General features: G+C 54.5%; 5 protein-coding genes across 6 annotated transcripts; 2 read left to right on the top strand and 3 right to left on the bottom strand.

Moving 5' to 3' along the window:
• Positions 1–6,427: 6,427 nt before the first annotated feature.
• On the top strand, positions 6,428–6,991 carry LOC121148381 (40S ribosomal protein S27-like; the record flags this gene model as incomplete). Its single annotated transcript, XM_040968438.1, has 2 exons — positions 6,428–6,498; positions 6,814–6,991. Coding segments are annotated over 2 exons (249 nt in total), but the record flags the coding sequence as incomplete, so codon positions are not given.
• A 2,806-nt stretch (positions 6,992–9,797) lies between these two features.
• On the bottom strand, positions 9,798–19,028 carry KNSTRN (kinetochore localized astrin (SPAG5) binding protein). Of its 2 annotated transcripts, none has more exons than XM_040969480.1 (9): positions 18,820–19,028; positions 18,588–18,679; positions 16,041–16,170; positions 15,143–15,190; positions 13,866–13,971; positions 13,600–13,693; positions 12,235–12,290; positions 11,525–11,599; positions 9,798–10,509 (listed from the first exon to the last, which is right to left on the bottom strand). In XM_040969480.1, exons 1-9 carry the CDS (start codon positions 19,026–19,028, stop codon positions 10,378–10,380), a joined length of 942 nt encoding a protein of 313 aa, XP_040825414.1. In that variant the 3' UTR covers positions 9,798–10,377. The 2 variants fall into 2 exon arrangements, with proteins under 2 accessions (XP_040825414.1, XP_040825415.1); XM_040969481.1 differs by lacking the exon at positions 9,798–10,509 and adding an exon at positions 10,541–10,764.
• Positions 19,029–25,399: 6,371 nt separating this feature from the next.
• DISP2 (dispatched RND transporter family member 2) lies at positions 25,400–43,911 on the bottom strand. Its single transcript, XM_040968437.1, has 11 exons — positions 43,841–43,911; positions 38,831–39,094; positions 37,209–37,372; positions 36,958–37,165; positions 31,486–31,812; positions 31,216–31,245; positions 30,929–31,052; positions 30,572–30,687; positions 30,263–30,390; positions 29,873–29,970; positions 25,400–28,654 (listed from the first exon to the last, which is right to left on the bottom strand). Exons 1-11 carry the CDS (start codon positions 43,909–43,911, stop codon positions 25,400–25,402), a joined length of 4,785 nt encoding a protein of 1,594 aa, XP_040824371.1.
• Positions 43,912–53,709: 9,798 nt separating this feature from the next.
• On the top strand, positions 53,710–60,629 carry CCDC9B (coiled-coil domain containing 9B). The gene is made up of 11 exons (XM_040969711.1): positions 53,710–53,875; positions 54,570–54,683; positions 54,853–54,960; positions 55,460–55,615; positions 55,714–55,860; positions 56,478–56,659; positions 56,906–56,967; positions 57,389–57,442; positions 57,544–57,634; positions 58,183–58,225; positions 58,318–60,629. The coding sequence occupies exons 1-11, from the start codon at positions 53,864–53,866 to the stop codon at positions 58,855–58,857; spliced, it is 1,509 nt and encodes a 502-aa protein (XP_040825645.1). The 5' UTR covers positions 53,710–53,863; the 3' UTR covers positions 58,858–60,629.
• Positions 60,630–65,238: 4,609 nt separating this feature from the next.
• On the bottom strand, positions 65,239–68,014 carry INAFM2 (InaF motif containing 2). Its single transcript, XM_040969306.1, has one exon. The coding sequence runs from the start codon at positions 67,920–67,922 to the stop codon at positions 67,461–67,463; it is 462 nt and encodes a 153-aa protein (XP_040825240.1). The 5' UTR covers positions 67,923–68,014; the 3' UTR covers positions 65,239–67,460.
• Positions 68,015–68,219: the final 205 nt, after the last annotated feature.

Here is a 68,219-nt window from a genome sequence, read left to right as displayed (position 1 = left end):
GGCCAATGGGACACAAACTGGCACCCATATAGAATTCTGGCGCTTGCAAGATGAGGATTTAACCATTGAGCCAATACACTGATCTGTTCCTTTCAAAATTATCATCACCTATCAGGTCAGTTGAAACCTTCCACTTGTAGAGGACACCATTGGAAGTGTCCAGGTGCCCCTGGGGTAACAGGTGGGTAAACATCCTGGGAGCCAGACCAGATAACCAAGCAAAGTTCAGGACCCATATTTTTTTCTTAACTACTAGCTTCAGGAATAGCACAAAGAAAGCATTTTTTTTTTCATGCTTGCTTCACCTGAGGGCTTAACTTTTATAAATTCTTTTGTCTTTGGGGACAGGAAGTAGTTGATTGACAAAGTTTTACCAGATCTTTTAAAAGAAGCAATAAAATGGGCCCGGCGCCGTGGCGCAAGTGGTTAAAGGTCCTCGCCTTGCACGCCCGGGATCCCATATGGGCGCCGGTTCTAATCCCAGCAGCCCCGCTTCCCTTCCAGCTCCCTGCCTGTGGCCTGGGAAAGCAGTCGAGGACGGCCCAAAGCTTTGGGAACCTGCACCCGTGTGGGAGACCCAGAAGAGGCTCCTGGCTTTGGATCGGCATAGTATCGGCCCGTTGCAGCCACTTGGGGAGTGAATCATTGGATGGAAGATCTTCCTCTCTGTCTCTCCTTCTCCTCTCTGTATATCCACCTTTCCAATGAAAAAATAATAAAAATAAAAATCTTTAAAAAAAAAGAAGCAATAAAATAATTTTTAAATTTTTGCATGTCAATTGTAAACAATCTGTTGTAAGAGTTTGCTTTGTAAAAAACAAATCTGTAGAAGTGTGTGCAATCTTTTAATAATGAATTTATTTTATTTTTGATGATGTTTGTATAAGTTAAGAAGGATATATATCCATGTAGACCACTGATTAGGGTGGGGAGGGCCAACACATGGCAGAAAATAATTGTGCTTTCAATTTTTTTTTCTTTCTGTATCTGGGGTTAGGGGGTAGAGAAGGGGAGAGCGCCACTCCCAACAGCCAAACCACATTAATACCCAGGGATAGGGGATGGCTACCCGATGCTATCCCAAGGGCTTTGGTGTGGAACATGTTTCCAGAGTACTGCTTAAGTGGGTTCAATAGTTCTGACATGTTGATTTTATTGATCCAAGGTTGAAGAAATTCTTCAAAAGTCCATTAGCTCACATAGTCCACCCACCCACCCACATACTTGCTTCAAAACTTGACTGGGACAGTTGTCCAGTTTGTTCTGCCATCCAAGGTACCCTATGTCTTCCATAGGCCTCAATGATCTGTTATGTTCCGCTTGTGTATCCAGCCTTGCTGTCCATTGCCCAGGCCTCAGCAACAGAGGAAGCCCGGTTCTGATACATACACTCCACTGTCAGATCACAGATCCTGTGGTTTTCCCCATGGTTGGAATTTTGTGTCTAGTGCTCCAGTTGAAGGAATCTCCAAAGAAACCTCGCCAGAGGTGTTCCAAGACCTGATTCCTGTGTGTACCATCCAGCGTGGGGACTGACTGATCACCCACATCAGCCTACTCACATACTGGTAGTTGCAGTCATCTGATCAGTTCTGTCTCCAGTCCCATCTCTTATGCAAGCTGACAGATGCTGTGATCCAGTCTAACCCTGCCCACCACACACCCAGCCATCATGTACACCAGCAGGAACTGCAGCCTAGCTGGAGAGGCCCCCAATAACCTCCACCAGGTACATCCCTAGCTCCAGTTCCTGCACATGCTAGTATGTGCAGCAGGCTAGTCTGATCTGTCCCGCATCCCATTTGACTCTCTTACACACCCATGGGTGCTGCAGCCTAGCTCAGCCTGAACAACCCCACTATCCAGCCCTTACTTAATGCCGGTTGGTACTGCTAGCCAGGCCTACCCCTAGCCCTGGTTCTCATGCTCACTGGTGGGAACTGCAGCCCATTAGAGGGTTGCCCAGTTTCCCTACTAGGCCCACTCCCAGCCCTGGACTTTGCACTTTCCAGGTGTTACTGTGGTCTAACTTAATAGGGCTTACCTCCAGTCCCAATACGTGTCAGCTGATGTTGTGGCAAAGTCCGACTAGCCTGTACTTTGTCGCATGCATGGACCAGTGGATACAGTTGCTTAGCCCAGCCTGGCTCTCCCCCTATCCCAGCTCACCTGCAGGCCAACAGGTGTTTTAGCCCTGCCCAGCCTAGTCCATCACAAGTCCCGTCTATCATGCTTACCATCTGGAGCAGTGGTCCAGTAGTTTCCCTATTGAGCTCTTCATCTCCTCAACCCTGCCAAGTGTTACATGTTCTGGTGGGTGCTGTGGCCCAGTCTGGCATGGCTCACCTCGCCTTGGCATTTACTGGTGGGTGCTATAGCCTGGCTTGACCTGGCCTGCTCCCCAGTTCCAGTCTGGTCAGTCCCCAATCACAGCCCTAATGTGATCTGGCTGGTGTTGCAGTCTAACCCAGACTGTCCCACACTCTGAATGTTTCTCACATCTGCCAGTGGGTACTATGAACTGGCTCAGTCTGGCCCACCCCAGACCTGAGCCACACATATATTGGCAGTACTGTAACCTGGCTTTTTCCTGGGCTGCTCCTAGCCTCAGTTCTTGCGCTTACCTGCAGGGACTGCATCCTGACAGAGGAGTTCCCAATCTCCTGTATCAGGTCACCTTCCAGTTGCAAATCTCGTGCATACTGATGGGTTCTTGGCCCAACCTAACTTGGCCCACCTCCTGTCCTGGCATGTACATGTACATTGGCCTTGCCCATTCTGGCTCTTATTGTTGGGTATTACAGCCCAATCCCACCTGGCCCACCTGCACATCCAGCTTTCATGTGGCTCAGTGTGTGCCAGGACCTAACCCTGCCTGTCCTATACCTACTGTGGCTCTTGTATCAGCAGGTGCTGGAGCCTAACCCAGTCTGGTACACCTAGACTCAGTCCACACCTATGTCAAACGATGCTTTAGCCATGCACAGCCCAGTTTACCATCCCCCTTCCAGTTCTCACGCTCATCAGCGGGAATTGCAGCCCAGTCAAGGCGACCTATTAGCTCCCTGACTAGGCTCACTCTTAGCCACAGATCTTGTATGAACCAGTGGATGCTCTGACCCAGTGCAGCATAATCTATTACTTGCCTTGATCTTTGCCACTGGATGCTGTAGCTTGGCCTGGCCCAGCCAGCCCCTAGTCTCAACCCTCACTGGTGCTTGCTGGAGTCTAGCCCTGCCCAGCCTACTCTCATCCCTGGCTTTCATGCAACCCAGTAGGTGTGAGAGTCTAGTCTTACCCAGCATAGCCCATAGCACAGCACCCCATTCTCGCCTGTGCATATGCCAGTGTACTATGGTTTGGCTCAGCCCTTTCCAGCCCACTTACCCAAACACAACCCACACCCTGATAAAATGTGGAGCAGCCTTGCCCAGCCTGACCAACACCAACCCTGATGCATGTACTCACCAGTGGGAAATACAACCCACCACAGGTGTTTCCCAGATTCCCCCACCAGGCCCATTCTCAGACCCAGATCTCATTCATGCCAGTGGATGTTAAGGCCCTTATCCGGCACAGTCCATCCTGCCACCCAGTCTCAGTCTTTGTGTGTGCTGGTGAAATCTGTAGCCTGGCTCACCCTACATTCAATTATTGGGTATGCCTGTGGGTGCTACAGTCTGGACCAGCCTGGCCTGTTTCCAACTTCAGTACCCATGAGAATTGTTTTCTATGGTCATGCCTAGCTCAGCCTGTCACCACCCCAGCTCCTGAGCAAACCAGCAGATGTAACAGTTCTCAGGGGGTGAGTCCACATGTCCCTCACAGAATCTGCTCCCAGGTCTAGTTCTCTCTCATGCTAGTTAGTGTCATGGCCCAGCCTAATGTTACCCATCCCCTGTTCTGACACTCACTAGCAGGTACTGTGATCAAGCCCTGCAAGGTAGGACTGCAGCCCAAGCTTTCTTTTCTTTTTTTTTTTCCCATACATATATTTATTTATTTACTTATATTGGAAAGCCATGTTTACAGAGAGGAGAGACAGAGAAAGATATTCTATCTACTGGCTCACTCACCAAATGGCCACAATGGCCGGAGCTGAGCTGATCCAAAGCCAAAACAGCCAGGAGCTTCTTCTGGAGCTCCCAAGTTGGTGCAGTGTCCCAAGGCTTTGGGTTGTCCTCTGCTGCTTTCCCAGGCTACAGGCAGGAAGCTGAATGTGAAGTAGAGTAGCTGGGATATGAACTGATGCCCATATGGGATCCTGGTGGATGTAAGGCAAGGACTTTAGCTACTAGACTCCTGTGCAAGTCCTCCAGTCTAAGCTTTCATGTCCACTGGTAGGTGGTGATAAGTGGTGGTCGATGCTGATTAGCTCAACTCAGGTCTTCTACAAGCGCAGGTACTTTGTTCTGACCCAGAAAGTTCTCTAGTTTTCCTCCTCAAAACCCCTTTGGTTTTAGCCCCCATACTTATTGCAATTACAGTGGCCTTGTATGTGGAAATCCCCCAGAAGTCATTCCTTACCTGAAATGTACTTCTTCAGTGGTCTCCCCTCCCTCATAATCTATATCCCCTTTTCCTGAACAATTCCCTGGGCCTCAGAATGCATTGTTTCCACAGCCTGGACTTCTGGCTGGGTGGCATGCTGGCCTGGAGCCCTGCCCACCCATTCTGGACCCACGTGCATGCCCAGTTTCCTAGAACCAATCCTCTGGCTCAAAGGCCAGCCTAGGACCCTAGCCCTCAGTCTACCTGAGATCCAAGCATGTTCCCAGTTCCTCAAGCCCAGTTCAGCAGCCAGCATACAATCATGCTTACCTGGGGCCCTCCCCTTCCCATCTCTCCAGGATCAAGCACACGCAGAGATCCCCAGGCTAGCTCTGCCTGCCTGGGCACAAGCCCTCAGTTCCCTGCAAGCCCTCACTCCCAGGCCCCCATGAGCCTGCTTGTGCCAGCATTAACCAGGCACTTGCGCTGACCTGACTGCAATTTATGAGGCCAAATATTTGTGCTTGCAAAAGACAGGCCAGGTAGAGAGGGCACCCAGTCTCTACAAATTGGGTTCTTATTTTTATGTTGGCTCTTGGGCTCTCAGAGATGACGTCTGAAAGATAGTATACCTTGGGGATAGGTAGCCGTGTAAACTATTAGTTTGTAAATGTCCTGATTGCCTCCAAGGTGTGGTTTTGCTTCTGAGATCTCCTGGGGCAGCTTAGTCAATGCTTATTCTTGGCTAGCATGCGAGAAAGCAAGAGGACACAATCCATATACCTACAAATACTAGAGCTGATATTCATGCCTCCCATGCCATAGTCAGTTACCTTCAACACTTCAGCTTTTGCCACCACCAACGCTTTCTCCTATGCAAACAAACCTTTGATCTGGGTACAAACCAGCCCTAGTGAACTGAAGGCCAAGACTAGGGACGGAAGGCAGGAAGAGCAGAGTCCTGGCTGACAGGGACACACAAGCCTCCAGAATTCTTGAGAAAGACAAGGGAGCCATGAAGGAGTGAGGTGTACCTCCCCCGCTTGGTTCAAAGGTAGAGTCATCCGCAGTTTCCTCCGGGTTCCTTTGCTGGTCACCAGACGGACCTCCACTGCTTTATTTCTTATTCTAGCACTCATCAACATTTCATTCCATGAAACAGAACAAACAGGAACAAACTTGGTTTTTTAGAAGACTTGAAAACAGCAGAAACAAAAAGGGGATTGGTCATTTCACAGTTAAGTTTCACAAGGCAAGGACAAGGGACCACAATAATAGGGAAAAAAACAAACAGCAAGTTACTTCAACTAACATTTATAGTCCAACTGGTATGTAGAAAGTTAGAAATCAGTCCATGTGCATGTGAGAGCCTGAGGAACAAAGCTCCTGCCAATAGAAATGGAACAGCCTGGGGCAGGCTGGCGAGCACACCTTGACAGCAGCAAGAAAGTCCTTTATAGGAGATCCCAGCCTGCTGTTCCCTCCCAGCAAGGAAAGCTCCTCCAGAATTGGTTCTGCCGGCGGCCAGAAGGGCTACTTGGATAATGCTGGGTAATAAGAACTTCATATTACAGAGGCCTGTGCCAAGGCATAGCAAGCCAATTCTTTGCCTATGGTCCTGGCATCCCATATGGGGACAGGTTTGTGTCCTGGCTGCTCCAATTCCCATCCAATTCCCTGCTTTTGGCCTGGGAAAGCAGTGAACGGCTCAAGTCCTTGGGCTCCTGTACCCATGTGGGAGCTCCTGGCTCTTGGTTCAGTTCGTCATTGCAACCCATTGGGGAGTGAACCAACAGATGGAAGATCTTACTTTGTCTATCCTTTTCTCTGTAACTTTACCTTTCAATAAAAATAAATCTTATCCAGGAAGTTGTTGCTGAGCAGCCGCTCATGTCAGCTGCACCAGGCTCGAGGGGGGCTGCTGACATTCCTGTGACTGGCCAGAGACTTGCTACACCCCTCCTTTGAGGAGGAAAAGAAGCATAAAAAGAAACAGCTGGTCCAGAGTCCAAACTCTTATTATTATTTTTTTATTGCAAAGTCAGATATACAGAGAGGAGAGATAGAAAGATCTTCCATCCTATAATTCATTCCCCAATAATAGCCAGTACTGCGCCAATCCAAAGCAAGCAGCCAGGAGCTCTTCTGGGTCTCCCACATGGGTGAAGAGTCCCAAAGCATTGGGCCGTCCTCAACTGCTTTTTCAGGACACAAGCAGGGAGCTGGATGGGAAGCAGGGCCACGGGGATTAGAACTGGAGACCATATGGGATCCTGGCGCATTCAAGGCGAGGACTTTAGCTACTAGGCTACCGTGCCGGGCCCCAAACTCTTACTTTATGGATGTAAAATCTCTAGGTTGGTATAAGATCACCACAGTGTTCAGCCATGCCCCCCAGATGATGGGTCTCTGTGTGGGTTGCTCCACTATGCTGTGTCAGCCCACGGGAAGGAAGGCCCAGCTCACAGAAGGCTGTTCCTTTAGAATAAAGCAACAATAATGACCCATGCTAATTTCTGGATTTGTGTTTTCTCACAGAAAGCCTTATTATAAGTTCAGATATTCTGGTGAATCTATTAAGATAATGTAATTGTGTCTGATTTTATAAGGTATACAAGTTATCCCCTATTTTGATGTCAGTTTTTCAATAAAGTTCTAATCTCTGTGACACACTTTCCAACCAGCTCCCTGCTTTGTGGCCTAGAAAAGCAGTCGAGGATGGCCCAATGCCTTGGGACCCTGCACCAATGTGGGAGATCCAGAAGAGGCTCTGGGCTCCTGGCTTCGGATCAGTGCAGCGCTGGCTGATGTGGTCACTTGAGGAGTGAATCATTGGATAGGAAATCTTTTTATCTGTCTCTCCTTCTCTATATATCTGACTTTGTTTTTTTTGTTTTTGTTTTTTTTTTTAAAGATTTTATTTTTATTATTTTTTCATTGGAAAGGCGGATATACAGAGAGGAGAGACAGAGAGGAAGATCTTCCGTCTGATGATTCACTCCCCAAGTGAGCGCAACGGGCCGATACTATGCCGATCCGAAGCCAGGAGCCTCTTCCGGGTCTCCCATGCGGGTGCAGGTTCCCAAAGCTTTGGGCCGTCCTCGACTGCTTTCCCGGGCCACAGGCAGGGAGCTGGATGGGAAGCGGGGCTGCTGGGATTAGAACCGGCGCCCATATGGGATCCCGGGCGTGCAAGGCGAGGACCTTAACCACTGCGCCACGGTGCCGGGCCCTATATATCTGACTTTGTAATAAAATCAAATCTTTATTAAAAAAGAAAAAATATGCATTTTCTTTAGATTTATGTGTATTGGTTTGCTTAAGTTAATACAGCATACATATGTACGGTTTTGGACCTATCCATGCAGTAAGATAGGTCAGGCATTTCCTTTGATGTGTCCAGACTCTAAGGGGACACCACCCCTTCTCAGTCTGTTTTCCAACAATCTTCAGAACTCCTGACATAACCAGGTCCCTTCCATTCCCACTATTTTTTTTGACACTTGTCTGTCTGCAGTCAGCTCCACCCTCCGAGACCGTTGTCAAAAGGGTTAGTTGTTTTTACTCAGCACGATTGTCCTGAGGATTATAGGCAAATGCTTAGCAGTGACATAAACACCAGTGACATGGCCTATTTCAAGTGCTTGGTTAGAACTCAATCCCCACTCCTCTGGAACACCCTTACAAACCCAACCACGGCTCTTGCTCAATTCATCTACACTCTGCTGGAGCCCCTCAGCATCCCAGGTAGCCTCTAACGGTTACTCTGCCTGCAAGCCCTGATCCAACTCCTTCATAAAGCCTCTTCCAACACACAAGCCCAGTTTACTACTAGAGGACCCAATTATACCACACAAGTAGCCATTACTAAAGTGCTGCCTTTAGTAATTCAACCTGTTTACCTACTGCCCTTTCCATTTCCAAAACAGTAGGTTATCTGTCAGGCTCTGATTTTCAGGCTCTTCAACTTATAAGACAATTTCCTGCTAGGGTGGAGTATTACTTGGCTTCACTGGTTAGCTCTGGGCCCCAATGCTGAAAGGCAGAGCGAGCACCTTTGACTGAGACATTGAGAGGGTTTAGGAAGAATGCACAATGAGCAACCTAAAAAGTAAAACTCAACTGTGCCTTTGATAAGCCAGAGGGAGACCTACAGACTAGAGCTATTTTTGGAATCAGGCCCAGAACTGCCTGTGTACAGCAAACAGTAGGTGTACACCAAGCTTATAATCACAGGGAAAGGGCCTGGCGCAGCAGCCTAGTTGCTGAAGTCCTCATCTTGCATGCACTGGTATCCCATATGGGCGCCAGTTCTAATCTCATTGGCTATGCTTCCCATCTAGCCCCCTGCTTGTAGCTTGGGGAAAGCAGTTGAGGATGGCCCAAAGCTTTGGGACCCTGCACCTGGCTGGGAAACCCAGAAGAAGTTCCAGGCTCCTGACTTTGGATCGGTTCAGCTCCAGCCATTGCGGCTGCTGTATATCTGACTTTCCAATAAAAATAAATAAATGTTTTAAAAAGTCACAGGGATACAGAAAAAAAATGTGGAAACAATGGTCTTACCCACTTTCCTGTAGCCCCTGATCCTTTGTACCCTAATCAACCATGTAAAGATTATCAAAATAAAATAATTACAGGAAAAAAAAGTCACAAAGGCAGTAAGACTTCACAAACCTGTAGAGTGTGATACCTACTGCTACAAACCAGAACGCCCTCAGGAGAACAGCCAAATGCCTCAGGGAGATGGGGGATGAGCCACAGATTCCTTGGTGAGTAAAAGACAAATACCCTGTGTACATCAGAACATCCTAAGCCTGTAAGCCATGTTAGTTTAATAACGTCCAGTTGGAAATATTTAGGTAAGAAGCTATTTTCAACGCTCAATGTTATAGTCAGAACACCTCTAGAAATACTTATTTCAGGTCCGGCGGCCTGGCCTGGCGGCTGAAGTCCTCACCTTGAACGCCCCTGGGATCCCAAATGCGCGCCAGTTCTGTCCCGGCAGCTCCACTTCCCATCCAGCTCCCTGCTTGTGGCCTGGGAAAGCAGTCGAGGGCGGCCCAGAGCTTTGGGATCCTGCACCAGCGTGGGAGACAGGGAAAAGGTTCTGGGCTCCTGATTGGCTAAGCTCCAGCCGTTGGGGCCACTTGGGGAGTGAACCATCATTGGAAGGAAGATCTTCCTCTGTGTCTCTCCTCCTCTCTGTATATCTGACTTTGTAATAAGAATAAATAATAAATCTTTAAAAAAAAAAAAGAAATATTTATTTCAAAAGTAGAACTTAAGAAAAAAATAGACAAATGCAATTTAGATTAAAAGCTCCAAGGTGTATTGTTTCAGGTAGGTGTTATTACTATCTGTTTCCTTTCACCCCATTTATCAAGCCAAAAAGTTTCAAGGAACTTCAAGTTCCTAAGTTTACAAGGAGGTACAGAAGCCCAAATGCACAGGACAGAATGAGTTCCGAGGTAGAAGGCGACAGCATGGCTCCTGAAGGGTGACTTCCTTAACACTCCTGTGCTTCACCACAATTCACCTCTCCTTCCTGCAAATCTACTGGTGACTTTTTTTTTTAGCTCTTCTGCTGTGGTTGGTTTTGTCTCTGGATTGTAATGGTGTGTTGCTTTGTAGTTTAGGATGTGAGTCCAAGGTTCCAGGTCCCCCTCTGTAGGCCTCATGAGGCTTAGACAGTTGTCCAGCATGAAAGTTGGGAAGACTTGCTTTGAGGAGGGGCTATTAGTTCAGCATCACTGCCTTTAGCTCTGCTGCAGAAACCGCTTGCTGTCTGGGGATGGCAAGTCCTAGAAGATCATGTCCAGCAAGATGTCCAAGGTGGCTTTCCCTCAGTTTATCCCCAAGAAGAAACACCCGATCACTCACTTTTTATTACATTTCTAGTAGCTTCTCCATTTCCTCAAGAGTTGTTGTAAAATCAGTTACTTGACCATTATATAAGGTTTGCTGTTCCATAAATCGAGCCCGTTCTTCTTCTTTGATCTTCAACTTTACCTTTAAGGCCTGCATAGAAAGGCATTCCAAAGAGGAAAAAACCACACAGAAATCTCTTGACTCGGGAAAGAAAATATCCACACAGGAGCATCATGCTTCTGTCCCACCAAAGAAGTCCACAGGCATCCCAAGAGACACCACATCTCCTCAGGTTCTGTGTATCTGTGCTGGTTGTAGGCGCTATTTATCTACAGACTGCCTACCTAACCGCAGCAATGAAATCCTGTCTGCTCAATGCAATATTCCATAATCCATCCAAGCAACCTGACGGAATTCAAACCCAAGTCTCCTCCTGGGGAGGATATCAGAATCTTAACTCCCGGCCCAGCACAATAGTGCAGACGTTAAGGTCCTCGCCTTGCACGCGCCTGGGATCCTATATGGGCACCGTTCTAATCCCAGAAGCCCTGCTTCCCATCCAGCTCCCTGCTTGTGTCCTGGGAAAGCAGTCGAGGACAGCCCAGAGCTTTGGGATCCTGCACCAGCGTGGGAGACAGGGAAGAGGTTCTGGGCTCTTGATTGGCTAAGCTCCAGACGTTGGGGCCGCTTGGGTGTGAACCATCGGACGGAAGATCTTCCTCTCTGTCTCTTCTCTCTGTCTATCGGATGCCTTCCCAATAAAAATAAATAAATCTTTTTTTTTAAAAAAAAAGAATCTTAACTCCCAACTTGGAACAATCTACTGTTTTATCTCATGCCTTGGAGATGGGAACATTTCAGATTCTTCAGGAACAGAAAATAAGTGGAAAAACTATTGAAATCCAAGTGAAGCATTGGCACTTAATAATAATACACTAATACTGGTTTCTTAGTTTGGACAAATGCCCCAGGACAATGCAAGAATATACTGTTAATGGGACCTGAATTTTCTGAATTACCTTTTCAAATTTTTCTGATTCCAAAACTCATTTGAAATAGTTCATTAAAAATAAACAGAGAAAAAGAGGAAAAAAACACTTCAGCCTGAACCCACCAATGGGGTTGGAAATAGTAACTGTGCTTCTGGGAGATGTCTGCCTCTCACCTGTAATTCCTCCATCTGCTTTTTGGCTGTTTCATTAAAAAGCTTCAGCTCATCTTGCAAAGTTTCTAACAGCAACTAAGAGGAAAACACAAGGCAGTAAGCAATCTCAGTGTAAATCAGAGACGGGGCGGATGACAGGTTATAGGTCCTTCCATCCACTCAGCCATACAGTCTCTACTGTACTGTCAAGCTCTCTGGTGAGCTCCCCACAGGAAGAAAGTGGGTTCACAGAGTGGCCACGTGACCCCACAACACATAAACTCTGTGCTGCAGACTTCATGAATAAAATGTAGCAGTCACAAAAGAGGTTGCTGGTCCTCTGCTGAACAAGGCTTCCATGTTTAGTATTCTATCTCTGATCTCTAAGATGATACTTGATCACCCTAAGAGATCATTTTCCTTTTCTTCTTAGAAAAAGCTGAGAACTGAACTTTAACAGATTCCACCTTGGCATCATAGTTTTCAGCAAAGGAGTAAGAGAAGAAATGTGTGGCAGAGTCTAGAATGGATGAACCACAGAGCTCTCCAACCAGGTCCGTCTGTTGTTTCATAGTAGTGTATTTTCAATCTAGACTCATCGGTCATTCTCTTCTACTCATGTGGATAATCAACGACCACTTCTTTGGGTTTTGTGAGCACATGATGGAGACTTTGCAACTCACAGAGCCCAGGGACCCCTTGGCCTTGCCCATTCACACCCTAACCCTCACCATAGAGTCTGTGGGATCCGGAGTGGAGGCCTGCCGTGATGCCAGGGTCTCATTGCCTAAAACCAACAGATACAGCAAAGTCAGCCTCACTTGGCAAAGTGTACCTTAACCAAAGACAGCAAAAGCCCCTCAATGGCCAGAGGGGCTTTCTTCCTGAGAGAAATGAAGTGTCTAGCCCCAGCCTTTCCTGAGGCAGGGAAACCCACCGTCACCCCCTGGAGCTGCACTCCCTCCTGTGTCTCCTGAGCTCTGAGTATGCTGAGAATTCATTCTACTTTCCTGCCTCTGTGAAAAACTTGTCCAAAGAAAAGATACAGGCTGTACGTTTTTTTAGTTTGTTCATAGCACACAAATCACCTTGAAAAATATTGGTTATTTGAGGCGAGAGAGAGATAGTCAGACATACAGAGCTCCCATCTACTGGTTTGCTCTAGAAATGTCCACAATGGTTGGAGCTGCGCTGGGCGGCAGCTGGGAATGCAATCCAGGTCTCCTCTGGGTGACTCCTACCAACCAGTTAAGTGAACCAGGCATTCTAATATGGGACAGAGGTATTTTAACTGCTGGGATAACCAAGGACCCCCTACAAAACTTTTAAAAATGTTTAAGGCCTTAAAAAGTATTGTTTTTTGACTCCCAATGAAACTATTACATATATCTTGACACTAGAATACCAGACTCTACACCACTCTTTATAGCTACAATGTCAGGATGTACTTAAATAAAAGAATGATGGACTTGTGACTTTTGTTGAGCGACTAAACTATTCTTACAATATAGGGGAAAGAGTGGCAGGGACAGTGAGGGAGAGAAAGGGGAAATCCCTGAGCCTAAGGAAATATATCATAAAAAATGATTTTAAAAATTAATAAAACAAAATGTATTGTTTTTGTGTTAGTGGTAAATTGAATATAAAATGTTTATATATATAAAAAATATATAGTTATATATATATGTATGTATATATTTATATATATATAACTTCCAACCAAAATACTACCCACAGTCAGCATTTTTTCTTATAATTAATAAAACACATATTTGAGAAGCAGAGAGAGTGTAAGACTGACTAAGCTCCCCATCCACTGGTCTACTCACTCCATGTCTCCCGCGTGGGCAGGAGAACCCAGCTACTTGACCCTCCCTGCTGCCTCCCAAGCTCTGCATTAACAGGAAGCTGAAGGCAGGAGCCAGGGCTGAGCCAGAGCCACTCTTGGGGAACTCCTTTTTCTGCTCTCTTCTTTGCTAAGCTCTGCTCTCCAGAGGTAAGAGTCCCATGTCAATATTGTTCTGCTAACGTCAGCTCAAGAAAGGCAGCTAGCTACCTTTACCTGGATTAAGGCCCTTGCCTTAATTACCTCTTACCTGGATTAAGGCCCTTGCTCTCCAAAATTGCCAAGCAGTTGTCCTGAAACTTCTCCAGAAGTTCTACCTTCTGGGTCAGGTCCTTCAGTTCTCCCTGTGGTGGTGGTGCACACTGAGTCAGGAGCTGCGCATGCTCTGCAGAGGGCCTCTCTTTCCCCACCCCTTGCTCTCGGTGAGTCAGCACAAGCCTGGCTGCTGCTGCTCAGCCCGAGGGTCAGCCCTCAGGAGCGCATGCGCATCACCCAGTGATCAGCTGGGCTTCTTACCTGAGTTTCTGTTAACTTCTGGTGTAACTGCTTGTTGGCGGCCTCTAAGAGCTGGTTCTTATCCTTGAGCTCTTCCTCTGATTTCTGCTTACCCCATGGTTTGTAACTGTAATGGTTGCATTTACGTGAAGAGATAGAGCGACTATGTGTGGACTACCAAGTGACACAAACAAGATTCCTTATATGTGGTAGATGATCTAGGGTGAGTTGTTGTCCAATCTCCCCGAGGTTCTTTGTCAATAGTCACACTTTGTATTATTATTATAATAAGAGATAATAAGTAAACAATTCATAGCCCAGCTACTGGCCTATGATAAATATCCAATAAGTAGCCACTATCATCATCAATATTCAAATCTTCCTTTTAAAATTCTCAGTCTCCCCTTCCCTCACCACATTTATCAATTATTTACCTATCAAGATAAACTATTCCGGGCCCGGCGCGGTGGCGCAAGTGGTTAAGGTCCTTGCCTTGCACGCCCGGGATCCCATATGGGCGCCGGTTCTAATCCCAGCAGCCCCGCTTCCCATCCAGCTCCCTGCCTGTGGCCCGGGAAAGCAGTTGAGGACGGCCCAGAGCTTTGGGAACCTGCACCCGCATGGGAGACCCGGAAGAGGCTCCTGGCTTTGGACGGGCATAGCATTGGCCATTGCGCTCACTTGGGGAGTGAATCATCAGACGGAAAATCTTCCTCTCTGTCTCTCCTCTCTGTATATCCGCCTTTCCAATAAAAAAATAATAAAAATAAATCTTATAAAAAAAAAACAAAAAACAAAGATAAACTATCCCTTAGCCCATGTATTTCACATTTCATAGTCCAGGAACACAAGTCAGTGACAAATACTTATAGAACTCAATCCAAAGAAAATCATTACATTTGGAATTAGAATATATCTTTATGAACTTTCTATTTATTATTTCTAAATTCAAGACTGTGACATTTCCAAACAAGCTTGAAACAGGGAGACATAAGTCTTCTCACAGAATTCCAATATCATTTCCAACCCACCCCTCAGTACTCACACAAAGTAGCCATTCTCAGCCCCTCCTATCTTCAAGGTTTCCTAATCTCTGATCAACAATGGTCTCAGCAAGAAGCCCTGGTAGCACAGTGATTTTATACCCTAAAAAGGTTACAACTGGCAGGCCTTACCCCTGAAAATTCCACTCAGGCTTCGGAGCATAAGGTATGAATAAATCCCCTGAATAATCCCTAAGCAGCATTTAGATCCACTACCTCAAAATGGCGGCCAAGTTCATTTTCTCAGATGCTCACCTCTTCCTGAGATTCCTCCTGAAGGCAGTGTCTGCAGCTTTCACCTGCCTAGACAAGCAAATACAGAAAAACTAACTAGAGAACTGTGGGACCCTCTGTGCCCTGTGGTATGTAAGGCACGGCCAATAGTCCAGGGTTGAACTGGGTATGACACACAGGCAAACAGCATAGGCTCAGAAGCTGAGGGCCAGGCTCACTGTTGGGGAGAGGGCTCTCCTCCCCAGCAGCCCAATGACATCATATCAGCCTCGCTCACCTGAACCCCAAAAGCTGGGCAGGAAGCAAACTGGGGGAGTTGGCCCCAACCAACAATATTGGTGAACCACTGAATCCCACTCGCTATGACCACAACTCAGGGCTCCTGTGTGGCCACAGTACTGCCACGTGCATGCTAAAAGCAAGGGGAGGGGCCCAGCATGGTACCCTAGTAGCTAAAGTCCTTGCCTTGCATGCGCTGATATCTCATATGAGTGCCGGTTCTAATCCCAGTGGTCCCGCTTCCCAGTTTCCCATCCAGCTCCCTGGTTTGTGGCCTGGGAAAGCAACGGAGGACGGCCAAAGCCTTGAGATTCTGCACACGCATGGAAGACCCAGAGGAAGCTCCTGGCTCCCTGGTTTGGATAGGCTCAGCTCCAGCCATTGTGGCTGCTTGGGGAGTGAATCAGCAGACGGAATATCTTCCTTTCTGTCTTTCCTCCTCTGTATATCTGACTTTGAGAAAAAAATAAAAACTAGCGGAGGTGTTGGTTTCCTTCATTGCAGTGCTCTGACAGCCAGCTCAGTAGCTGGTGCCAAACATTTAGGAGCCCTGGGTGCCTGAAACCCTGTTTTCTAAATTCTCAGAACTGAGTAACTTCTGGTGGGAAGTTCTAAGCGGATGCTGACATGTGACTCTCACCCATTCTCTCGTCTCAGTTTGGTGGTCTTGGTGATGTCATTCTCTGAACCTCCCGAGTGATATCTGGCAACCTCAACATCTTTGCATTTAACAGGTAAGAGACTCTTTGAAGTGGTTCGAGCTTGTGTGTCTGCAAGAAAAACAAGGAGGTGAAACCTGAGGCATTGTGAGCAGACAGGTGCAGCCCTGAAACAAACACAGCTCCATCACAGGTTGCCACATACCTTTTTTCCACACTAGCCACTCCCAGCTTGCTAAGGTTAATTCAAAACAATAAGACCTCTACACCAAATGATGAGAAAGATGAAAGTTCCTGAACAACATGGCTCAGTGTGTTTGATATGCTGCATGAGAACAGAAGCCTGGGTACAGAGTCTGACATAAGCCAAGAGCTTCATGGACATGACTAAGGAAGCTGGCAGGCAAACACTGCTCACTGGTCATCCAACACCAACAGAGCTGTACATTCCATATTGTTAAGCTCCTGGAACTCTTTGCATGCCTCCCTAAGGCAATGTTAAAGCTGCTCTCAGTTCTGCTGTCCATGGTTGCCCATGCCTCTTCACCACAAAGTCTTCCCAATCCCTCTGAGATGTCCGTGTGCCCTACTCCTGCAATGTTTCAGACCTTCATCTCTAACCTCCACTTCTCCTGCCCTCTTCCATGCTACTCACCGCCACCATCAGTCCCTGTGGTTTATTTATCTTTTATTAAGTCTGGATGTTCTCTATTTGGCAAGCTTGCTGGCCCACAGCGAGATGATCAGAGATACGGCAGTGCGAAGCACCGCACTTCCTTCTTGCCTTTATGCTGTGTGACCACCAGTCACAGCAGCAGAAAATCCAAGCAGCTGATTCTGGAGCTAGGCATTCTCCCTGTCCTGCCCCCCAGTACACACACCTAGAATTTTTCTGATTATACAAACTGCTTTTTTAACACTATAAAATGACCCCTTTCAGCACAACTTAAGAACCCTAATAAATCAAGTTGAAAAAAGCAGGTACAAGGGCTGCACTGTGGTGTAGCGGGTTAAGCCACAAACACCATGAGGGAGCCCTGGATGGAGTTCTAGGCCCCTGGCTGAGGCCTGACCGAGGCCTGACCGTTTTGGCCATTTGGGGAGTGGGCCAGTAGATGAAGCTATCTCCTGCTCTCAAACCCTGCCTTTCAAATAAATAAATCTTAAAAAGGAAAAAAATACCTACAAAGTACTGGAATTGGAAAGTGAGATCACAAAATATCCTAACTGGGTCCTGGCATAATAGCATAGTGGCTAATCCTTGCCTTCCACACGCCAGGATCCCATATGAATGTCTGTATCCAGGCTGCTTCACTTCCCATCCCACTCCCTGCTTGTGGCCAGGCAAGGCAGCAGAGGACAGCCCAAGGCCTTGGGACCCTGCACCCATCTGCAACACTCAGAAGAAGCTCCGATTAAGCTAATGCGCTGGGTCCTGGGCCAAAAATTTTTTTTTTATAGCTACACTTACTGGGTATTTGATCTTTCTGTTTTTATTACTCTTATCCACAAAGCAATTACTAAGTATTCTTTTTGCGGTATCTGTATGAAGTAAAAGGAAATCCTGGGGAATATATTCATCTTCTATCATAAATATCAGGAGGAAAGTCAGAGAGACAGAGGGAGACAGATGTCATCCATGTGCTGTATTACTGCCCAAATGGCCACAAAGGAAAGAACTGGGCTGGTCTGAGGCTGGGAACCAGGGGCTTCATCCAACTCTCCCACCTGAGTACAGGCGTCTGAGGACTTGGGCCATCCTCTGCTGCTTCCCAAGGTGCATCAGCAGGGAGCTGTATAGCAAGCGAAGCAGCCAGGACTTCAATCAGCACCCACATGGGATGTGGATGCCACATACGGCTGTTCTACTGGCTGACCCACGGGTCCTACCCCTAACGCTTTGTTTTTTAAATGTACATATCCCAACTCTTCAAAAGACTTACAAAACAACCAACTTATGCTCTCTCCAAGTCAAGACACAACACTTGGGGACTGCCTGAAACTGTTCAATAACTGCAGTTAGAGCTGGTACAGGGAGAGGACACAGAGACCAAAGTTTGCAAGCAGGCAGGGAGAGGTGGGTGCTGGTGAGGAGCCAGGGGCAAGGCAGGTGAACAGAGTGGCTGTGGGAGTTGGCTCCAGGGGCTGGGGCTGTGCCAGGTCCCTGCAGATGCCAAGATTGCCGTTCCTCAGGCATTCTTAGGCAACACAAGGCAAAGAGTGCAAATCTGGAAGCTTTCAGGGGGAACAGCCTGCCTACTTTGGGTATTAACTGCACACCTTCTCCACCCCCTCTACCAGCCAGCTGTAGAGAATTCTCTGGAAAGCAGCCACAGACAGACGCAAGACACTTTCCTCCTGTCTGGCGCTCCTTCTTCCCGTGCCACCGACCTCCCCACTCACAGGCTGCTGACCGGCCCGGGAGAAACTCCAGCCACGCGCGGGGTAACACAAAGCCAGCCGGGCAAAGCCACTAGCACTCCTTCGGTCTCCAACACTCGGGTTCGGCCGGCGGCGGCGACACCCACCTGAGGCCAGGCCGCCGCTCAACGCAGGTGGCTGCAGGCTGTACACTGTCTTCACTACGCTGGTCATCGTGAGGAGACCGCCCGGCTGCGCCCTGCAAAGGGGCGAGGCGAACGTTACCCAGCGCCGGGTCACGGCGGATCCAACGGGGACAGAGCCCGGGGTCGGGAATTCGCAGCCGTCCCCGCGCCACCCGCACATCCAGCCCGGCACCTCGTCCCGGGAGAGCCGAACCCAGGTGCCCGCCGCTGCCGCCCGCAGGCCTTGCTGCTCTGGTTCAAAAGATGCTCAGCAGCAACCGCCGCACCGCCGGCTGGGCCCGCCGCTTCGGTTTCAAAGGGCAACTTCCGGTTGCTGGGCAGGAAGAGGCGCGGCTCGCGTTCCGGAGGCGACCCTGTTGTACGGAAGGCCCTATTGGAGGCCGCCGCTCTGGGGGCTGCCATGCTGTACGGAAGGGCCAAGCCGAGGCCGGGAGCCGGGCGGTGGGAGTTGTACTTAGCGTACCTGAATGGAGCTAATGAGGCTTCGGCGTCACATGCCAGGCTAGGGACGCAAACGCGGCCACGGTTAGAGCTAATGTCACAATCTTCTTTATTTAGTCTGCTGTGGCTGGGGACACTGCCAGGAGCACAGGTTGTTTGAATGAAAACTGTATACTACAGGTTGGAGAGCAGCAGGTGAAGCTGAAGAAGATAGCAAACCAGTGGGCCGTTTGACTTAAGAAGCACTCGTCCGGATTTTAAGTAGAAATTCGGAAGAGAGGTCAATCATTTAATACATTTGTTCATGTTATTGTACAAAAAAAAACACGGTACACTATGTGCTTGACACCACTCTAAGTGGATGGATGGAGGTGAGGGAGAACCCACACCAAGCCTGACCTTGGCTCTGCCCTCCTGGAGTTTATGCTCTAGGAATTGTAAGGTAAATTTTTTTTTAAAAATCCCACAAATAAATATGCCTTCCCCAATTGTGGTAACTGAAGGAAAATTGTGAGATGCTGTGGGAGAGTAAAGCCTGGCTTAGACTGATGAGGGGGGCAGCTGCTTGCCACAGCAGCATTTTAAGATCCTGCCTGGGAATTCCGCATTCCATAGCTGGCTTCAGGTGCTCTTGTCATGACGCTGTAAGTGAAGAGGCATAGGAGTGGGGACAGTGGGGACAAAGGACAGTGGACATCCTGAGGGTAGCTTTTGGAAATGGGGAGCTCTTGTCAAGGAAGAGGCAGGGATGAGGGATAAAGATTTATTTATTTATTTTATTGGAAAGGCGGATATACAGAGAGGAGGAGAGACAGAGAGGAAGATCTTCCATCCAATGGTTCATTCCCCAAGCGGCTGCAACAGCTGGAGCTGAGCCAATCCGAAGCCAGGAGCCAGGAGCTTCTTCTGGGCCTCCCATGGAAGCCCAAAGCTGTCCTCGACTGCCATCCCAGGCCACAAACAGGGAGCTGGATGGGAAGCGGGGCCACCAGGATTAGAACAGGTGCCCATATGGGATCCCAGTGCATTTAAGGCGAGGACTTTAACCGCTACACTATTGCACTGGGCCCACCCTTCCGTTAACTTTCATAAAAATGAATGGCTAATCCTGTGACGAATCAGATTGTACAAATGGATAGAGAATGCTTTGTCTAAAAGAGGTCAGGAGCCAATTGTAACAACTGTGAGGAAATAGCCAGAATGGCAGTGCTTATACCTTAGACAAGGAAGACAGCTGCCTACTGCCAACAATCAGGCTTCATACCAAAGGAACTCCCTCCTAACAGCTCCAGGGTCGCTGTGAGAAAGGCCTGTGGTAATCTGCCCAATAGTCAACCAACTGACCCCTTGTCTTCCCTGTTCTCTTCCAAGTCCTGCTGAGTTGCATATTGGAAAGAGCAGATCTGACTAGCATCAGAAAATCCACACTGTCCCCAGGACAGGGCAGCCAACAACTGGACTGACTACTTCTAACGAATCTTTGTCTGTGACTCTGGTCTCTGCTAAATTGGCTGTCCAGATGTGAGCAAGTTAACTTTGATCAGTAACAAAATCATCAATAGAGGGCATGGTGTGGTAGCCTAGCAGCTAAAGTCCTCGCCTTGTATGCGCTGGTATCCCATATGGACACCAGTTCTAATCCCAGCAATCCCACTTCCCATCCAGCTCCTTGCTTGTGGCCTGGGAAAGCAGTCGAGGACAGCCCAAAGCCTTGGGACTCCACACCAGCGTGGTAGACCCAGAAGAGGTTCTGGGCTCCTGGCTTCAGATTGGCTCAGCTCCAGCCATTGTAGCCACTTGGGGAGTGAAATCGATGGACAGAAGATCTTCCTCTCTGTCTCTCCTCCTCTCTGTATACCTCACTTTCCAATAAAAATAAAATAAAACTTTAAAAACAATCATCATGAGAACAGTGTACAAGAGGCCTAGGACCAAGAACAGGGACACCTGAAGTTAGAATCTGAAGTGATAGAAAAAAGCTGCCTGCCAGAGAACTTGATAAAGAGGTGCCAGAGAGGTGAGAAAATGAAAAGGAAACTGGTCTCCCAGAAGTCAAGAAGGAGGGAGGGGTGAACTACTGGAAACAGCTGAAAGACAACTGAGAGCTCAGAAAGCTCCCGTTTGACTTAGCAATACAGAAACCATGGATCAGTGTAGCAAGAGAAGTTCCTGGCAGAGTTTGGAATGGAAGACATGCTGACACATTGAAACTGGAGAAGGCAGGAGTGCCGATGGCAGGAGCAGACATTAAAGTCAGTGTGGAAATGCGGTAGAGCAACAGGGGGCAGCAGCTGAGGGCCGGTGAGGTGGCAGGATCAAGGAAGGGTTTTCTGGAAGATGCAGATACTTAGAAAGATACATTTGCTGATGGGAAGGAGCTGGCTGCAAGGAGGGAAAGTGCTTTAGCAGGGAGCAAGAAAGAAGAAGGGAGGGCTCTGGAGTAGCCTTCAGATTCATTTGGTCACAGACCCTACACCCAAATAACTTTTTAAAATATTTACTTATTTATTATTTTTTAAAAGATTTATTATTTATTTTTATTGCAGTCAGATAAACAGAGAGGAGGAGAGAGAGGAAGATCTTCTGTCCATCCATTCACTCCCCAAGTGACCATAATGGCTGGTGCTGCGCCGATCTGAAGCCAGGAGCCAAGAACTTCCTCCAGATCTCCCACACGGGTGCAGGGTCCCAAGGCTTTGGGCCATCTTCAACTGCTTTCCCAGGCCACAGGCAGGGAGCTGGATGGGAAGTGGGGTTTCTGGAATTAGAACCGGCGCCCATATGGGATTCCAGCGCATTCAGAGCGAGGACTTTAGCCACTAGGGCATTGCGCCAGGCCCTACTTATCATTTTTATAAAGATTTATTTATTTATTATTGACAAGTCAGATATACAGAGAGGAGGGGATGAGGTTGTACCCTTAATATGCTTGATATGCTTGATACGCTCCCTGCTTCCCCGCCCTGCCAATGTATTAGAACAAGAATGGACTGAACTGGAAGGTGTTAAGGATGTTTGGTTTATGAATCTATGAAATGGCTATGTACTTATATAAAAGGTAATTACAAGAGACAGTTATCAGCTGGACATGGGGCTGGGCCAAGCTGAAGTCAGGAGCCTGGAACACTTTCAGGGTCTCTCGTATCAGCTGAAGAAGTCTGAACACCTGAGTCATGCTTTCCCAGGTGCCTTAGTAAGGAGTTGGATTGAAAATGGAGCAACCAGGACTTGAACTGGTAGAAACTTTTTAAGTTGGCTCCGACTCAAGATATTCTCTGCATATGACATATGCCAGGTGTCAGTAAAAGCTAAAATTATGCCAGTCAAATTAATCTCTATCCAACTGTGATTCTCCCAGGGGACCCCACGGTAACCAACTGTATCAAGTTCTATATTACAAACATCCAGCACACACATGCACTTTAAGTGTGATTCAAGGCTCTGTGGCATAAACAGCCCTGGCTGTGGCTGTCTAGGGAGTGAACCAGTGGATGGAAAATCTCTCTCTTAATCTCTCTGTGAATCTTTAAAATCAAGAACTAAGTCTTTTCAAAAGCCAAAGGAAGCTCAACAACAGCCACATAAAGCAAGCCCAGTCCACACACTGGCTACTTTTGGCTCATCTGCCTTCCTGCAGGGTTGTGTGGCCACAGCTTGCAGAAATCCCCAAGTGGCCCAGACCACCACGTGCCCAAATTGCTCATCTCCTCTGCCCCCTCAGCAAGTTCCAACCACTTCAGTTGGGTTCAGGAGAAGTGTTTAGAGCTCCAGATCCAGATACTGATGTCTCCCTTGGCAAGACCTAGAAGGGGCCTGCTGGTCTCCCATGCCACTGGATGTTGCTGAGTAACCCAGCTGCTAGACTTGCTCTCAGACTCAGGGAGTCCAGCTGTGAGGGACACGGTCAGCACGTTGGGGAGCAGACCTAGGCCAGGGAAGCCGCTTGCTGCCTGGACATGAAGGGAGAGAGGTCCCAGCTGACCCTGAGGGGAACAGGCCTAGTCAGTGTGTCCCCTTTCTGTCTTAATTTTCTTCCCCGGCACAGGAACCACAAGATCTGTATCTCTGAGTTCTGCACAAAGGAAAAAGAGTGGAAAAAAAAATATTTGTGTTTGTATTGAACACATATGGACAGCTTTTCTTGCCATGACTCCCTAGACAAAACAATATAACAATAACTTACATAACATTTACATCACATCAGGGATTACACATAATCTAGAGTGGACGGAGTGTACAGAAGGATATATGTGCAGGTTATATGCAAATATTACGCCATCGTCTATAAGGGACTTAAACACAAGGGCTTTTACTATCCATGGGCGTGGGTGGGCTAGGGTAGGAGTCCTGGAGTCAGTGTCCCTGGGGGTAATGAGGGAGGTTGGCACCGTCTTCAGCTTCTTCCACAGCTCGTTGGTCTTGCTGGGATTTCTGCTCCACTTCTCATGGGCAACTTGGGGTGGGAGGTAGGTCTCAATAGTAAAGGAGAACAAGGAGGACTAAAACAAAGTACCCTCTACAGCTCTGCCCATTGGCAGGCTGGTCCTCTGCTGACACTTATCTGTGACATGGATCAGTGGTCTTCATGGCACATTCTGCAGAGTTGCCAGGAGCCCTAAGGCTTCCCCAGGACCCCCGAGAGGCTGCAGGAGAGGGGGAAGCCAAGCTGTGTCTGTGCCCCTCAGCCTGGCTCCCACCAGAGTAACTGCTTTGCACCTGTTTTGCATCTTGCATTTCCGCTCAGGACTCCTTGAAGAAAGGCTCCTCAAGGTACCGGAATGGAAAGCTGGACTATACAATTGCTAAGATTCCCTCCTGGTCTGATACATGGTCTATCTGAAGCCCAGCTCAAATCATTCCTCCTCCAGGAAGCCTTCCTGCTCATCTTGCCATGGGAATGGGAGCTCCAGAAGCAAGACAACGCCAGGCACAGGACACCCTCTGTGATGTCTGAGTGTGGCAGGTGTCCCCAGCTTGGGTGAGCTCTCCCAGGGCAAATGCTCTGTCTTCCTTCCAAACCTTGGTCACCTTGCCACATGCAAACAATGTTAAGCAGATGTTCAGGCAACTTGCTGCTGTTGCCCAGAGTCACAGTGTTCATGCAGGTCAGACTCATGGCAGGGGGTGGGAGGGAAAGCCAGTCTTCAGTCTGTTGAGTCCCGCAGAGAGCCCTGTCCTTGGAAGCAGGGGTGGGGACCCTCTCTGGGGAACAGCTTCAGACTCATGCACTCCCCTAGCAGGCAAGTTCCAGAGTTCCTCCCTCCACTGGATTCTGCTCCCCTCGGGAGCACACCTGGTGGGGTCCCTCCACACACTGCAGTTATGAAACCCCAGAGAACCAGAGCAGACACAACACCCCACCAGGGCATGTGGAGGGAAAACTTGGGGCGATGAAGAGGAGGAGCTGGGAGGATTTACTCAGAGACACTGGAGCAGGTGTGAGCAGCATAGGGACAAGACAATAGCAGGGCAGTGGCCCTGGGGGCAGCCTGGGGAAAGTGCAGTGAGTGAGGAATACACTCTGCCATTGATGGGCACAGGGGAACGTTGGGACATGGAATAAACCAGTGACCTCACTCAGTCGCAGTGTCTTTACCTTGACATTGGAATGCAAGAAGCTGACTGGCTACAGGCTATTCTGCATGATGCAGTCGCCTTTAGGGGTACTGAGAGAACCAGGGACACATGCACAACTGCTGTCATGTGATAACATGGGACAGCACCCATATTTGCTTGCCCCCAGGGATGCTCTGAGGCTGATAACCCCGCCCACCCACTGCGCACTCCCACAACCAGCTCCTCTCGGCCTGGTGACCATGAGGAGGGCAGGGCCATTCAGTACAGAGGCCTTGCAGGGCCATGCCCTTGACCTTTAAAAGCCCATGACAGGAACGAAACCTAGGAGGCTGTGGAGGATCTTGAGGGCCATGCTGGTCAGTGAGGCACCCCAACAGGATCCCGGGGAAGGGGTCCTTCAGCCTCCCATCATGGGGAATGGGGGCCAAGTCCTCCCATCTGACCTTTCCCCTTTCTAGAGGAGGGTTCCTGGCTGGTACTACAGGGGACACACAGGTACTCACAGTCACAAGGGCAGCTGGGTGTGTCCACTGACGCTCTGCCTACTGAAGCCTCCAGATGAGAAGACTGAATAGCAACCAGAGCCAAGGCAGGAGCACTGGGCAGGGTTTCAAACCCTCAGCTGGTGGTAGGGTGGGGCTGGGGGACCGACCCTCGTAGATTTGGGGTAAGACCTGGTGCTGCCCCTGTCCCAGCCTTCCCTGCCAGGGGTGGAGGGCCTGAGCCCTGGTGCCACCTCCCCTCGGGGAAATTTCTTAGCTGCTGTAGCCCGAGGTGTGGCTGCTGGGTCTGCGTAGCCAAACATCAGGCAGATCAGGTTGGCTGTTGGGCAACACCACAGGGCTGTCATCTCCCAGCCCACCCCGACCCTTCCAGGATGTGCTGCTCTGGTGGGAGGCGGGCAGTGACGGGTCGTATACCGTCTCCCTCAGGGCCAGCCACAGGGTGTCCCGCTTCCCATTGAGCTGGCCCCGCTCAGGGACCGGCTGCTCAGTGTCATCCAGGTCGTCTGGGGAGGCACCCATAGAATCTGGCACACGAGCGCTGGGCTCCGAGGTGCTAAGGCAGGTCTCATCAGAGACGCTGAGCCCCTCCAGGGTGCTGGCTGAGGAACAGAGGCCATCAGGGAGCTCCTCAGCCTTGGGTTTGGGGGGTTGGGGTGGGGCTTCTGGGGGTTCCTGCAGGGGCTCATCTTTCTGCCCTTGGCACTCTGGCCTGGCTGGGGGCTGGGGGCCAGGGCCGGTCTGCTTGTAGGGGGAGGAGGTCTGCAGGGCTGGGCACTGGCTGAAGACTGCCTGGTGGTCCAGCAGCAGCTCCCTGGGGGAGACAGGGGCTGGCAGGGGCCGGGAGCAGCAGGAGCCATCATGTAGTGGCAGGTCCTCTGAGAGCACCGAGGGCCGGTGGGACAACTTGCTGGTGGCCGTGCTGGTGTCAAAGCTGGGGCTGCGGCGCCGGGCCAGAGGCTGCAGCTCGTAGTGGTCTGAGCAGGACCCGGACCCCCCTCCCACTGAGCCCTGGCGAGGGTGGCCCGACTTCTCCCCAGCAGGATCCCCGGTTCCAATGTCCCATGGCAAGTGGGCACAGGGCCAGAGGATCTGCCCACAGTTCTTCTCGGGCCCAAAGAAACAGCACAGGGACTGGAAGAAGAAGCTGGCGAAGCCGCAGCTGACACACTTGACCATCATGAGGATGATGCCCAGCTTGCGGTAGAGCAGCACCGTGGCCGGCAGCATGAGCACGCCGGCTGCAAACAGGGCCGCAGTGCCCGCGGCAGTGGCGCGGCTGGTCTGACGCAACGAGAAGGCCACGCGGCTCAGGCGGTCAGGGTGTGGGCACAGGTGGTAAGAGATGCAGTAGTTGACAGTGAAGTCGACTGAGAGGCCCACGGATGCCGAGAGGAAGAGGGCCTCGGCAGTGTTAAGCTGCCACTCAAGCAGGACCAGCAGCCCCACGGTGAGCAGCACTGTGCCAGCCACGGCTGCCACGGAGAACAGGCTCAGCGGGACGTTCCAGGTGCCCAGCAGCATGGTGGCGAAGGCGAGTGCCAGGGCCAGGCCCAGCACCACAGCCGGTTCTGTGGTCAGGCTGTGCTGCAGGCTGAACAGTTCCAAGTGGCTGGTAAACCATCCGCCACGGAGGCCGGGAGGGGCCAGGCCCAGTTCCAGGGCCAGCCAGCGGCTGACCTCGGTGTAGAAGTGGTGAATCTGGCTGTAGTCTGGGCTGTATTCAAAGTTGCTCTGGAACTGTAGGACCAGAGCAGTCAAGCCCCCGTGCGCGTCAAAACGAGGTCCCAGGTCGCGGGTGCCATTAGGGCCTTGCTCCAGAGCCATCATCTTGAGGCAGTGCAGAAAGAGCTGCGGGGCCCAGGGCAGGCTGGACTGGCCACAGCAGAGGTCGGGCCCCAGCCGGGCGCAGCCAGGGCTCTCCATCCAGCGCTGCAGGGCCTCCACGAAGCACACAGTGGGCCAGCTTCCGGGCTGCGGGCCGAAGAAGCTCTGGTTCCGTGCACTGTGACAGAGGGCCAGCAGCCAGCGCTGGGCATCGGGGCCGGTGGCCGAGAAGGTAGGGTCACTCAGCAGGGAGCTGTTGCTGCGAGGGTCTAGTGGGTCGCCTGTGTCCACGGGCAGGACGCCCCACACCAAAACAACGGGCATGCGGCCACCTTTGCCCTCTGCGGGCTGCTCGAACAGGAACTGTTGGCGGTACTCGGCGTCGAAGCGCTCAAAGGGGTGGCTGGGCCGGAAGACCTGGCCACTGGGTGGTGACAGAATGGGCAGCTGCAGGCGCGGGCTGACGCCGCCGATGTAGGCGCCCCCTGCTGCCAGCGCGGCAAACCAGCAGATCCAGATGTAGCGGAACTTGATGACGCCACAGGGCAGCAGGCGTTGGAAGAGCAAGCGCGAGCCCATGGCGACTGCCTTGCGCAGGCCGCGGAGCCGCCGGTGCAATGCCAGCACCAGGCGCCCAGGCGCGCTGCGGCCCCACGGGCCCTGGGGCGCACAGCCGCGCGCCACATAGCGCTCGTGGATCACGGCGGAGGCGGGCAGCCAGGCCAGCGTGAGTGCCACGTGTGCCAGCACAGCTGTGCCCATGAAGAGGGCGAAGCAGCGCACGGCTGGCAGGTGGCTCAAGTAGCTGGCGTAGAAGGCCGCGCTAGTGGTGAGGCCGGAGACCAGCAACAGGTAGCCGAAGTGGTGCATGGTGCGGGCCACGCGCTGGGCCAGCCCCCCAGAGGGCAGCTGATTCTTGCTGAGGCGCCACAGGTCAAAGAAGATGAGTGTGTGGTTGGCGCATACGCCGCTAAGCAGGATCAGGGCTGCTAGGTTGACGAAGGGAAAGTAAGCCATGCGGAAGGCCACGTGGTAAAGGAAGAAGGCCACCAGCAGGGAGCCCAGCACCCCCAGCAGCACCATGAGTGTGACAAACAGCGAACGCAGGTAAAGAGCAACGCCGAAGAAGATGGCAGCCAGGGACAGCACAGGGTACACTGTGTCCTGGGCCAAGTAGTGCTTAAGCAGCGCCTGCTTAAGACCCAGGTCCATGCCTGTGATGGACGTGTAGTTGTCAGAAATCGCCAAGGGCGTGAGCAGGCCGTCCAGGTAGATGTCCATCATGGAGGCCCCCTTCTGGGTGGGCAGGAAGAGCAGGCTGTACTTGAGGGAGGGTACCTGATAGTCGGCAGTCTGGGGACTCAGGAAGTCTCGATCTAGCAGAAAGTGCAGGAGTTGGTAGATGGCGCTGCTCTGTGTGCACTTTGGGGGAACCTGGGCGCAGCCTGGGGAGCGGGCATGCCTAGGGCCCAGACAGGAGGGCACTAAGGTTCCCCGGTGGTAGTGGAGGGCACAGGCCCGCAGCAGGAGCAGGATACGGGCCGTGTCCGCTTCAGTGGTGTCCAGGCAGGAAGAGCGGTTGGAGAGCACGGCCACGTAGTTGCCCAGAGACCAGCTGGGACAGCACTCATTGGCTGCTGTCCGCTGGCACAGAGCCCCAAAGCGGGTGTGGGAGCGGATCTGTAGGGCACACACAGCAGGAGAGAGCTCAGGGAGGGGGTAGTTAGGGGAAGGTCCCTCTCACCTCCTTGCAGGTTGCAGCCCACAGGCAAGCAGATGCTCAGACAGCCCTGCAGAACTGGCCTTCTTTGGCTCCCAGCCCAGTGCCAACAGCCACATCCCAACTCCGTCAGAGAGCAGGCTCTGGGATGCTGTCCGTGGCTGTGGCCTGGACAACCTTGCCCTTAGGGGCCTTTACAGGTCATACATCCCAGGATGGGGGTGGAGGGGACACATGTGGCAGCCACAGAAGGAACAGGGTCAGGGCTCTAGGGAGCTGGAAGCAAGAAATAAAACAAAGACAGGCCAGAACATTCCAGGGTGAGGGTCACTGCCGAACCCCACGGCCTGCCTTCAACCCTCTAGGGCCAGAGTTGTTTCCTTTTTAGGTCCCGTACCTCGCCCCCCCTCGGCCCCCCAGCTTTTCTCTCACCCTGCTGCTGATACAGTGATAGCTGGTATAGTTCAGACAGCACTGACTCTGCCCTACACTAACTGGCTGCATGGTCCTGGGCCCACTACCCTCGTGATGCCAACAGTAACATTTATGGAATGCTTGTTGTTGCCTGCCTTTAGGCTATCCTCCCCCTTTCTCCCATTCTACCTTGTCATCCCAATGTTCCCATGAAGAAAACACCATACACAGACAAGGCAGGACTGAGGTTAGCCAACCTGACAGAAACCAGGCAGTCCTGGCCCTGGGTCCAGGCATATGCCTGCAGGACACTTGCTCTTGGCAGTATCTGGCCATCAGGGGAAGGGGAGGCATGGGCTGTGAAGTGGCTTCTCACACTGTTTCTAGCAGGAAACCTCCCATCATGGGTCCCACCAGCGTAACTAGATGGATGCTGCTAGGACTGGGGAGAGCTGGGGCCTTCAAGTCTGCAGTGCCGGCTTCCTGGGCTGAAGCCTCTTTTTCAGGACTGGCCTTACTACCCCTCCCCTGCATGGGCTCTCTTTGAGGTACCTGGAGGTTGGTTCTTCCAGAAACAGGCCCTGGGGCCCCACCCCAACCTGAGTTATCTCGGCAGGGTTGCATCTGTTGTCTAAGCCAGGAACATGCTTCCCCAGCTGCTCCCCTGCCCCCAGCAGTCCTGGCTCGGAGGGATTCTCTTGGGATTGGGTGCCGTGTGTCCTCAGCTCTCCCAGGAGTCCTGGCAGCCCCACCAGCCAGCTTACCTGGTCCTGTTCCATGCGACACATAGAATGAATGGCGTGCACGTTCCACAGGCTGCCCGATGAGGTGGACATGAATACCAGCTTTGCATAGCTCTTCTCTGCAACACATCCCCACCCCAGAGCTAAGCCCCTGGGTCCAGCTCTGGAGCCCACAAACAGGAACATGCTTACTCTACTCACTCCCAGGACCATGTGACATTCAGACTCTCAGGAGCCAGAAATTGGTGCTGGAGACATAATCTTGTCCCTGGAGCACCCCCATCCCTACCCCCACCCAGCTTGACCCTACCTCTGAGCCATTACCCAGCCTCCTGCCTTCCTTCTCTCTGTCCACATTTGATTTGGGCCTGCCCATCCAATAGAGAAGGAGCTGGCCAAGCTGCAGCTTACCCGGAGGGCCACAGAAGAAGCTCTCCTCCTGCCTCTCCTCTGGGGGTTCCACCATCCTCCGAGAGCGCACGATGTTCGCCTGGGCAATAACTCCGGGTGTGGGGCCCCGAGTGCCATGGGAGTTGGAGCTGAGACAGAGGGCACTGTTAGGGGTGGAGAGCTCAGAGGAGGTCAGAACCCACTCCCCAGTGAGCCCCAGCAAGCCCCTCTGTCCCTCTGGGGAGTCACCCTCCTGATGTCCCCTTGCTACAGACCCTGCTCTGCCTCCGTTTCCCACCAACCCATGGCGCGAAGATGGGAATCTGTTACCTGTTCTGCTCCAGGTCTGGGGAAAAGGAAAGCAGCTTCCTGGGACCTGTGAGGGCCTGCAGTGCTCTCCAGACCATCAGCTTACGACCAATGTCGGTGTCCCTAGGCTCAAAGCCCTGGAGGAAGAAGGGCAGAGACACACAGGTGGGCAGAGCCAGTGTGCTCCAGCTGGGCTGCCCCTGTGGGTGCTTGGGCTGTGGGTACGTGACCTCTCTGCTGTCTCCTCCAACCACCATTGCTACCCTTCCTCCAGATGGACCATGCCAACACCACACCAACTTCCCACCCCAGACTGAACTCAAGCAGCTTGTCCCTGGGTGGCTGAGTGGGAGTCCCTCCCTTTCCTGGGCCCCTCACCAGCAGGGGGTCGGAGAAGTCGGGCGGCCGGCTCCCCAGCAGTCCAGCCATGGTGCAGAAGAGGATGACGGCCAGGCACAGCAGCAGCATGGCCACTGGCCACTCGGCAATCAGCTGGGAGTAGCTGGGAAAGAGGGAAGGAGCCCTTCTGAGTTGGGGTTGGGTGTGAGAGCAGGGCTGGTAACCTTAGGGTGTACTGAGAGTGGGTAGGGGCAGAGGATACATGGAACAGAGCAAACTAGGCCTGTCATGGTCACCCCAGGGGTCCAGGGAAGGCCCAGGCCTACCTCTTTGGCATCTGGAAGGCCTGTTCCTGCCTGTAAAAGAAAAAAGACATCTGCTTGTCAGAGTCCTCGAGTGTGTGTAGGGAGTAGCAGTGGGGAGCGGGAGGTGCTGAGGGAGATAGTGGAAAATGATATTAACCTTTTTAGGATAGTGTGATGCCCAAATGCCCACCCTTCCTTCCCATCCCACCTGGGGTGCCTTCTCTACCAGGGAAGGAAGGAGTGCAGTGCCTAGGGATGAAGCCTTGCAGTGGCCTGCTGGCTCTGGCTTACCTGACGGTGACCACATGGTGTTGCAAGGGTGGTTTCCAGGCCCCATCGAGCTGGGAGGGAACAGGGGAGTGGCTGAAGCTGCAGCCATGGGAGCAGAGAGCTGTCTTGTCACCCGGGCCTAGCAGAGAACTGCCCCCCTGGTAGTCCTGTGGCACCTGGGGATAGGCAAAGTGGGCAGGGGCCAAGGGGCCGGCTGGACCCACAGGCTGGAAGATGGAATTGGCATGTGGGGGTCCTGAGGAATTGGAGGGGTCCTCCAGGGGGCAGCTGTGGAGGGAACAGCTTCTCTCTGGGCTTGCTTCAGGGGCTACAGCTTTGATCTGGGACCTGTGGAGAGAAGGGAATTCAGGGTGGAGGACAGCGGTGGGCTGTCCCATGCCACAGCATTATTCAACAGGGTTTTTTTGTACTAGTCCTGGGAGAGAGGTGACACAGAGAAGGGCTTAGTCTGCACCCTTAGCCTACTTCTTGGTCTCCATTCCCTCATCCAGTCATGTACTCATGCCTGCCTGCATGTCAGGCACTGAGTCAGACATGGAACATGCTTTTCTAGAAATTATTTATTTATTCCTTACAGGAATCTCACAAGGCAAGCATTGTCCTTGTTTTATAGGCTTTTTAAAAAATCAATTGTTTATTGTTTTTATACTTATTTTGGAGAGATAGAACTTCCATTTGCTAATTTGCTCCTGCAGACAGGCTGGACCAGGCTGCAGGTTGAAGTGGGGAGCCAGGGATTCAATCCAGATCTCCCATATGCAGGGCAGGGACTCAACTACTGAAGCCATCATCTACTGCCTCCCAGGGTGCACATAAGCAGGAAGGTGGAATCAGCAGTGAAGCTGGGACTTGAACCAGGTACCCCAATATGAGATGTAGGCGTCCCAACCAGTAGCTTACCCACTAGGTCTAACAGCTATCTCTCATTCTATAGATTCAGACAGTGAGAGGTAGCCACTGGACCTTGAGCTCAGTACTTCCTAGTCACAGTCCTGGCGCTTCTATTTACTCTCTTGACTCTTGTTTCCACCTTAGAACTCTGAGCTTTCTCACCCCTTCGCCTGGGTGGCTTTCTCCCAGTTAATTGCCTATCTTTTTACTCGTCCCTGACTACTCTCTAAAATAGTCATCCAGTAGGTCTCTACCCCTTTCCATACTTTATCTTTTTTAAAGCATTTTTCTGAAAGCAAATACTAGAGAGTTATCATGTTTTAAAAGGTTTTTTTTTTTTTAGTTGAAAAACAGATATCTTTCATCCTCTGAGTCCCTTCTCCAAATGCCTGTATCATAACCAGGACGGGAAGAGGCCAAAATCAGGAACCCAGAGCTCAGGGTGCATCTCCTACATGGGTGGCAGAATTTCAAGTACTTGGGGCATTACCTGGTACCTTTCAGGTTGTACATTAGCAGGAAGCTGGATTGCAAGTGCAGGAGCCAGGACAAAAACAGGCACTCTGGTATGGTTAGGAAGCAACATAATGGGGCGATAGCTTGCAAGTGCCTGGGTCCCATACAGGCACTGGTTTGTATCCTGGCTGCTACAGTTCCCATCCAGCTCTCTGCTTGTGGCCTGGAAAAGCAGTGGAGAATTGCCCAAAGCCTTGAGACCCTGCACCTGTATGGGAGACCTGGAAGAAGTTTCTGGCTCCTGGCTTCAGACTAGCTCAGTTCTGGCCAGTGCAGCCACATGAGGAGTGAGCCAGCCAATAGAGGATATTTTCCTCTGTCTCTCCTCTCTGTAAATATGACTTTCCAATAAAAATAAGTAAATCTTTTTTTAAAAAAGTGACTTAACTACCCTCCCTACCTCTGTCGTGTTTCTCACCTGTCTCTCATATGGTATTTGAATAGTGGGAGAACAGGAACCTGATGCACTAGCTCATCTCTATCTTCAGTGTATTGAATGACACCATGCGCACAGAAGATGCCCAGGGAGTGCTGCTGGATGAATCCTGGGAGCTAAACTGGTCGCTGAGAGTGGGGCTAGCACGGGTAAGACCCAGTCCTCGCCCTGTAGGCACCCACTGGGGGTGAGACGTGGACAGGCTAGCATTCTGAGTGGTGTGAGACAGGAAATCACAGAGGGCTGAGGGAGCCCGGAGAGGGTCAGACTTTGACAGGGATGGGGATGATCAGGCAGTTTTGCGAAGACAACTGCTGCCTTTTCATCACCCCCATGGAATAGGCCATGAAGGAATCAGCAATGGATTCATCTCTCCGTGCTGCTCACCAGGGCAGCACTCTGCATACAGACCCAGCCCTGCTCCTACAGTCCTGGAGGAGATGGGGTGTCTTCTCAGAGGCAGGACTGCCACATGCAGGCTGGGCAAGGTTGGCTACAGAACAGAATTGGGACCAAAAGGTCCCAGGCTGGGTCTCCCTGGTATAGCCTTATTTCCTTTCTCCTGTCCTGTCTGGCTCACCAGGTCTCCCAGAGCTTGCATAGCTCTATGGGAGAGCCAGGGCTCAGCAGAGCCAATCCCAGCATCTAGCCCTTCCTGCAGCAGTGTTCAGGGAGCTGGGGACTGGAATTCCAGCCTTAGCAGCAGGGAGACATAACCCACAGCGGCTGAGTTCTGCTCACAGAGGAGCACGGTATCTCTAGAAGGCTGGCCTCACAGTCTGGGATGGGATGACCCTCCAGGACAAAAACAGTAACAGTGGGGGAGTGGGCTCCTGACTGCATCACCCTTTAGTTTTGGAGCCTCAGGAAAGACACACGAATTTGAATGTTAGCATCCTCTCTATGGAGGCCGTGGTGACACAGTCCATCTCTCAGGCCTGAGGTAGCTTACGTATGTGAGGGGTCTGACAATGAACCTGGCACAGGAAGACACGTCTGTTTCACACTCAGGGCTGTGGGAAGCGGGTGCCTCCGAAGTGCATTTGCATTTCCAGCTTGTCCTCTTGGTGCTTCAGGTAATGCAACCTCCATTTCAGAACTTCACACACATTGAGAACCTCACTATGTATTTAATTATCAGGGCTTTCCTTTTGTGTGTGTGTGTGTGTGTGGTCCAAAACTGGCATCAAAATTTGCCCTCATGATCTGAATCACTGGTATTTACTAATGCAACATGTAGAAAAATAGCAATTTGACCAATGTTGTTTTAAAGCAAGGCTTCAAATGACTGCATGAAGTTACTGATGTCCTGGGAGATAAGGAACTCTGTAGGCCAGTCCCTGTGGGCCAAAATAAAGTTGGGTGAATGTCTCTCTGTTTCTCTTTTTAGCACTTGCCATGTACTGTGCTTGATCTGGCTTGGGTTCTGAAGGTATGAGGATGATCACTTAGCCTTCACTCCCCTCCATTCTCTGAGTTAGGAGAATGGGCAGCCATGGTGGATATGAGAAGCCCGTTCTAGCTGCGCACAGCCTGAGAGCAGCACTGAGCACTGGGCTTGTCCTGGGAGCCAGACCCCTCTTTGGAGAGGCAGTTTCCTGTGTCAGGTGAAGCAAGCACTTCCAAGGGTGCTGGAGGAAAGTGAGAGCCCTTAGTCTGCCCCTTCCTTAATTCCGCTTGAGGGTGACCCTCGCCTCAAGCAGTCTGCTTCCACTGGTGTCTCCCAGGTCCCAGCTCTTTCCCATCAACTCATTCTGGTCATCTTCAGGGACCTAGGATCAGCTGCCCCCAATCTCTTCTTCCTTGACAGTCCCATCATTCAGTTTCAATGCAGCAGAATTTGAAAACTTCCATGTTCTATTTGCTGTAGAACCAGGTCTTTTTCTCAACCTTCCCAATGAAAAATGCCAGCCTCCAAACCTCTCATAAGGAAAAACATTCTCCTGGCAGCCCCTGCTGCCCACGGCTCTCTGGAGACCCCAATAACCACAAGCAGTTAAGCACCCTGGGCCTGGCTTCCCCAGTTCCCTCTCAGTTCCACCCCTGATTGGGATGAGTAACTTTCTGGGCTGCCTGCCTGGGCCTGCTGGACTGGCAGCCAAACGACCAAGCAGACAGGCAAGCGGGCAGGGGGATGCAGAGCAGTGCTGCAGACTTCACAGAGCAGGCCAAAGCTCCAGTCAGCAGGGCCTGGCTGCCAGCTCCCCGGACATACAGCCCAGCTTGGCTCGTCCAAGTCCATCTGCAGGCTCACCGTGCAGGGGCCAGGATGGATGGGGAGCAGCTCAGCTTATACCATCAGGAAAACAAGAAGGTCATTTTGAAAACACTGAACTGGTCTCTGCAGCCACTATGTTTGCAGCATGTGTGCCATCAAACTCAGCAGGAGCATTTCTGCTTTCTGAGTCAGGTTGGAGTCTCTGTGTCAGATTAATATCCCTGGCCTCTGGGGAAAGGAGGAACTGGGGTCCCTGAGAATTTCTGTAAAACAGCAAGTGGTATCTGGGCATGGGAAGGACTGAGCCTGGACAACATAAATGTATCCAGGGCACAACGCGATCCTCCACTCTCCTTGTCTTGCCCTGGCCTTGCTCCAGACTGGCTCCCAGCCCCCTGGGGGTAACAAATCCACCCTGGAGATCCCTCTGCTGAAGAGGGCTTTGTGCCTTTCACCTTCCTGGGCTCTTGGGGTCACAGCAGAGGGGAGTAGCTCTCCACACTTGTGGGGCTTTCCTTGTCTCCGAGGGCTAGAACTACACTGTAGCTGGGGCAGCCTGCAGACAGCATCCAGCTCTGCTTTTTACCTGTCAATAATTCTTTTTTCTCCAGTTCGGGCAGGAGAGAGCCATGTCATGTCTGAGGAGGGGCTTTGGGGGATGCAGAGCCAGACAGGCCACAGGGATTGTGGAGCCTCACACATAGGGTGCGTAAAGGGGTTAGGCCAGAGACCCTCAGTGGGTCTTCCTGTCCCACCAGCAGCTCCTTCAGGGGTAGCTGTAGACCTCGAGGGTCTGTGCCTCAGAGCCGGCAAGCTCAGCCGCCCCTGGGAACAGCAGTGGCCAACCACACACGCAGGGACACCAACCCACACACAGCCACAGCCCCCGGGCGATGCAGGGATGGCCAGCGACTGCTGGGGATGGACCTGATGTGGTTGCCCTCCCCTCCCCAAGATACCCGCCTGGGCCAGCCTCGCATCAGCCGAACATGCGCGTCTCCGTGCACACTGACATGCTGGACCCGTACTGAGGTTGCTGCGGGCTTGGGGCATCCTGAACAGACGCAGGGCCAGGACCTGGGGAGCGCAGGGGGAGCGGGAGGCCAAGGGCGCGCGCACAGGGGCATGGGGCCTTTGAGGAAAGGTACGGAACAGTGGGTGGGGCAGGTCCCCCCCACCCCGGAAGGCAATGGGCGCGATCGGATGCCAGCACCCGATGCGGGTCGGGGAGCAAGTGAATAAACCCAGCAACACGAGGGGGCGGGAAGGGAGGCCGGGAGCGTGATGGACCCCCGCACCCCCAACCCCCGCCCCAAGCAGGGGCATGAAATGGGGTGACATATGGCGGCTCCTGGGCTACCTGTGGGGGGAGGGGAGGGGCTGGGAAGGTTTGCGAGCTGGGTCTGCGTACCTGTCCGGGGAGCTGCCGTCTGGAGCCAAGCGTTCCTCCTCGGGCCGCTGCTTCCCTTCCGGACCCGGGCCTGAAGCCCGTCCGCTGCCGCCGCTGTTGCACCGACCGCGGTCCATGCCCGTGGGCGGCGCCGCTGTCCGGGCGCTGGTGCTGAAGCGGCGGCGGCAGCAGCGGCGGTGGTGGCGGCGAACTCGTGCGCAGGCGTCAGCTCCCAAGGCCGGTCGCTGGGCGGGACTGAAAAGTAGCCCAACCAATGCGCGTGGCGCCGGGGCCGGGCGCAGCTGCCCAGAGGGGCGGCGCCTGGCGCTGCTGCAGCCCGGCTGTCAGGGGGCCCGCGGCGCTGGCGCGGTGGGCGCCCCCGCCCAGCTGCTCTGGCTTGGGCTGTGGGCCCCGGGCCTCACTCAGAGCCTCGCAGCTCGAAAAACAGCGGAGTATACAGACCTGCGCTCCGTAGGGCCTGACACTGAGGGGCTGAAATGGCGGGTGCCCTCCTGGCCTCCCTAGTGAGGCCAGGCATCAGCTTCTACCTGGAACAGACCGCCGAGTGTGGGGACAAGAGAGAGAGAAGGCAGACCCTTGAGATTCCACTGGTGCTCCCACCTCAGCCTGGCGGGAACCCAGGGTTTGCCACCTTCGCCAGGACGCTTGCTGGCTCCAGTTCTTGGAGTGAGGGTGGGGGTGGGGGATCGCTGGGAGGATGTGTAGGGCAGAGCACATCTGGGTGTGATGGCCCCTGGATGGACCTGGCTGGAGAGTGGCCTAGCCAGAACCGAGAGGACATGATGCCTGGGGGCCCGGACGGGATATGGTGTTTGTGTAGGCCAGAAGGGCCTGGCCTGGGTACAGAAGGAGTGCCTTGGCTGAAGGCGTCAGACTGGGAAGAAAGTTGGAGTTCAAGGGACGTTTGGACTGTAGTTTCCTTGAGATGTGTGCATCCACCAGTCACAGAGGATGCAGTGGGAGAGCGTGGAGAAGTTGGTAGGTCTGCCCTGAGCCGCGTTCGGGTGGGTTGGAGAGGATAAGAGCCAGCTGCCACATGGCTGCCCATTGGGCAGGCCCGTGTGAAGAAAGGGAAGGCTTCTTCTTAAGAGGCCCTGGGGGATCACAGAGATGGCAGGGCTGCTGCTGGCTCGCAGAGCTTGAAACTGGAGGTAGGACATACTTGACTTGTAGGAGACAGAAGCCTTGAAAAGTTTAGGGAATGTTGGGCCCCGGCGCGGTGGCGCAAGTGGTTAAGGTCCTCGCCTAGCACGCCCGGGATCCCATATGGGCGCCGGTTCTAATCCCGGCAGCCCCGCTTCCCTTCCAGCTCCCTGCCTGTGGCCCGAGGACAGCCCAAAGCTTTGGGACCCTGCACCCACGCGGGAGACCCGGAAGAGGCTCCTGGCTTCGGATCGGCATAGTATCGGCCCGTTGCGCTCACTTGGGGAGTGAATCATCAGACAGAAGATCTTCCTCTCTGTATATCCAATAAAAAAAAAAACTTTATAGAAAAGTTTAGGGAATGTAGACAAACCTGCTGGTGGTAAGGGGCCATGGAAGGCTTCCACAGAATGAGATGTGCAGATGGCCCATCAGCTCTGGGAAGGGGGAAAGGGAGGTGACCAGGCCATACTTGAGGTGCCTTGATGGGAGGGGAACGGAGTGGCAAGGCAAACAGCCCTTGTATAGGGACCTGCATCCTGTGGATGCCACTGGGCCCCACGCCAGACGGCCAGACTGCATGCCCCTTTTCCACCATGGGGGAGTCAGAGGCACTGGGCCCCCCAAATGCCAGGGCAGATTTGAAAGAAGACAGGCTCTCTGATGACTGGGATATGGCCTTCTGCAGGCTATTTATTAGGAAGACAAGATTGCCGAGTGGGCCACCCGCCAGCCCCGTGGGTTGATCTGCTCAGGTGCCTCCTCTTCTGGCTTGTTTGCTTCTGTCTCCTCAATGGTGTGGACCATGGTGGTGGTGGTGGTGGTGGGGAGGTCCATGGCCATGAGGAGGGTGTGGGCCAGGAGGGTGTGCTGGGCCATGGCCAGGAGGGTGGTGTCCACCGGGCTTTGGGGGGTGCCCTCCTTGACAATGTCCTGGGCCATGGCCAGGGGGTAGCCCACAGTGGCCTGGAGGATGGCCGCCAGCACAGTGTCCCTGTGGAGAGCCAAGCAGACAGTGAGTCAGAGGTTAATGCCAACTGATCTGAGATTAACTCTCCCTCTGCCCACCTCCCCAGGGGACTCAGGATTCCTAGGCACTGGCAATGGACTGCGGTGCTGGGCTGGGCAACAGGGCAAGCAAGTAAGTGTCAAGTGAGTGAGCGTGGCCTCCTTTGCCTTGAACCCAGAGCAATGAGCAGACAACAGGGGGAGACTGGGCGGCTTCTCTGCATGCTGGCTGCAAACTAGCTGGACATCAGCTAGTTTGTAACTAGACGTAGCCTGAGCCCTCTGCCTGGAGCACCTGCAGGGTGATTTGAAGCTTTGCCACGTTGTTGTGCTGAGACTCACTAGATGTAGCAGCGAGGAGGGTGAGGCCGAGGGAAGCAGGGGAGGACTAGGGACCCGGGGGCAGGGGAGCCAGGAAGCTGGGCCCACAGGGACACAGGAGCCAAGAAAAAGGAGGTGCCTGGTTGTGTGAGAATGGGTGTGAGCCCATGATGCTGAACATGTGCCAGGCCCAAGAAATCAAGAATAATAATTGGGGCTGGTACAGTGGCTCAACACGCTAATCCTCTGCCTGCTGGCTCCCGCATCCCATTGGTACCAGTTCCTGTCCCAGTTGCTCCATTCCTGATCCATCTTCCTGCTTATAGCCTGGGAAAGCAGCAGACAATGGCTCAAGTCCTTAGGCCTCTGCACCTATATGGGAGACCCAGAAGAAGCTCCTAGCTTCTGGGTTTGGATCAGCTCAGCTTTGGCTGCTGTGGCCTTTTAGAGTGTGAGCCAATAGATGGAAGACCTCTGACTATGTCTCTCCTCTCTGTAAATCTGCCTTTAAATTAAAATATAAGTAACTCTGAAAGAATATAGTGAGAAGTAAATGCCTGGTCAGGATAGGCACAATGCTGCTTGGGATGCCTCCATCCCATGTCCCAGTCCTGCGGGCTGAGCTCCAGCTCTGCTTCTGATTCCAGAGGCGGCAGGTGATGGCTTAGCTCTTTGGGTTCCTGCCACCCATGTGGAATTAAGTTCTAGACTCCTGGCTTCAGCCTAGCCTGGTCCTGCCTATTGTGAACATTTTGTCTGTCTTTCTGCCTTTCAAATAAAATAAAGAAATAAAGATCTTGGGCCTGGCACAATAGCCTAGTGGCTAAAGTCCTTGCCTTGCTTGTGTCGGGATCCCATATGGGTGCCGGTTCTAATCCTGGTGGCTCCGCTTCCCTTATAACTCCCTGCTTGTGGCCTGGGAAGGCAGTCAAGGATGGCCCAAAGCCTTGGGAGCCTGCACGCATATTAGAGACCCAGAGGAGGCTCCTGGCTCTTCGCTTTGGATTGGCTCAGCTCCGGCTGTTACAGCTACTTGGGGAATAAATCAATGGACAGAAGATTTTTCCCTGTCTTTCCTCCTTTCTGTATATCTGGCTTTCCAATAAAAATAAAACAAAAATCTAAACGAAAGATCTTTTTAAAAAGTTTCACTCCACTATTAAAAAAAAAAAAAAGTCAAGTGAAAGGCCTGGCCTGGGAACAGTGCAGTTTAAGCTTCTGTCTTGGCTGGACCAGCTTCTGAGGCCCCAAGACCAGTGGGGTTTTGTTTGCTTCTTGTTGCAGGGCCAGGGAAGAGAGACACACACTTCACTTCTGTGCTCAGACACTGGGGGATCTGGGGCCCCTTTTAAAGACAGGCTGGGGTTGGGTAACTCCCAGGTTACTTCTGCTCCCATGACTCTTTTTGAGGTAGGGGTCACAGATCCAGGCCTATGAGCTGAATCTGCTGGGGGGTGAGAGGAGTGAGAGAGACAGCAATCTTCAGAGGGCCCCACAGGGCCATTGGGAGCCGGCCAGCCACCCAGCAATGCCATGGGGTTAGGCAGGAAGGCAGAGAATCAGGGACAGGCGGGGAAGCAGCGGGAGGGAGGACAGGCTGCCGGGCAGGGAGGGGGTGTGAGGGAAAGGAGGAGGCAGATGGGAAAACAGGAGATGCCAAGGAGAAGGCTGCAGCAGCAGAGGTGGGTGCAAGCAGCATTGTGCTTCCCGCCCCCCGCCTCCCGGGGCCTGGGGCCTGAGCCTGCTCTCTTTTCTTCATTTGGGGGAAGTGGAGGCCGCTTGTAGAACATTCAGGTTGGAGGCTGGGGTCCAGAGGACACAGCAAGAGAGCGGAGAACTGGACAACTTCCTACCTTGGGACCTGTGGGAGGGAAAGGGTTTTGGTCATTTTGTTCTGTGTTGAAAACACCTGGCTCCTGCCTGGCACTTTTAACCACCTGCTCCATCCCCTTCCAGCTCCTCAGGTTTGGCCACTCGCCTGACAACCATGCCATCATTCACTCTCCCAATGACAGGTGCGCATTGAGATCCAATGCAAGCACATTTGTGTGCAGAGGCTGGTTCCAGGCACCCCACCCCAACCCAGGCGGCATTGGGCCAGCAGGTGGCATGAGGCCAGTAAGGGGTATGTGCTCCTGTCCTTGCCCTGTCTGTCCTCTGCCCTCCCAACCTGGGCTGAGTTCTGCAACCCTGAGGGAGCCACACGCAGAGCCAAACCCTCTTGTGCTTCTGCTTCCAACGCACGGGCCCCACCAAGTCCCCTGACTGCCCCTCACATTCTGCTCAGCCCCCAGAGAGGTTTGCTGACTCCTGCACCCGAGCCTCTGCTCCCAGCTCTAGGCCTTCGTGCCTGCCTCCTCCCCCTTGGAACTGTCTCTGGCTCTGCCCGTGCCACCTCCGTCAGGGAAATCCTCCTTGCTGGGGGCCTGTGGGCTCATTTCTGCTGTGACCAGCTGAGGAGATCCTGAATTGCTCCTTTGAGGGCTTTGTCCTAAGCCTGAGGTGATTTTTAGTTCCCTTTGTGTGTGTAGGTTGGGGGAAGTGCAAAGGCACAGCTGCTGAGAGCTAGGTTTGGGTTCCAGACCTGGTGGTACCTCTGTGGCCTGCCCCTGGATGTGACCCTCCCAACTCCTACAGACCTCTGTGTGCAACCAGAGAAGCACCTGCCTGTTGTACTCCTGCGGTCAGAGGTTGGATGGGATGACAGATAGTGAACATATCCCCTTGGGTGGACTCTGTGCTACAGCAGCTAAGGCCCTACCTCTGCCTTCACACACACACACACACACACACACACACACACACACACACACACACACACAGATTTTGGCAGGTACCGTCTGGCTGCCTGCCCATCCTCCTCTATTTTCCCTCCTCTCTTCCTCTTGCATCCCCATGGTCCCCCACCCACCATGCTTACCTGGGTGCATCTTTTATGGAGCAAGAGCAACCAGCGAGTGAAGCAAGGAAAACCTGCAGGTCAACAGATAGCATCTCAGTTGGCTGTAATCTGAATCCCCATCACTTTCCCTCTTCCCTCCCAGGGATGCACACATGCAATTCCTCCAGTGCATGGAAGCATTCAGACTGTTCCCTGGGGCTTGGCTTGGCACCCAGTGTGGAGCTGGCATGCCAGGTGTCAGGCCCAGGTGTTAAATGGACACCGTGGACGGGTCTCCTGTACGGTAAGCAGATGGTGACAAGCCAATCCCAGGTGTCAGCCCCTAAACAGTGGACTCCTGAACCTGATACCCCCACCCACCGCCAGCCTTAGAATCATGTGTTAACTCAGTAATCCTTGAGCTGATCCCAATCACGTTAATTATTAACGTTGTATGCCTGTGTGTGCCAGGTCTTGGTGCCATCTGTCCCTGGGTGAACACCTGACCCAGAGATGGGAGACTGGTGCCTCCAGGCAGGCAAGGGCAGAATTGGGGTGGTAAGCAAGGGTCTCTGGTCACCTAACAGTGTCCGTGGTCTTCGTCCCTGCAGCCCAAGTGAGTGGAAATTCTGCCAGGGTCCTAGATGCCTGTTCCTTCCTCTTTCTACCAGGACACTGGGGGTCTGAGCCAATTTGTCATTTGTCTGTAAGGTTCTCATTAGATGAAGGTCTGGCTTCATCTTACTTGGTTTTGCATGCAAGATACAAGAGATAACCCAGAGTGGACCCAGTGCACACACACCATGCTCATTTTCTTGTCTGACTCTCAAATCAGAACATAATATGAGAACCAGGACTAAACACTTGCCCCCGCAGGGCTCTCTGATACACAAAGGCACCTGTTGCTAGGGTTACCACCCCTCCCCCCATAGGACAGTCCCAGCTGCTTGTCAGATGCAGTCTGCTGCATTGCTTGCTACATCCGCTCTAAGGGGCTGCTTCTTGTCCCACAGACATTCGATTGGACTCAGCCTCAGAACTATGCCCACAGTCCTTCTTATCCCTGCCCCCTCCATCTTAAGTAACGAGGTTCTTAATAGACAACTGGTTATGGACTTGAGGGGACGGCCGGGGGAAGAAACCATCAGCTCCCTGCTCATGTGCCTGGGAGAGCAGTGGAGGGCGCCCCAGGTGCTTGAGCCCCTGCCACCTATGTGGGACACCTAGATGGATTTCCAGGCACTTGGTTTCCACTTGGCCCAGTCCTAGTCGTCGTGGCCAATTAGAAAGTGAACCAGTGAGAAGATGGAAGATGCATTTTCCTCTCCCCTCTCTCACTCTGTCTTTCAAATAAATCTTAAAACAAACAGGAGAAAAGCCCTCAGGGTTTTCAGGATCTGGATTAGAAGAAGGAGAAAAAATAGCTCTCAAATGTTCAGGGACAGGAGCTGGCAGCACTGGCCTGGACCTCATGCAGTCCCTGCAACTCTTGGCTAAGGTCCTTTGCCTGGCATGGCTGAGGCTGCACACCAATTAGAACCCAGGGTGGAGATGTGCAGGGACCGAGCCGAGGAGTGTGCACAGGGCAGACGGGTCGACATGCCGGGAGGTGCACAGCCACCCAGCATCCAGACACATCGTACTGACAAGAGACAGACAGCGCTGGCAGATGCACGACACCCACACAGACACGGAGGCACCGGGAGCAGCTCGGTTCAATTAGAGTGCACACACCCTTCTCAGAGAGACCACGCGCTCACAGTCACGCACCACATGCTGCAGAGCCCCTGCTGCCCTCTGCCCAAAGCTTGCAGAGCAAGCTGCTTACCTGAGAGTGCCGAGTGGAGCTGAGGTGGGAAGTGTGAGGTGCTGTCTGTCCTAAGGTCTTATTTGTACGCAATTGGGAGGGGCCAGGATGAGTCATGTGCCCTGGAAGGTCATGGGCAGGGGTGGTGGCTAGGTGGTAATGGGGGGCAATGAGGAAGGATAAACTAATCTTATCTGTGTCATCTGCAAAGGGCCTTGGAAGTAGGATGTGGGTGGGGAAGGGCAGAGTAAGGAACAAACTATTAGCAGACTCATCTGTAATGAGATGCTGTATAACCAAGGTGGGGTCCCCAGCTACAGGGAGCTCCCGCTGAAAGCCAGGCTGTGCAGGGACCACTTCCCATGCTGCTTCTCACACATGCTAACCCCCAGCCAGACTCCTACAGACTTCACCAGCCCAGCAGGTGGGGGAAGAAATAATGCCCTTAGTGGAAGACCTGGTGGAGTTCTGGCCTGGGGGTCCAGTGAGATCCTGGGAGTCCACTTCAAGGTGAGGCTAGACATGGGAAAGGGAGTGAGCGGCTTTGGAGTTCAGGCTGCAGCTCCTTCCCTACTGCAGAGTCTGTGAGCCCTGTGTTGTTTGCCACAGTCAAAGAACTCTGACCCCTTCCTCTCCTGGCATCCCTGCTGCCAACTCTCCTGCCTCCGGGGACTGTTCCCACTGGACTCTGTGCTCCTCCAAGGAGAGGGCCTGTGGTGGCTCTTAGTCACCTGGCCCTGGGAAATCTTCCTGGCTGTCAGCAGGTACCCCGTAAAACCCTTGGTGATTGAATAAGGGAAGGAGTCAGTTATTGCGGGGTAATAACCAGCTCTGGTTGCTATGGTAGATATTTGTACTTAGTCTTCTCTCTCTTGTTTGTATATTACATTTTTTTTTTTAAGATAAAGAAAGGGATCGTGCATGGTCTCAGGCCCCTGCCTTCACTCCACTCCCCACGCTGGCTGCCCTGGCAACGTGGTGCCTGACTGTGCTACCTCCAGGGCTTCTGTCTGCAGTGAGGCACAGGGGCTTGGCTGTCCAGGGCAACAAGAAAAGCAGACCCTCCAAACCCAGCCCTGCTTCCACAGTTGCTGTCAAGACTCTGGGAGAGCTTGCTGTCCTTGAACTGCGTTGAATTAATTACTTTTTATTCATTTAAGAGACAGAGCTCCCAACTGCTGGCTCACTGCCTAAATGCCCATAGTCAGGGTCAGAGCTAAAAGCCAGAAACCCAGTCCAGGTTTGTCAGGGACAGGGACTCAATTCCCCCTGAGCCATCACCACTGTCTCTGAATCTGCAGGACAGGAAGCTGGGGTCCAGAGTGGGAGCCAGGAATGGAACTTAGGCACTGCAGTATGTTTATCTTAGCTGTGTCCTTATGGCTGAGATAAATGCCTGCGCCCTAGATTAATTTATCTTATTCGAAAGAGTTACAGAGAGAAAGAGGGAGAGACAGAGAATTTTCCATCTACTAGTTCCCACACCAATAGCTGTAACAGCGGGGGTTGAGCCAGGCCAAAGCCAGGGGCCAGGAGTATCTTCCAGGTCTTCTACATGGGTGCAGGGGCTCATCCTCTGCTGCCTTCCCAGGCCATTAGCAGGGAGCTGAATGAGAAGTAGAGCAGCCAGAACACAAATCCATGCCTATATGTGATACTGGCATTGTAAGCAGTGATGTTAAAACTACATCACTGTATCACATGTAGTGGAAATGTATTCAGTAGTAAAAAGGAATGAGTTATTTATATAGGTAAAACCTAACTGGATCTTAAAATAACTAAAATAATTGTGTAGAGTGAAAGAAACTGGACATAAAGAACACATGCTATATAATTTTATCTGTAAAATCTTCCAGAACACATGAACATGGCAATGCACGTGGCCAGGGAACAGGGTGGTGGCAGTGAGGAAGGAACAGAAGAAGCCATTAGAGGAGCCCAGAGAGGGAACTGGCCACGTGGCACAGAGGGCTAAGTCACTGCTTGCGATGTCGGCATCCCACACAAGAGCTTCAGTTTGAGTACCAGTTCCCTCCTCACACACCTGAGAAACAGTGCTTGGGTCCCTGGCACTCAGATGAGAGTCCTGGATGGTGTTCTGGGCTCCTGGCTTTAACCTCCCCCAGCCCTGGCCACTGTAGCAATTTGGGGAGTGAACCAGATGGAAGATCTTTTCTGTCTCTCCCCATGTCTTCCTGTCTCATTGTCACTGCCTATCAAATAAACACAATTTTAAAAAGAGAGAGCAGGGAAGTGCAGGGATTATGGGGATTATGTTTTTTTTATCTTGATTGTGTTGATGGCTTCAGGGAGCGTGCATAAAACAAAGCATCAAATTGTACAATTGAAATACATTTAGTACTTCAGGTAGAGCTATAAAGGCAGAGATATGAGACATATCAGGAAATGGCGTGTAAAATGATCAGAGGGGTGGGCAGGGAAGGCCAGGGTGTATCTGTCTGTTTGGTTTTATAGTATCACAGGTCTCCAATAAACTGTTGGATGTGTTATTACACTCCTCTCTCACACAGTTTCAAAAGCTGGGGTTCAGAAACTAAGAAACTCACTTGAGTTGGTCCAACCACTGGGTCTCAGAGCCTGAGTGCAGCGCCTGGGCCCCTTTGCTCTTCTTTTAGGAATGGCCTCTGAAGGGTGGGCATTAGCGTGGCTCCTGCCTCCTGTATCAGAGTGGGTTTGAATCCAGCTCTGCTTCTGATTTCAGCCTCCTGAAAATCCCAGCCTGGAAGACAACAAGTGGAGACTCAAGTGCTTGGGTCCCTGCCATACACGTGGGAGATGTAGATGGAGTTACAGGCTCCTGGCTTTGGCATAGCCCCATCCTGGCTGCTACAGACATTTGGGGAGTGGATCAGCAGATGAAAGATCTCTCTTCCCTAAAAAAAAAACAAAACAAAACAAAAAAAACAACCAAAAAAAAACAAAAACAATGTAAAAATCAAAAGGTGTGTTCCTCTGAAACAACTGCAGCCTACCCTTATGGCTGAGGGACTTTGGTTTATGACTAGGGAGCACATTGGCTGTGAGTCAGCAAGAAGCCAGGGTGGGTTGCTGGATAGAGGCCGAAGGCTCAGGTCCTGTTTATAAAGGCGTGGAACCCACCAGGTGCCATGCTCACGCCTCCACTATGTGAAAGGGGAAATGGAGCCCATGTCCCATGCCTGCAATGCACATGGGGCTGCAATGCACATCCGGCTAGACTTCCCTGGCTTCTGCACCATCTCTCCATCACCCTTAGAAGTTTTTTTGTAAATCAATCTCTTTGTTAAAATGCATGTATATTTGAAAGTTAGAGTTACAGAGAGAAAGAGGGATCTTCATGCACTGGTTCACTGTGCAAATGGCCATGGTTGCTGAAGATGGACTGGTCCCATGCCAGGAATCAGGAGCTTCTTCCAGGTCTCTGCATAGGTGCAGGGGCCTGAGGTCCTGGGGCATCCTCTGCTGCTTTCCCAGGCTGTGAGCAGGGAGCTGGATGGGAAGCGGAGCAGTCAGGATGTGAACCATTCCCTGGGTGGATGCTCCTGCTGTGGGAGGTGGCCTTACCCCTGACCACCAGACTCAGGAGATCATGTATCTGCCCCATGGAGGACATGTTAATGTTTGCTTTGGGCTTGAAGATTTTTCTCTGGAAGCTATAGGCTCCCCTGACTGAAGTCCACTGGACCATCACCAACATTTCCAAAGAGCATGATCTCACTGACCAATCACAGCAGGACCATGAGAACAGCCGACCAGCCAGCGGCCTGTGCTGCTGTACCCCAGCTTCCAGCCCTAACAGCCTTTACCCCACCCCCTGAAGAGCCCAACAGTCAGGATGCAATTGCCTGCTCCCTGCTCTGTGCCTTGCAGGGAACACCTCCTTTCCTCCATGACTGATGTCAGCGATGGACTCCCTGTGCACTGGGCAAGTGGGCCAAGATGTGAAAGATGTGAAAGATCTCCACAATAGCACTTCCTGTGCCCACCCACACCTTGCCCTCACCAGCCCTCCTGTTCCAGAATCTTCCTTTCCCCATTAGGGACCATGATACCATACCCCTTCTCTCTCTCTCTCTCTCTCTCTCACACACACACACACACACACACACACCCCTGTAGCCTTTGGCAGAAGCTGTAAGTCTGAGTCGCAGATCCAGAACATAGCAGGCAGCATAAGGGGGTCCTGAGGCCCTGAGGCCTCGGGCAGAGATGGGGGGCCCTGGCTGGATTGGGGGGTGCAGACAGCAAGGTCAGGGTGGTCTGGTAGCCTGGGTCCACTCACAGCACGGCATTCGCCCATGGCCTCTTCTCTCTGCCCAGCCCTCTGATGCAAGGGCAGGGAGCCTGGGCCCCATGTGTTTCCCCTTAACCCTCCACCCTTGGCACCAGGCCCAGGGGTAGACAGCAACTCCCCTGAAAGCCACTGGGCTGGAGAAGAGAAGCAGCTCTCTAGAGCCAAGAGAGACATTTTTTGGGGTGAGCAGGCTGGGGTCAGGCAGAGGAGAGAGCAGTCCAGGAAGCTGGCGGGGGTAGGGGGATCTCCTGGGGCAATGGGGATGGGAAATCGTGGTTGAAGGCTGAGAGCCGAGGCCCAGAGGTGCCCCGGCCTGCTGGGCTGCTCCACAGGCTGTTATGGGAGGCAGGAAGACAGGGCATCCAGGTACCTTGCCTTGGCTTGGGTGGAATGGAGGCAGCGGTGATGATCCCGGGGCTGGGTGAGTGGGGTTGGGCCCTGGCCAGGGGTCTCAGTGATGCAGGTGCCATGGGGAGTGCCCTCTTGCCCCCAGAGACTCCAGAACAAACCACCTCCCTCGAGTTCCAGAGAGACACAGGTAGCACTTGTGGCTGGCCAAGTCTCAGACCTTCAGAGGCTGACAAGGACAAATGACATCACACGTGGGAGTGCTTCAGGAAGGTCGGCCGTCAAGTGCAAGGCCTTCCTGCTGTCCATGTTAGCTCTGCCTGACACATCTGACGCTCCACGTCCTGTGCCTGCTGGGCCCCTCGGCACCTTCAGTCCCTGTGCGTCACACCGAGCCTGTCCCTGATGGGCACCCGAGGGCTCGCCCTGACCTTCTGCTATGTCCTCCCTCAGGGCCTGGCATGTTCTGATGCAAGGACTTGCAGTGCTAACACAAAGACAGTTTCAGACAAACTGGAGGATGGGTCATCCTCTCCATGACGACCAGAGTGTCCCAGGCTTTGCACTTCTGGCGTTCTCCATCACCCAGCCTGCTGTCCTGCCCAGAAGCCTCTAGGGCAGGCAGAGTTCTGGGCCAGGATGCGTGCAGCCTCTCCTCCAGTGGGCCTGGCAGCTCCTCCACCCTCTGTCCTGTCTGGCCATCCCTAAAACAATACCAGATCTGGACCCAGCACGGTAGCCTAGCAGCTAAAGTCCTCCCCTTGCATGTGCTGCGATCCCATATGGATGCCGGTTCTAGTCCCGGCGGCCCCACTTCCCATCTAGCTCCCTGCTTGTGGCCTGGGAAAACACTGGAGGATGGGTCAAAGCCTTGGAACCCTGCACCCTGGAGGAGGCTCCAGGCTCCTGGTTTTGGATTGGCGCAGCTCCAACTGTTGCGGCCGCTTGGGGAGTGAATCAATTCCTCTGTGTCTCTCCTCTTTCTGTATATCTGACTTTCCTAAAAAATAAAATAATTTTTTTTAAAGAAGCCCAAAAACACCAAATAAAACAAAAGCAATACTAGATCTTTCTCAGCTCGCTGTGGGGGGTTGGGAGCCTCTCCAGCCTCCCAACTCTTCCTCCCTCCAGAGGAGACTGCTGGCACTGTGGCCCACACCCCAGCCATCTGTCCCCTGCCTCCATGCAGGCCTCCACGGGCCTGAGCCCTCCACACAGTGCTGGCTATTCCCCTGCCTGCTGTGCCTATTCTGGCCATTGGCAGACTTGGAGGCCTCCAGAGGGTTCTGCTGCTCACCCCTGCCCTGGTATCCCCAGGGTGCGGCTCGCCACTTCCCTCCGGGAGCCACCTTGACTTAGCCCACTAGTGGCCCCACCCAAGCCCATCCCTAGTGGCCCCTCTGCACCAGGGTAGCTTCAGCTGCTGGAACTTCGCCCACTCATGCTGTGAGGCCCTGGGCGAGCCCCAGGCTCCTGGTAGCTTTCCTAACCTATGTCCTCTTGTGACCAAAGCCCCCTTGGCCCTGCCTCTTCCTATGTTACCTGCCCCCCTCCCTGCCTGTGCCCTCTGGTATCTCTTTGCCCCAGTCCTCTGCCATCTGGAAAGCCTCTTGTGGACCTGAGCCACTTGCTTGCCCGGGGCCTCAGCCTGCTACTGGCAGGTAACTCTGATGTGAGGCCTGGGTCTTTATCTCCTTGGCCAGGTAAAGAATGCATTCGGTGCCAGCTAATGACACATGGTGGACAAGAGCAGACAGGGCAGCTCCAGGCTGAGGGTTGAGGCTGGGGGCTGGAGGGGTACTTCTGGAAAAACAGTGTGTGCCCTCAGTCCCCTAGAATGGAGAATGGAACCTTCAACCAGGGCAAACCGGGGTGTTCCCCCTACTGCCAGCGCCATTGTTGCAAGGCTGGGGACATCCCACCCTGGGAATGCCCTGGAAGGTCCCAGCCCAGCCAGCCTCAGCCTCCAGGTTCCACCCTGCTCTCAGGAAGGTGTGGCTGACTTTGCCTTGGCTGCAGCTGCAAGTGCCTGCCCAGGCTGGTCCCGGCCCCACCCCACACACCGGGCTCTCCCCTGCCCAGGCCAGACCTGGCTGACCAAGGCCAGAGGCCAGACCCGTAGCTCATGAGGGCCAGGATAGCAGGTTCTTGAGACAGAAATGTCCATGGTTTGTATCAGGGAAGAGCACATTTGTGGGAGGGTGACGTGGTGCTTGAAGCCACCCTCTTGTGCCTCCCCCCGAGAGTGACCTGTCAGGCATAGCTCGCTCAGCCACCCAGAGCTGGCAGGTGGCATTTAGCCCTCAGCTAGGCTCCCATCGCTGGCAGCCAGGAGCAGCTCCCAGCCTGCCTACAGGACCTTCAGAGGGTCAGGCCTGAAAGATGGGAGGTCATGTGGGGCATGAGACACGCAGGGAGGAGCTGAGGGGGTGCTGGGGGAGAGAGGGTGCTGGGAGTGGGGGGGTTCCCCGTGTTACCCCCTTCACCCAGAAGCCATCAGTGTTGTTTGCCCCCCACCCCCAGCAGCTGGTGGGAGGCAGCCTGGGGACTCCTGGGAGGACTGTGGAGGAGGAAATATCTGGAAATCGGCAGGGAGGCACACACGGCTCCTCTATCATCTCCTTGCATCTCCAGACGCCTTTGCCCATGTAACCACCTCATTTTATATCTGAGAACACGAGAGGCAGGACCACATCCTCCTTCATCTTGCCACAAGTTCCAGGGAAAGCATTAGGCCACAGTGTCTGTCACTGATCAGTCCCCATAGAAGCGGCCCTTTCTGAAACAGCAGTGGGCCCGGGTGTGGGCCTCGGCCAGGCCAGGGCAGGCGGGTGCTCCGGGAGCCTGGGCCCCTGGGCACCAGCTGGGCAGCTGGCTGGACAGCCCTGCAGGCCTCCCATCCCAGTTCTCCCCCTCAGCTGGCCTCCCGACTCGCCGCCATCTTGTGCCCAGAGTGTAAAGACCACAAATAAGGCCCTAATACTGTCAAGGAGGTATGGCCCTGGGAGCGGGTGGAGAGGCAGCCGGGACGATCCGGCCCAACAGATGGCGGGCGCAGGGAGGACTTTGCTCACAGAGCCAGGGAAGAGGCGGTGCCCGCCCGGCTTCCAGATGACCGGGCTGTGTGTCTCGGCGCGATGGCGCCCCCTCTCTGGGCCTCGGGTTTCTCCTCAGTAAGATAAGACTTTTACAGCCGGGTGATCTGGAGCTGAGCGAGGACGAGGGTTGCGGGGAGACCTGGAGGTGCTGGGGCAGACGGGGAACCGCCCCTGCCCGCCATGGCCAGGCTTTTGCAGCTCTGCTGCCCTCCAGTGGCGGCGCGGAGTAGCGGAACTGAGGTCTCGGGGGCGCGTCACGCCCTTGGCCCTCCTGCGCCCCGCCCCGCTTCGCATGCCTTTCTCCAGTCCTCCCCACCCTGCCGCCTCACCCAACTCCCCCCAACATAGGTGGAGCACCCGCGGCGGGTCTCAGGGCCCCTTCCTGCTGGACAGAAAGGCAGTCAGAGCGCAGGCACAAGAGCACCTGTCGTGTCGCCCATCTGCAGACATTGAGGCAGGCCCTGTAGCAAGCAAGGACACTGCTGTGCTGGTCCTTGGCCATCCAGAGGGCACTTGGCGCTGGAAAGCATGGCCCTGTCTGGCTGTTAGTTGCTCCTGGGCAAGTGATTCGGCCGTCTAAGGACCCAGAGGCCTTTGACTCCGGGCAGCAGTGGCGGCAGTAGGGGTGGGGTCTCTGCCTAGGTCTGCTGCTCACTGGGTGCCCGCTAACTGGAAGCAGGGCCTACTGGCCTCTGCAGTCTCTACCGTTCATCCCCGACTTCCTGAGTTCCCAAGTGGATGGGGAGCATAGGGTCTTGCACCCAGGCTGGGTTGCTGCTGGCCACTCTGGAAGCCCCTGGAGGCCAGGCTGGGAGGCAGCAGGCAGCCTGCGTGTGCGCGTGGATGTGTGCGAGAGGAGCCTGGGTGCGTCACTGTCGCTGCCGCCTGACTCATGGGAACATCCGGCAGGAAGGGAAGGGAGCCCGGGCTGGCATTTGCAAGTGGCCTGCACTGTGGGGCCCAGGGTGTGCACTGAGGGTGGCGGGAGGAAAGGGCAGCTGCCAGGGGGAGGGAAACTGAGTCCTGGTCAGCCGGGGATGCAGGAGACACCGGGGTTTCTGACTAAGGCCGATAGGGCCCAGGCCCTCCTGCAGCGCCCTCGGGCCTTGGACCTCTGGGGGTCAGCTGTGGGGTAGTGGTGGGGGCTGCCAGGCTCAGGGGTGGGAGCAAGAGCTTTCCTGAGCAGTGCTGGGACTGGCGAGGGGCCAGTAGGGCCAGGGAGGGTGCAGGATGAGGGAGGAGGGTGGTGATGGATGGCGCTGTCGGGGTGGGGAGGGGTCCTGGAGCATGGCCTGGCTCACCAGCATCAGCACTAGGGATACGAGGGCCTGGATACCCCAAAGGCAGGACCTCCTGTGAGAGCTGGACTTGAGATGCAAAGAGGTCAGGGTTCAAACTAAAGGATGAGGAATGGATGCTGTCACTCTGGGCATGTGGTGGCCTGGGAGCGGTGGGGGTCTGAGCTGCTGGGTCCCTCCGCGTCACAGCAGCTGATGGGGCAGTCAGTGGGAGGCATCTTGGAGGTGGGGCCCTGGAACCTCAGTGCTTGCCAGGCTCCTCAAGGGATAGACATGGCCCACACAATTGCCCACCTGCACGCAAGCCCGGGTTTGGCAGTCCTTCAGAGCTTAGGGCCCCCCGAGGGGTGGGGAGGCAGTGTCTGTGTGCCTGGGCCTCCTGGGTGGGCTCAATTCACCAGGGAGTCTGACCTTGCTGGTCTGTCTGGGGCAGGGCCGGGTGAGGCACTGGGCAGGGCCAGCTGCTGCCTGGTCCTCACCCTGTGTGAGTGGCGGGTGGGGGTGGCGGCTGCGTCGTTCCTGGCTGGGAGCCCAGAGGAGTCTTTTGTAATCACAACATGATCTCGTGTGCTGAGCAGTGCTGCCGGCTGGGAGAGGCCGGCAGAGGCCTGGCTCCCGTGGCTCTGTAGCTCCAGCGTCCCTCTTGCTTCTCTCCTGCTCTGGCTCCCCCAGGGCTGCTCTGGAATTCTCTCGGTGCCCACTGGTGCCATGCACCCAGCTGTGAGTGGCACCTTGCCTTTGGTGGCGGGGGGGTTGGGAGGGGGGACTTCTTAGGGCTGGGAGGAGGCCGGGACCTGAGGCAGCTTCACTCTGGGGGCAGCTGGGGACAGCTGGGCCTGGGAGGAAGAGGGCTGGACCGGGCTGGCCAAGGCCTGGGGAGGCACCACAGCGCAGACCCTGCAGTTCAACCAGGCAGACCTGGGATCCCAGGCCGGGCCTGCCAGCTGAGCGCTCTCCTGCCCTGGCGGCTCAAGCCTCCCAGCCTCCGGATGCTGGGCCCATGGGGAGGCTGGGCCCAGGCCTGGTGAGCGAAGGGACAGGAGAGAGAGCCCAAGATGGAGCCGAGGCCCTCCCCGCCTACTTCTGAATACAGGAGCCAAACACCTCCCTCCTTGACCACACGAATCCTCTGGCAGCTTCCCAGCCATGGCAGGTTCAGCAGCCAGAGCCATTTATATCTCCCATGCAGGCTGTGGTGCTCCCTGGGGAGCCGGGGGAGGGGCAGCCCACTGACCTGGGTGTTGGGGTCCCATTTGAGGCACCCACATGGAGGCAGACAGGCCCTACAGAAAGCCAAGTTGTACTCTCCTTTCTTCCCGAGGACCTCATGGGGTTGTGGGGGGTAGTGGAGTTTGTTTCTTGGCTGGGTGGCTGTGAAGGTGAGGCAGCGGCCTGTGTCTCCTGCCCTCCGCAGGGGCCTCCCAGAGCTGCGCCCCTGACCAGCAGGCCCGAGGAGAAGGATGCTGAGCTGGACCGGAGGATAATCGCCCTGCGTAAGAAGAACCAGGCCCTGCTCCGCAGGTACCAGGTGAGTAAGCCGCAGGGCCTGATGCCTCAAGGGTGCCTGCCTTGCCGTCTGTGACTCCAGGCCTGGGGCTGGCATGAGGGTGAGCTGGAGGTAGGCCCCCTGTATTCCTGGGCAACCTGGGTGGTGGGTGGGGAGCCCTGACCTGTGTTGACCCTGGGCCCTCCACTAGGAGATCCAGGAAGATCGTCGGCAGGCGGAGCAGGGGGGCATGGCTGTGACCACACCAGGGTTGCTCTGGCCCGATGGCCTCAGTGTAACCATCAGCCAGGTTCCTGGTGTAAGCCTTCCCCAGGGAGACAATATGGGGGGCAGGTGGGGAGGCCCAGCTGCCATGGGAGGGGTGCCCCTCTTTGCCCCTTCCCTACTGTGCTCCCAACCTCATGCCCCCGGGGCCACTGCTACTGATACATGAAGGCCCTCAGCCCTCAAGCCCTGGCTGCTCTGACACCCCACACTCCACCGCCTTCAAAACCCTGCAAGAAGTGGGAGAGTTGGGGCAGAGGCCAGGTGCGGCGTCTGGGAGACAAAGCCTCAGTGTCTGAGTGATCGCCCCTCCCGCTCAGAGCTGACGCTTGGCTGCTGTGGCATCTGGGGGTGGGGGGTTGGCTCCCAGGGCAGCCCTGGGATGTGAACACCCAAGGGGGTCAGCATCCCACGGGCATTCCAGGGAGGGTCGGGCTGAAACCTGGGCCTGGGGACACCACCAGAGGGCTCTCACTTGGGTCCTGTCTGGAGTTGCCCATGTGGCCCGAGGGCACAGGCCCCTCGTCCTGCAGGAGAAGCGGGTGGTCAGCAGGAACTGGGCCAGGAGCCCCCTGGGACCCGAAGCAGCCAGGGAGATGCTGGACGTTGAAGACCTGGACAGCTGCACGGGTGCCTTCTGCCTGGGGGAGCGGGTGGATCTGGCTGTGACCATGGAAAACAAAGCCGAGGTGAGCCAGGGGAGAACGGGGTGGGGGAAGCCTAGGTGCCCGTCGGAGGAATCTTCCTTCCTGGCTTCGGCCCCACTGTCTGTGGTCACTTCCCCCAGGCCAAAAGGATCGTAAGTGAGAAGCCCAGCAGAACCCAGCCACCGCAGGGGGCGGACGGGTCACCTGGAGGCGGTGGAGGCACTGGAGGCGGTGGAGGCCGGAGCTCCCGGGTGCAAACGGCTCTGAGCTCGGATGCTGCCCAGAAGGTGTATCTGAGTGCGCACGAAGAGGATGTGACTGTGGCTCCCCGCCTGCAGGGGGCAGAGAGACCCCACCACATGCGTCTCCCTTGTGTAGGCGCCCAGCCCAGGCAGCACCTACAGGAATCCTCACACCTCCTACCTGTCTCTGGCCACGTGGGCGTGGGCTGGGCAGTGAGAGACAGCTGAGGCCGGAGATGTGACCCTGCCCCATGCTCTGACTTAGCCCTGCAGGTGGTAGCCTGGGGGAGGTGAGCAGGTGGGTGGGACTGGCCATGTGCCAGGTGTGGCCTCTAGGTGGCAGCAGCCTCTAGTCCTTGCTCTGCGGCTGGGTGACTCTCCCACCCCGGCGAGTCTGCACACCACTGGTCACAAGCTGGTGGATTAGTCCCACTGCCATTCCCAGTTTACAGAGGAGAAAAGGATGCACAGAGAGGTCTAGCTTCCTTCCCAAACACACAGTTGAAACCATGCCTGCAGTGGACACAGCCTGTTAGAGAATGGCTAGATCTCATTTGTAGATGGGACACAGAAGAGCTTGAGAGAGGAAGGGTTAGTGGAGTCTCCGGCGGTCCCGCTTTCTGCCTGCCCCCTCGAATGTTCTGCTTGTCTTCTCCCTGAAGGGTGCACGGGAAGCCCGGAGTCCAGTCCCGCCACAGCCGGTCCGGGCACCCCCGGAGGTGGGCTGGGACTATGCTCAATGGAAGCAGGAACGGGAGCAGACGGACCTGGCCCGTGTGGCCCGGCACAGAGACGCACAGGGTGACTGGCGCCGCCCGTGGGACATGGACAAGGCCAAGCCCACGTGGGTGGCAGGGCTGGGCGGCTCACCTGCTGCCATGCATGTGGGTCTGGGGTCGGGCTGGAGGTACCCTCCCCAGGATGGACAGGGCCTGCCGCTTGTGCCACCTGGACAGGCTTTGGGCTTAGGGTTCTGTGCGGACCCTGAGTCCCCCAAGTCTCGTACTGCCCTCTGAGCTGGGGCTGGGCTGGGGGAGGGAGGTGGTGTCCAGTCGCACCTGCAGCCTGACTCCCTCCTCTGCCCATGCAGGCTCCAGGATGATGGCAGTAGGTCCTGGGAAGAGGGCCCGGCCAGGGCAGGCAGCAGAAGGGGTGAGTCAGTGCCCCTCATTCCCCTCTTTCTGAGCTTTCTTGCGTCCAACCTCTTGTGCAATCTCCTCCGTCTGTCTTTCCCACTTATTTTCAGAGCTCAGAGGAGGCACAGAACCCTCCTCCCACCCTGCTCCCCCTCACGCCTTCAAGCCCACCAGACAGTGTGAGGAGGTCCAAGGGCAGACTGCGCTATGGGGCCCCTGGGGTGAGGCGCTGCTTCCCAACAGGGAAAGGAGTCTAGGGGCCCCACCTCTGAGCATAGATTCCGCTACCCAGCCAGAGAATGGCCAAGCCAGCCCAGGAGTCACCAGCAAACCCACGACTGGGCCAAGGGCCGCTGTCTCCTGGAGCAGGAAGACTGTGTTTCCACCTTGGGCTCCTTGCCACAACACCCTGTCCCTGCCTCCATAATCCCCTTTAGGTGCTAGAAGCCATCGGAAGCCACAGCCCCCGTCACTGTTCACTGATGGAAAAGGTGAGCTGGGAGAGGGGGAGGGACAGGAGGCTGTTGCATGATGTGTCAGTCCTATGCTCAGGTCCTTTTCCCTCCTTGGATGTGTGGACCATCTCTTGCAGGTCGGGGTGGGCAGCCTGGCAGGCCTTCGGTGGCACCAGCCACAGGCAGCAAAGCCCGGGGAAAGGAGCGGCTGACCGGCAGGGCCCGAAGGTAATGAGGGACATGGTCAAGGCCGGTATCTGGATGTCCTGGTTTCCTGGACTAGCACAGATCCAGGTGCCCACTCGGTCCCTGGGCCCCTGCCTCTGGGCTGTCTGCTGCTGCCTGGCTCAAGTTAATGAGATGCTGGGCGAGGCCAGCAGCAGAGGCAGCCGCAGCAGCAGTGTGAGCTGGTGCCCAGGGAGGCTGGCGGTAATTACCGGCGTCTACCTTCCCCTGGGAAGTGAGGTGCGCCTTTCCCAGGCAGTGCAGGCAGGCAGGGACACGTCTAGAGTCCCCCCCAGAGCTCTAGGTGCTGCAGGCCTTGCCGTAAACAGCAGCTGGGGACCTGGGAGGGGGCTGGGGACAGAGGTGTTCAGAGGAGATGGTGGGGTTAGGGTTCAGTGGGGGATCAAGGTCAGGCTAGGAAGGACAGATTCTGGTCTCATGCTGGCCTGGGTCCCATTCTGAGCCCCTCAGACGTCAGCTTTTCCCTGGGGGCTAGGCGTTATAGAGGGGGTGATGTGAGGGAGACAGGGGCTGCATGTGCTGTCTCACAGGTGGGATTCAAAGGAAGACACAGAGGAGCGGGAGAACCAGGAGGTAGGTCCTGGGGCTTCCACACAATGGGTGACAGGTGGTGGGGGACCCAAGCCCTGAATTTGTCAGGGGGCTGAGCTATTCTCCCATTTCAGGAGAGCCAGAGTGCCAGGAAGGCTGTCAGTGTGGACCAACCTGCAGACAAGCAGAGCCGGGTGCAGCCAGGCAGGCTGGGGAACGCTCCAGCCAGCAGCCCAGTGCCAGTACCTCCTGAGGGGCCGGAAGAGAAGTCAGGAGCTCTGGCAACCAGTCCTGCCCCTGGCTCTCCACATTCGGCTGACTTGGTTCCCCTAGACCTGTCTCGAGGAGCGCCTAATAGCCCTGGGCCTGGGGAGAGCCCGTGCATGCTCAGCCCCGGGCCTGTGATCCAGGAGAGTTCTGCAGCCCAGCCCGATGGTTCCCAGCAGCTCCCGGGGTGGACTGAACACTACCAGACTGAGCTGGAGGGCCACGCATGCTCTGAGCCTCAGAAAGGAGCAGGCCCCCTGGGACCCAGAGAGGGCAGGTCTGGCAAGGCCCGGGCCCAGCAGACCCTGGTCCTAAGGAGCAGACCTCCCAGAGGGACTGGCCAGAGAGGGAGAGGTGCAGGAGACAGGGGCAGGAAAGGGGCCCCCGGCCCTGCAGGAAGATGCTGAGCAGAGCAGCTGGGAGCTGGGGGCCGGGTCAGGGAGAGGAGTGCGCAGTGTTGCCTGTGGCCTGTGCCCCATCTGGCTGGGAAGGGCTGGCACAGTGATAATGTGAGGGCAAGGGACTGCTCCCTGGTGGGCAGGTGAGCTGGATCTTGGCATCTGAGGCTGGTGAGCCCTGAGCTGGGGCTACCACTGCCCAGGCCATGAGCCTTCTTCACTGTAGTGCCAGCCTGGCTGGGTAGCACCCACCACCTGGCTCTGCTTCTCAAGTTGTCCTCCAAGGCCTGGTTTCCCTCTCCAGCTCAGGCTTTGGGGCCACAGTCCCAGTTCAGCACGAGACCTCAGGTCAGCGTAGCTACCCACCCAGAGCCTTTTCCGACACTCCTGCCATGCAGCTGGGTGACTGACAGTCCCAGGCCGACAGGATGGCCAGGCCAGCAGAATCATGGCCATCACTTGCTAGCCTCCTGCCTCTGGCTGGGGCCCAGAGAGAGGACATAGCTGGCGGGGCCTGGGATAGGAACAGAGGAGTTCGGGCTTTCCTGTAAAAAGGAGGGAATCTCAGGGTAGCCTTCTGTCTGATATGGGGTGGTGGGGTCGGCTGGGAGGGGACAAGCTCCTGTTACCAACAGCGTGGTGTCATCTCACGAACCCTGGATGGAGATGAGGGCCTGGCTCTTGCAGCGTGGGGTCATTTCCTGCCCTCTAGACTTCCTCTTTGCCACCCCTCCCCCACAGGGGCCTTGCAAGAAGGAAAGACTCGGAGAAACAAAGCAGCTCACTAGATAAACAGTGACTCCAACTAAGGCCCCATCACAAGTTGCCTTTCCCACGTGGCCTCTGTTCCCGCCCCTCCCCGGAGGCCCACGTCTGAATTACCCAGACTCTGCACAAGCTGTGGCTTCTTCTCAATTCCACCAGCATTTCCTGCGCACCCACTGCCAGCACTGCAGCTGGTGGGCGACGGTAGTGACTTATAGGGGGAGGGAAGGGACCCAGTCATCCAGCAGCTCTAGGCTGCACAGCAGACGCTGCTCTTGGCCCATGGAGGGTCTGGACCCTCAGAGCGTGGCCTCCGTATACAGTCCTAGTTTGGGCTGCTTCACCCTGGCTGTCAGTCTCCCCTCCCCAGTCAGCCTCATGGATTGTGGCCACGTGGGGAGGGCGCATGTCTTCAGCAGCTTGCCCTGGAATGCCGTGGGTAATGTGGGTTCTGATTCAGCCTAGGGAGTGCTGAGAGCCAGTGTTTCCAGTAGGCTCAGGTGAGGCCCATGCTGCTGGGCCACACTTTTGATTGGTAAGGGCTGAGACCAGGCCAATGCTAGGGCAGCTTGCTGGAGTCTCAGCAGTGCTCCTTCTGTGGGGTGTGGGCTTCAAGCAGGCTGGAAAGCTGAGGCTCCCAGCAGGGATAGGGAGTAGGGAGGTAGGGGGGGCGCCAGCCTGCCAAGGGCACTGTGTGGGCGCTGGTGGGGAATGGAGCATGGTGAGGAGGGTGGAAGAGGTCAGTGTGAGCTTGGTTAGAGGAATTTTGGAAAAGCACAGAAACGCTCCCGTGCATCTGAGACCTGCCCAGGCTGGGATGAAAACTCAAGGCTCAAGTTTTCCTCTTGCCTTCCAGTTACAAGTGTGGGGCTTTGGAACGTAGCCGGGGCCTGAGCCCGATGATGATGATAATGAAAGATGGGACTGGGTTAGAGCAAAGGATGGGGTTCAGCAGGGGCAGAGCCCTCTCATTCGGGAGTCTCCAAAGAGGCTGAGCTGGAGAATGGAACCCTGAGCTTCACAATCTGCTCCCAAAGCCCCGAGCTGGAGCTTACAGGGCAGACTCCAGACACGTGTGACCGCAGGATAGGGATGGAGAAAAGGGGCGAGGCTCGGGTCCAGCCCTCACAAAGGGACCAGAGCAGTGTGCCCCAGGGAGAAGGGCTGTGGGGAAACCAGGCTTCCCTCAGTACAGTGACATCTGGAAGGACTTAAGGATGTCACAGGGAATGCAAGGGTTTGCAGAGAATGGAGAGTACAGTGCAGGCAAGTGACACAGAGCTACTGATGGAAAGGCAGGCTCAGCTGTGAAGAGCAGGAGCTATGGTGGGTGTCCCTCAGGCCCCTGCAGGCTGCGGCTCTAGGACACAAGGCGAAGAGGCAAGTGTTACTAGACCCATCCCTCCCTGTGCCAGACCTCACGGCTGTTGGGGAGCTGGTTCCATCACCTCTGTGCTCCTGGGTCTAAAGGTCAGGCTGAGAGCCTACCTTCCAATTGGATGCCTCTCTCCTTTCTGTTTTTCAAAGACGGGAGGACTTCACACAGCCGGCAGGGACCCAGGCCTGAGACTGGAGGGCAGGCTGGGCAGAGGCTCCTGTGCCAAAGCCATCTCACCCTGGCAGCAGAAGGTACAGCCGAGCAGTTTACAGAAGGGCGAGCAGTGGGGTGGGACAGCACAAGTCCAGGCACTGCAAGGGACAATTATCTGCAAAAACACAGCCCCCATGCTGTAGGCACTGCCACCCGCAGCCTGGCATTTGGAAGGTATTCAGTGAATACTGTGGAATAAATCAAGTAGCTGTTTGGTGTGACCTTTGTCTGCTATGTTTTCTAACTTTCCCTTTTTTCTCTGGCTTCATCTTCAACTGGTGTTTGCACTCTCTTAGGGAAAGGGAGGGCTGCCTGGGTACTGGTGACTCAGTCCTTTGTGGGCAAGTGTGCCCTGGGTTCCCAGGGAGTGTTCTCTATCCTCAGTGCCTGGCCTGCCTACCTGCATGTTGCACACAGCCTCTGCCAGCCACCTGTGCTCCTCTGGCCTTCTGCCCATATTGGTTGCCCCTTCACACCAGGGCTTCCTTGTTCTCCCCGCATTTCCAATGTGAGTTTGCTCCAAGCCTCCTGAGCCGGATTCTGGCCACCCACAGGCGCCACATGCCCACATGTTCTTAGGGCCAAGGGAGAGGCACTGGGGCTTCTTGGAAGCAGGGAACCCGGAGCCACCCACCAAAGCACCGATCTGGATGATTTGACCACTAGTCAGTTCCAACCCTGACCTTGGTCTTGTAGACACAAACAACAGTAAAAGAAGCCACTAGCTCCCCATGAAGAACAAAGGAAGTGGCCAAACTCCCAAGTGTCTGTATCTTCTAAATTGGGAGTAGGGATTGTCCAGGGAATGGGAGAAACTAGAGATAATATTTTACTTCGGAGTCCCTTATCAGTGTGCATAGGCTGTGCAAGGCCAGTCAGAGTGCTTCTGAGAGAGGGCTGACCTGGGGGCCCAGAGTCCCCCAGCCCCTCCCCAGACGGAGAGACTGTTCAGGCGGGCGGGGGAGGGAGTGCAAGCAGCAGCAGAGAGGACTGGAGCCTGCTTGATCTCCCTGTGTCTGCCGGGACCCACGTCACTGCCTCTCATTAGGCATCCACTTGACGCCGGGAAGTGAGACAGCGCAGACCTGGCACCGGACAGAACAAACGTGGCACCCACCACTCCTTTTAAGGACTGGCTGGAGAAGCAGCAGGCCCCGGGGCGGGAGGTGAGGCAAGCACAACAGTACCTCGGCCACCGGGCGGGGGGAGGCGGACAGGCTCTTGGCGCCTGGGCCTCCTCCCTAACAAGCTCTCCGGGACAGGTCCTTCTGCAGCTGTCAGAGCTAATGGACGATGAGGCGTTCTGCAAACTCTGGGGACATAGCGCTTCCTCCTCCAGCATGGCCACTGGCTTCAGGCAAGAGAAAAGGGGCCACAAATTGCCTTGATAACTATCTGTTAAAACAGAAATATCCCAACCTTATGTTCCAGATCTGAGGGACAGGCAGGCCCAATGTCCCTCAGCTATTAGTAAGCATGCCCTTGGCCATGGGGAGGCCTGGGGAAGGCAAAATGACAGGCTCCACTCTCTGAAGGACTCATTGCATGGTCTGGTGGGGCTTGAGGGACCTTGGTCTGGACAAGTTCCAAGACAATGCCAGAGGCTGCTGGGCAGGGCCCTGGTGGTATCCTGGGCGTGGCCCCTTGTTCACACTGCCTTCCAGGTGTCATGTGTCCCAGTGGGGCAGCAGAAGGGAAGGGGAGATGTTTAGGCTGTAGTACTTGGTATGTGCACACTGAGCTTTTATACCCCAGGTCTCAGGGCCTGTTCCCACCTACTGTCTCATGAATTCCCACTTGGTTCTTGGTTGGCAGAAAAGAGAGGTCAAGAGCTCTAACCCACACCCTCGCTGAGTTGCCAGATTTCCTATCTCCCAGCTGGGTGGTCCCGCCTAAGAACACACTGCCTCCCCAGCTCAGAGATCGGCTGCTGGGGCTCTCAGCATTGCCTGCACTATGGGCAGAGTGGAATGAGGCAGCTGGCCTCCAGGACCAGCGGGGGAAGTGGCTCCCAACCAATAGGCAGCAGAGAATGGTTTGCTTAGAAGGGAGTTCTTGGTCATCAAGCCAGTTGTTTTCTTTCGACAAGCTGGTCTGGGTGGGGAACTTGTGAGATTCACTTGGCATATGAAACTGGTAGTTCTTCCATTTGTCACTGTGGTTTATGGGAAACAAGCCTTAGGATATTAGTTGAGAATGGTACTGTTGTTTAATGGAGAAGCTAGTTCCAAAGCAGATGGTGAAGATAAGGAAATAGGCCAATGTAAGGAACACTTTGCGTGGGCATGACTCTAAGTCCTTGGGGCCAAGAACCGTGTGGTAATCCTCTGGTCCCTTACGTAAGGAACGCTGATGGGATCCAATGGGCCCAGAGAGACCAGGCTGGTCCCTGACCTATGGTCCCTGACAAAAGAAGAAGGCAAGCCCGAATCCCCAGGCTTGGAAATAGGGACATAGAGGCCAGAGGCTGCAGCGGTATCCCCACACCATCCACCCCTTGAAATCCACTCTAGGCTGTGGATACAGGACACACCTGAGGATTATGTTGGGGACCCCCAATGACAAGGTGCTTGGTCAGGTGACCCCCACACTGGCAGAACCCTGGCTGTGTGTCGCTGGCCATGAATAAGGAGCCAAACTGGGCAGGCCATCCCTCTCCTCTAGTTGCAGAATCCTGATCCCAGAAATATCCTGCATTCTTGCAGGCCAGAGAGGGGAGGAGCTGACCATCATTTTTCCTCTGAAAGACCTGTTAGCCTTGAAGCAAGCCAAGGCAGGGGGCGGGCCAGCCGTTAGGCTCTCCTTAGAGGAACAGGTACAAACAAGGTACTCTCTGTTTTAGCATTTCAAAATAGCTCAGAAACACTCGGAGTGCCCTAGGGAAGCTGCTCACTCTCACCTGCCCACCCTGAGGAGAGCCCTGAGGGAAGAGAAGCACCTGCTCACTCCTCTGCAGGGGCAAGAGGCAGTACCTGCACGACCTCAGGCTAAAGGGCTCCCTGGTTCCCCCAACGCTCCAAATTCTCACTTCCAAAGGAAGAAGTCCCTTTCTTTAAATTCAGGCACAGTTTCTTCCAGCGCATGTGGGTACCTCGGAAGAGTCCCCAAGTAAAGCACACTAAGAGCCCACCTCGCCCCCTTCACCCAGCCCTCCCTGGGACTCCCCAGTCAGCGGCTCCTGCAGACTGTGCCCAACACCTGTACTCAACTGCTGCCCAGCGCTCCCTTCTCCTCAGCCTTCCCAAGCCCTCACACAGAAAGCCATTGTGTAGGCTCAGGAGGGAAAGAAAGGCAGGGCGGGATTTTTCCTTGCCTCCCTGCTGACTACAAGGTGAGAGAAAAGCACAGCCACCACCCCCTAACAGCTCTGGGCAAGTGCAGGCCTCAGGGGGCCCCAGCAACACCGGCTTCTCACTCCAGACTTGCACTGGGCAGCATTGTTTAATAATGAGTGAGCTTCATGGCTTGCTGCGTATTTGGCAGCACAACAAATCCTTCATATTTGGTGCTTTTTCATCCACATGTCATTTTTGTTTGTTCCGAGAGGGGAGAAGGCCTCACCTTTAAAGCGACCCATGCCTCTCACCGACATGGCTCCCTCACCTTCCTCTACCGCAGACCAAGTTTTGGCCAAGCACCGAGTTAGTCCTTACCACAGGGGCCGGTGGTCTAGAGGTGAGGTTGTGGTGTGACGGGGTGGCCCTCGGCCAGCTCACTGCTTGCCGTCAATCTTAAGGTTCAGGCTGCCGGGGCCCTCTGCTCCCTCAGCCTTCTTCAGGCTGCTGAGCTAGAGAGCATTGCTCTCCTAGCCTCACGACTGCTTTCCAGGGAGGGTGGGCTCTGCTGCCCCACACTCATCAATCCACTGCAGCCACAGGGCAAGGCCGACAGCTGGCCGATTGTTTTTTCCTGGGAAACCGATTCCTCCGCACACTACCCATCCGTCACATGGCAGACCACTTAACCCCACCAGCCACTGTTCTTTCCCACTGCATGGGCGCACATGGCAGGAGGGACCATCAAGCTTACACGGCTTAGGCAGCGTTCTTAGAATGTATTTTTGTTCACCTGAAAAATAAAACTTTTAAAAAATATACAGGACTTTTTGAGTACAGGTGTGTCTCGAATGGCTGAGTTATAAATAATTGTCTCTGGTTATGTTCACGGCTAGGGCTGGAGCCAAAGTCCCGATCCCAGCGAAGGCTTCAGGGAGAGCGGAGGTCAGCAGCTGGCTCTGCGAGCGATCGCCGACAGGCTGGCCTCTCTGGTCCATCCCCAGGCAGGTTTCAACAGTCCAGAAAGCAGGGATCAGGAAGGGGACAGGGGACTGGACACCCAGGTGTCTTCCTGTGAGTTCAAACGATTCTTGGAATAAGAGATCAATTTACAAATTATTAAAATATAGGACTAAAAATTCACACAGTAAATATATAAATTACAGCTATTATTGAAGTTATAAAGTGGCATTTTGCAGTTCTCTCTCTAGTCTTCCCCCAACCCCCCAAAAAATGTATGCAAAAGGTCTTTCAGTTTCCTAAAGGCTGAAGTCTGGGTCAGCTGCTAAGAAATGTCCTCTTGGCCAGAGAGCTTGGGGGTGCTGCTACAGCAAGCTGGGGGGCTGGAGCAGCTCAGCTCTGCTGCTGTGCCCACCACAGGACACGGCTCCAAGTGAGTCTGTTACCCTGCAGCCCGGCTCAGAGCTGCAGTGCGCCAGAAGGCTGCAAAGACAAGCTGTTTCAGGACTCAAGGTGGGTCTGGTTGTCGTCTTAAAAAAAAAAAAACAAGAAAAAAGTGCTTCATTTTCCAAAAAGGAAACACAAAAGGGCCTCATATCTTGTCACTACCTGATGGCAAGAGGAAGTGGAATCTAAGGAGCGCAGTCGCTGCCCCAACGCTGTTGTCTGTATGCCATTTTCTGGTGCAGCTGTAGGCAGCACTGACAAGCCCGCTTCCCCTTCCCACGGCAGGGTTAGCAAGACACGGATGCCAGGCCTGTCGGCCAGCCTCTTGCCCTTCTGTCCTGGAACCACCAGAGAAACCAACCAGAGTTCTCACTTCCAGATCTTGCTCCCTTCTCCATGGAAGGGCCATTTTTTTTTTTTTTTTTTTTATCACCACAGGTTCAGGAAATGGGGAAAACCAAGGTGAATTAAAAGCTTGAGTGGAGCAGGGTGCAATGTTTGGGGGGAGGGGTAAGGGGAGGACAAAATCTAGAAAAAGAGAAGATCTTAAGGAGCAGGGCGGGGGAGGGGGAAATGCCATGCTTGCCAGCCACTCTTAGAAAAAACACCTGCCCTTGTGTGATCGGAGGGCAGCTATGGAAGCTGGCTGTCCGGCTGGTCCCTTCCTTTCTCCCTGGTCCTTGGCCAGACACTTGAGGCTGCAACAGAAAGCCACTTTGGTTGTGGATGCTGGGACGGGAAGACAGTGGTGGTATCAGTGCACTCGCCAGGGTCCCTAAGCTGCTTTTACTTCTAAGGCTGTCTGCCGGCCAGTCAACAGCGTGCCATGACTCCCCACTTCTGCCAAGTTGGAAACCTCTCTCTCTCTGAAAAGAAGGGGGAGGCGGTGAGGAAACAAAGCCGGGTCCTGGCCCTTCTGGCTAGGTGTGCTTTGGGAGGGGGTGGGCACCCACAGCCCTTGTTTGCTGCCATCAGTCACCCAGGGTTGGGGAGGGTTCAGGGACTTGCTGCGGCTACAGCTTGAGCTGCACACGTCCACAACTCTAAGTAGAGGGATCTCTAGATTCAGTGCATCTCTGGCTTGTGTGACTAGGTTGCCGTACCTGAGCTCCACTACTTTTTGATGCCCTCCTCTTGGGGCGAGAGCTTCCACTTATTAAAAAATTAAAACAGAAGGAAAAAAAAAAAAAGCGAGCCCAACAAGCTGTCTCCTTCCCCGGCTGGGGAGCCGAGGCAGCCCTGCAGGAGCACACCAGAGCAGGAGGTGCTGAAGAAGGGTTCCGTGGCTGGCTGCGGATCTCCAGCACCCCTCACCCCAAACCCCCTGTTGGCTCAGGGTCCTGGTGCGGAACTGTCCTCAGAAAGACCACACAGCCCGAGTCCCTGGTGAATCGCGGTCCCTCGGCTGCTTACGATCGGGCTGCAGGCCACAGGGTGAGCGGGTGGGCTTCCAGGGAAGTGGGAGCCATACCGCCCCCCGGGTTCCCCGTCCGTCCACCAAGTCCAGCCTCCAGGCTTGGAGAAAGGGTCGTTCCCCGCCGACTCCCCCCAACCTCCCCAGCGCAGAAGGGGGTTCAACGACTCCCAGGCACCGCCGCTGCCTCCTCTTCCTCCTCGTCCTGCCCCCGCGGCCGCTCGAGTGGCGGGGCCGAGGGACCGCGTGCAGGGGGCTCCGGAGGCGCGGGCTGCGCCGCCTGCAGCGGGGGCGCGTCGCGCGGCGCCTCGCGGCGGGACGATCGGGTGGTGGTGTTGGGCCCCGCCGCCGCCCCCGAAGTCCCCGACGGGCCGGTGGCGTTGGAGCCGCCGGGGGGCGGGCCGGAGGCTCCGCCCGAGGTCCCGGCGCCCACCGGCTGCCAGATGAGGCTGTAGTAGACGGCGAGGACGATGGCGGCCAGTGACACGGAGAGCACGTAGGCGAACACGGTGGCGAGCCGGACCCACTTCTTGTTGGTCTTGGCCGCCATCTTCGCCTTCTTGTCCCCGGTGTAGGTGGCCGGCTTGCCCCGCTCGGCCGGGGCCGAGTCGCGCTCCTTCATGGGGGGGCCCCGGCCTTTGCCCCGGTGCTCCACGGCCCCGGCTGGAGGGGGGCCTGGCGGCCCTGCGCGGACTGGACAGGGGCGGCCCGGCGCCCTCGGCTCCCGGCGGCTCGGGCGCTCCGCCGCTGCCGCTCCTCACGCCGCCCGCCCGCCGCCCGCCACCGCGTCGCTGCGGCCGCCGCCGGGGCCTGGGCCAGTCACCGCCGCCAGCGCCTCCGCCGCCGCCGCCCCGTCAGCTGCTTCCCCGCCGCCGCCACGGCCCAGGCTGCCACGGCCGCCCGGCTCCGCGTCCCCATC

Source organism: Ochotona curzoniae, unplaced genomic scaffold (genome assembly GCF_017591425.1).
Source record: "Ochotona curzoniae isolate NIBS_2020 unplaced genomic scaffold, NIBS_Ocur_1.0 scaffold_4701, whole genome shotgun sequence".
NCBI lineage: Eukaryota > Metazoa > Chordata > Mammalia > Lagomorpha > Ochotonidae > Ochotona > Ochotona curzoniae.
The sequence above is the reverse complement of the archived record's forward strand: the minus strand, read 5'-3'. Positions and strand labels throughout refer to the sequence as shown.

Excerpts from the sequence above, each read along its gene's own strand:
- KNSTRN (XM_040969480.1), bottom strand. The coding sequence starts at position 19,028 with ATGGCAGCCCCCAGAGCGGCGGCCTCCAATAGGGCCTTCCGTACAACA. Across the intron at positions 18,680-18,819 it reads CGGCAGCGGCGGGCACCTGG|GGCGCAGCCGGGCGGTCTCC; the intron begins GTTCGGCTCTCC and ends GCCCCTTTGCAG. Across the intron at positions 12,291-13,599 it reads GAGCAAGGGCCTTAATCCAG|GCAATGAGACCCTGGCATCA; the intron begins GTAAGAGGTAAT and ends TGTTGGTTTTAG.
- DISP2 (XM_040968437.1), bottom strand. The coding sequence starts at position 43,911 with ATGTCGACCCGTCTGCCCTGTGCACACTCCTCGGCTCGGTCCCTGCAC. Across the intron at positions 39,095-43,840 it reads TCCACCCTGGGTTCTAATTG|GGACACTGTGCTGGCGGCCA; the intron begins GTGTGCAGCCTC and ends GGCTCTCCACAG. Across the intron at positions 31,813-36,957 it reads GACGGCAGCTCCCCGGACAG|GTCCCAGATCAAAGCTGTAG; the intron begins GTACGCAGACCC and ends TTCTCTCCACAG.
- CCDC9B (XM_040969711.1), top strand. Across the intron at positions 55,861-56,477 it reads GCTCGGATGCTGCCCAGAAG|GGTGCACGGGAAGCCCGGAG; the intron begins GTGTATCTGAGT and ends TTCTCCCTGAAG. Across the intron at positions 58,226-58,317 it reads AGGAGCGGGAGAACCAGGAG|GAGAGCCAGAGTGCCAGGAA; the intron begins GTAGGTCCTGGG and ends CTCCCATTTCAG.
- INAFM2 (XM_040969306.1), bottom strand. The coding sequence starts at position 67,922 with ATGAAGGAGCGCGACTCGGCCCCGGCCGAGCGGGGCAAGCCGGCCACC.